Source organism: Neodiprion fabricii, chromosome 2, assembly GCF_021155785.1.
Source record: "Neodiprion fabricii isolate iyNeoFabr1 chromosome 2, iyNeoFabr1.1, whole genome shotgun sequence".
Taxonomy (NCBI): domain Eukaryota; kingdom Metazoa; phylum Arthropoda; class Insecta; order Hymenoptera; family Diprionidae; genus Neodiprion; species Neodiprion fabricii.
The window spans coordinates 2,549,733-2,610,680 of record NC_060240.1 but is presented as its reverse complement, the minus strand read 5'-3'; the positions used below and the strand labels follow the sequence as shown (position 1 = coordinate 2,610,680).

The 60,948-nt window shown below is 36.4% G+C and overlaps 2 protein-coding genes and 1 long non-coding RNA gene across 6 annotated transcripts; 1 reads left to right on the top strand and 2 right to left on the bottom strand.

Annotated features, from left to right (window-relative positions):
* Positions 1-541: 541 nt before the first annotated feature.
* On the bottom strand, positions 542-8,147 carry LOC124176204 (autophagy-related protein 13 homolog). Of its 2 annotated transcripts, none has more exons than XM_046557153.1 (5): positions 6,910-8,147; positions 4,918-5,266; positions 4,424-4,607; positions 3,565-3,895; positions 542-2,783 (listed from the first exon to the last, which is right to left on the bottom strand). In XM_046557153.1, the coding sequence occupies exons 1-5, from the start codon at positions 7,105-7,107 to the stop codon at positions 2,571-2,573; spliced, it is 1,275 nt and encodes a 424-aa protein (XP_046413109.1). In that variant the 5' UTR covers positions 7,108-8,147; the 3' UTR covers positions 542-2,570. The 2 variants fall into 2 exon arrangements, with proteins under 2 accessions (XP_046413109.1, XP_046413108.1); XM_046557152.1 differs by having other exon boundaries at positions 3,556-3,895; positions 6,910-8,146.
* A 1,771-nt stretch (positions 8,148-9,918) lies between these two features.
* On the top strand, positions 9,919-11,103 carry LOC124176207. Its single transcript, XR_006869324.1, has 2 exons — positions 9,919-10,037; positions 10,199-11,103. It is a non-coding gene; the product is annotated as an uncharacterized LOC124176207 (long non-coding RNA).
* Positions 11,104-11,198: 95 nt separating this feature from the next.
* On the bottom strand, positions 11,199-46,129 carry LOC124176203 (proton-coupled amino acid transporter-like protein pathetic). Of its 3 annotated transcripts, none has more exons than XM_046557150.1 (5): positions 45,996-46,129; positions 24,262-24,347; positions 16,898-17,305; positions 15,602-15,974; positions 11,199-15,482 (listed from the first exon to the last, which is right to left on the bottom strand). In XM_046557150.1, the coding sequence occupies exons 1-5, from the start codon at positions 46,044-46,046 to the stop codon at positions 14,895-14,897; spliced, it is 1,506 nt and encodes a 501-aa protein (XP_046413106.1). In that variant the 5' UTR covers positions 46,047-46,129; the 3' UTR covers positions 11,199-14,894. The 3 variants fall into 3 exon arrangements, with proteins under 3 accessions (XP_046413106.1, XP_046413105.1, XP_046413107.1); XM_046557149.1 differs by lacking the exon at positions 45,996-46,129 and adding an exon at positions 26,513-26,723; XM_046557151.1 differs by lacking the exons at positions 24,262-24,347; positions 45,996-46,129 and adding an exon at positions 20,240-20,474.
* Positions 46,130-60,948: the final 14,819 nt, after the last annotated feature.

Genomic DNA, 60,948 nt, shown 5'->3' with positions numbered 1-60,948 from the left:
TGAACCAATAGTACGATACATATTTTTCCACTCACCTAACGTTACCTAAATATACTGTACAACTATAAAATAAGTTTTTAAAACTATCTTAACAAGATAAAATATTGGGACACCAATATTTCAATAAATATAATAATTAAATTCTAATTTCGATAATATATTGTTGCATGAATACGAGCCTTCAAACTTTGATTTCATAAAATTGTTCAATATTTTATTCACGTTACTTTAAAATACATTCATGGAATTAATGGAAATCGTGAAATTACACAACGCAATGATTTATTGTATATTAACAATTCTTAGTAATCTCAGAAAGGTTCATTAGACCATAGGGAAGACCGGGGCGAGTTGGTACACGAGGCGAGTCATTGCCTCGTAGTTTTTAGGAGAAACAAACATGTAAGAAACTCTGGATGTTGACCGATTAATTTCACTATACCTTGTATTTCTCTAAATGACAAGCCTTCAAAATTTCTATTTTGTGACTTCAGAATTTTCGTTTCGATTCTTAATCATTAAAATAAACTTAACCACAATACTTTTGAAATTTTGAAAATATATTTGTGTTATAAAAATGTCATTTGAATATAGACAGCACAGGTGACTTCTGTTCTATTGATTTTCTCAGAATAAAAAAAAACTGATCGCTTCGGAGCGATTTGGTATAATTTTTTGTGTCAAGGCTTTTGGTACTGACTCCTCTCAAGTATTGGTTGTTAGAACAGAATTCAACAATAATTTTTAGCAAACTTAACCTTGATCTGAAATCGATAAACGAATTGTATGAATTTTTTAAATACAATCACGAGTACTTTTCAATTTGTATAAAATGATTCTCAATTTAAATTTTAATTTCACCCACCGAAAAATCTGTCCTGAATCCGCGACTGTCGACTATACTTGAAAGAAATTGAAACTATGCGCAATTGTTTCCTTGTGCAATATCACGTCGATATAGCATCTGAATAGATTTATAGAGTAGCTTAATTAATAACGAGTTGCAGTAAAGGTCACAAGACATATTATGATTCAGAGTTTCTATTATGTACCATAAGCAATTTATACTGATACGTGCGACACATTTCTATATCTGTATAATGTACATAAAGCTATACTTGTTGTAATTGTGAATTCATGCTGACAAAAGTTCTTTTATTTTTAAACAGTCTCAATATAATAACAGATGCCCAATCAATGTCGATCTCCGTTCAACATCTCGCTTTCAATGCTCTTTTCAATTTCAGAATATATCACATGTCTAATTGAAAAAGCAAACGTTGACGTTGCGAACTTTCTTCATTGTTAATCTGTTTCTGATTCTGATTTGTTAATGAGATTTCATTAGTCTCATGAAATAAACTGTTTTGACTGATACATTTGACATTCATACCTTATATGTTTAAAATCATCCATTTATAATTTGGTTATAAAATCAAAAAATAAAAATATGATTCTGTACATAATTCTACATACTAACTCAATATCGTACCATATTAACCTTCGACCGGTTACACGGAAAGTTGTTGCTTGTAAAAACATCTCATAAAAATTGATTCACAATATCAATACGTATGCGTGTGTATACTATATACGTAACTCAAATCACTTGTTTAAAACATATCATATACAACATAATTCGTATCATAGAAAGTAAGGTATTTACAGTAATAATTTATGAACCAAAAAAATAAATTCCAAAATAGAAAAATAAATAATTTTCGACAAACAATATTAAATCAGGTCATATCGTAAATCTTAAATAATTTTATTCGAGTTTTCTGAAGTTTACGACTTTAGACAGAAAAGTCTAACGTTTATGAGAAAACAAAATGAACCAACCTGACAGATGTCTAAAGTATGTGTAAGCGAATAGTTAGAGTTCTATAAAACCCTGTTATCGTCAGACAGAACAAGAACGAATGGAAGAGAAAAAGAGTGAGGAAGAGTAGGAGTTGATTAGACTGTTGGTGAATGACCTTTATTTAGCATGTGATGTAATGTGATAGAATTCATTTTTGTCCTGAATCTAATTATCCTTCACACGCGCTGTCGCAATTAAATGCTACTAGCGCCGTGCGATTTGCAAGTACAAAGAATTTTACTTCTGGCGTTTAGCGTGAATGAATATAAATAAAAGATTCGTCCTAATTACTCATTTCGCACTTAGCCAAGGAGAATAAAATCGCAATATTTGAGACTTGTGATACGATAAAAAAAAAAAGTCTCTGCAAATTAACCACACGTTGTGTGTCATAATATTAAAATATTCGTAGGTTTGAAATTGTTATCTGAAAACAATCAACTGGTCAAGTATTTTAGTTTTGCAAAATCGCACTTATAAGCTTGTAACATGTTAAATTTTAATTATATACATATAAGTATATTCATATCGACCGTTCAACATCGTTAATTTTTTTATATCATCTTCGTCTAATCAAACAATACATAAATACGCTTAAAATTTAATAAAAACAATTTGATTGTTTGAAATTCCTTTAACCGAATTCTTTGGAATTACTGCTAAAAATGATCCACCAAATGTTACCTATCTTTTGTTTTAATTTATTTCAGTTATTGTTCTCTGTGTGGCAAAGCGACGATAAAACATCTTCATAATGATGCATGTGTGTCTCAAATGTTTCCAACTGCTCCGTGAGATCTCCTACTTGCTCAGCAAGTGTTCTCTCTTCAGTGAAAGCTTGAAGCTGCGGGGCGCTTTGACACTCTCGATAAAATGTGCCAAGATCACTGTTCGCGTTCGTACCGGCGAATGGTGTTTTCTGAAAAAAATATACGATGCCATCATTTTCACTTTTGCATCAATGATAAGATCTGAATAATGTAAATAAAGATAATAATGTTGACAATGAATTTAATTCGATAGAAAAAACTTTTAAACAACTCAATATGCTTGCAAAATTAGAGTTAACTCAACATTACGACACGCGTAGAATGCACTTTTCTTAAACCAGTTTATGTTATCGCATTAATGGGTATCGCTATTATTATTCACATTCGCTTTGGTTTCGAACGTAATTCATTGTTAAGTTATTCAACAACGGCCCACAACCTGATGGAATTCATTCAACTATTGCATCCAGCTGGGTACTTATCAGCTACTATTTATTCATGCAGTAAAATGAGTTTGCAATTATTATCTTGGCCAAAGGTCCACGACATTTCAAAGCAATGTTAATAGATTGACTTCCTGGTATTCATTTTTATTCATTTGCCTGTTTGGCAGTGAATTACTACCGTCACTTTATACAGCAGTAAACGTTTGACACAGTATTATCAGTCGATCACCTTCCCATTCTCTGACATGACATATGGAAACATAAATTATTAGGCCAAAGAGCACGACTCAAATTAGGCTATGGTAACTAGTTTTTCCCTAAAAAATTTGATGTTTCTAAATTTCATCACAGATGTTAAATGATGATATTGAGAGTTTGATATTTTTGCACAAACATAGCATTTGTGTTAATCTTTGGTGAGAAAATTAATAGATAATCAAGCGAAAGTGTTAATGCAACAAAAATAAGTAATTACCAAGTCTACCATAATGAAATCGTCGTTTGCGCTCAACATAGAACAGCTGCTCCGCCTCGATCCATTTTGCGAATTACATTTCGGCGTCGAATTGCCATTTAAGGTTTTTTCCGAGTTGCCATTATTGTTGTCCGTTTGTGGCGCAGTAGTTCCTGACGGAGGCGGGATTACTGGCTCTTCAGTGGATGGAATTGGCGGTGGAGAAGTCTGACGTGGAGTCAGAAGAGCACTGAACGGAACATCTGGTATAACCAGATCCTCTTCATTCACAGTCACTTTCTTGTTAACTGCGAATGCGCCAACTTTTGCCGTGTCACTCAAGGAAGTATTGTTCTCTTCGCTAAAAGCATAAAAATATCCCGTTGTTAGCTTAAGTCGTTTTTAAATTTTCCCACAAAGTTACACTTGACTTACAGATTTGAGTGAAAAATTGCACAACCGCAACTTATTAGCAATAGGTAAAGAGAAAGAAGGAATGAATAAAGGAAAATGTGAAAAGTTTACTAATGGCTAAAAATAATCTGTAAATTCATGAACGTTTGGTTAAGCTATGACCACAGCAGTTCTGTTCAATGAAATTATGCAACAATAAACTGTCGAGTAATGTTGTCAGTTATTTGAAGTATGCATATTATGCTTATGACGCAGGTTTCAGTAACAAGCGAGGTGTAAGGTCAAAAAGAAAAGACGTCATTACGTCAAATAAAGTGAGCAGTATTCGGAACAACAACCTGGATCTAAGTTTACGAGATCGATAAAACAGAAAGAGCAACAGTAGCAATTTCTGCCTTGACACATAAACCTGTTTTAAATAGTATAAATAATATCTTAACATTTCATTATGTACAAGATTTTCGTTGAGACAAACCTTTGATGGTAGCGAACATGTCTCGGGCTAAGATCTGAGTGAAAGTGATCACTCTTCAGCATTACAAGGTCCCGACCAGTATGAGTAGGAGAAATTGTCATTTTGGTTCTATACGATAAAGATATTTGGATAGTTCCAACCGGAGTATAGACCTGGCCAACTCTGACGTGCTTGTAGTTATCACCTAGAATTGAATAAAACATGAGTTGCTGTACACCTGCATTATCTAGCGTAGTCAAAATACTGGATTTTTTGTTCCAAGAGATAAACAACTAGTTGAATTATTTTTTCTTATTTACAAATTATGAACGGCTCATAATGTTAGCTAACGAACAAAAGTGTGTCGTGAAAACAACTTTTTTCACACTTCGTCGTTGTATTAATGAAGCAACAATACTGCAAATTTGGTGTTGCATTGGTATTGTGTGATGTGAGAGAAAAAATTGAGTCCTTGAATTTACTGTAACTTTGCCAAATGACTATTGAAAACTTACCCAATGTATGAAGCTGCGGCTCTCCCATGTAAATCCTATAGCAAATAACGTAAGAATCGGGTCCTTGTCTCCGACTCAGTTTGTAAGCCGGCGTCACCCTGGTCACGGAAAGTAAGGACTTCAACAGAATACCCATTCTGTTATAAACTGTGTAAGTTATTCTGACCTCGGGGTCACTTTGTTCCGGTAGGACGCCAAGGCTCCATGTCTCCAGGACCATGGTGTCTCCTTCGATCGTGCGTAGAGATATTTCCACACACAGAGGAATCCTGAAATTGACTGTTTCCCCGCACAGAGCCTTCTTGGCCTCTGTGAGAACTTCAGGCAGGTCTTGTATCGCCAGGTTGAACTTAAAAGAAAAATGATATGCCTGAGATTATTAAACCGCAAATTCAATCAAGTAACGGAAAATTTCTTGTAAATTACTAGCTGTGGGTTTAAAAAAACGCTGACCAAAAATTATCCAGAGCGCTTATTAAAGAATGTTTCAGTCGTCTCTCATACCGAGATGGAATCTCTAAAGTGAAAGGAAAATTAATATCTTCCATTAACTAATCCGCATGAGACCAATGAATTCGTTAAACATAATAAACCCAATAGCGTTTTAAGACTAATCACTTCTCAGTATTATTTAATACAAGTAATTTCTGTTAATTACATCCGTCAAGATTACAAGTGATTCCGTTGTACGGAAAATATTCATTCACAATGTTTGACGGAGTTTGAGAAAGTTACGACCTATGCGTGAATGCCGAATGTTGATTGCCAGTATCTTGGTAATGATAAAGTATAGATTTTCTCTTTTGTACGTAAGCAAGTTGAATTATAAAATTAGAGAGTAACGTAAGAAGCAGGAAAGGCAAATATTTATACATGTATACTTAACAGGTAATAAACATGAATAAAGTAACACAAAGAGAAGACGTTCGTTGCAAACATTGATTTCCAAAGTTCACGGAACTCACTTGATTTGTCACGTAAAGAAATTACGCATTTTCTCCACATGTTCCATCAAATGATAATAGAACTGTTTTTAAATTTTGTGAAAGAAGCGCACCGCAGCTAAATGGAACTTGATCTCAGAAATCTGATGTGAACGGATCTATCGCAGAAGATTACGTAGCTCAGGAAACAAATGTTTGAATTACAGTTGAAACATCGATGTATAAATTATCAAGAATAGACTTTAAAATCAATCTCAGGGTTTTGCAACAAACAAACGTGATCCATACTTAACGAAGGAGAGTCGGAAATTTATTCCACGCCTCATCACCTGGACAAATACGATTACATAGCCGATTGCGACGAGAATTATGCAAAATCTTTTTATCTCTCTCGCTCTACAAATTTATCACATGTTTGTACAGATTTTTTTTTACATTTATATGCATGGGCACTGAATTAATCCAGTACAAGACAGAATAACAATTAATCTTTTTCAATTCTAATTATTAACTGTTTGTCGCAGTAACATATGGTTGAAGCTGACATTGAAACCCTCAAGGCTCCGGACAAGAAAAATTCATGATCCGAATGAAAGGTGTTGTGCCGATGAAAAAGAAAATGAAATATGACTCAGAAGGTTTAATTACGGAAGACTGTTTTCTACAAAAGCTAAGACTTTGCCGTCGAACAACATTTAAAAGGAGGAAAACTATTCAAGGTAGGGATAGAAATATACTTGTCACATTCCTACGTACAGAATAAACAAACGTGGCACAATATTCAGAGTCTGTTGAACTCCGTTTAAGCCTTGTGACGGTGACACGAGTTCCGTGTTCATACATCGAAAGAATTAACCGTCTCATTCTATATAATTGAGATGTTAAATTGATGCTAAGTAAGTCATACGTTGGGTCGCAATGGAATAATTTTAGTTTTATTTATGCCGAGCAACGAACGAAGCGCGTCGATTACGTATAACGAGGATTTATAGCGTCGTTCTGCTTGAGTAAAAGAAAACCGAATGCAAATCGTAAAAGGTGAACTTACCCAATCAGTGCCGGATGAATTCGGCTTGCATTTCGTGTTAACTTTCTGGCCTAACCTCGATTGCACGATGATTTGCGCCGCCTTTAGACCAAGGAATTTAGTGAACTTGTCCAAGTCTTTTTTGTCCTGCATGTTAAGTTCAGCATTTGACATGTTGCGGCCCGGTATTTGTTCACGTTGATTCACATGTATTCGCATTTTAAATCACCACCACGTATCATAGTTTCCACAGTCAGTTTTGAGGACAGGTACGAAGCACTCCTTAGAAGCACTCGGCATTGGCTTGTGTAACAAGCTCTCTAAAAGGTCTCGAACGTTTTTCCACACACTGGTCGACGAATCGCCAATACCAAATACACGCGATCGTAAGCGTCAGATTTCTACCGTAATCACGTTTTATCTTAGTTTTACATCTGCGTTATTTCGCCAACGAACAAACGTCACGTCCGGGAAATTCTCAGCGGAGGAAATTCCTCTGTCCACGTTGAAATTTCTCGCACTTACACTACACGACTCTCTCAAACTCCCCGTCAACCGTCAACCACTCCCACACGCGGCAGCCAAGCGACTGCGCATTCGTTCTGCGCCTGTCTAAAATTTAACCGGAGAAATTCGAATCATTCGAAATTTGAAATGGATTTTCGATCGAAAACGCAGCAATCGTGTTTTATGATCTATTAATTGAAGTTTTATCAGCTTGAAAGCGACTCTTTGATGAAATACAACAATGCAATAAGTAGGCAAAATATTTTTCTATTCTCGATCAATTTATTCTTCGGTATTACGTAGAATATCGCACATTCCACGGAACGATAAGAATGTATATGTTAAGTGAACTAAGATACCGATTATTCGACTCACTTCACTGTGGTCACTGGGTAGATAAATACTGTATATTATTGTACAGTATCCTTTGTACTACCTTTTATAACGGTTCTTCACTTCGCAGGTATAAGTTCATTCAGAGATGTATCCAGGTACATAAACCGTAAAATATTGTCACGTTTCATCCACCGTCCATTAATTTACGATCAATCACTAAACGAAATTGGAATTTCCAAATAATTTATAAACCGTACCGTCACGTGCCAGTCACCAGGTTTCATTGGAAATTTTATAACGACGTGGAAAAGTAACGTTGCGCTACGCTGGTTTGCGACAAGAGCAACGGCGACGAATGCGATCTTGGGACAAACAACGTTCGAGGCCGTCTGTTGGCTCCAAGATGCCTGAGAGCTGGCGCTAGCCGTGCAGCTTACAAGAAGGTTGTATGTGTCATGCTCGGTAGGGGGATACCGAGAAATAAGCAGGTATAACGTGCATACAAATACCTGAGTGTAAGCATGCGTCCCGCACTGTGCGCAAGCGGCGTTTCTATTTTCGATGAATCCGAAATAGAAGCACGGCGTTAGCAAAAATTTTTATGCACGTATGTATTTAGCTCTTGTAGCAGTACTACATTTACCGAGCGAGCAAGCTCAGTCTTTTTCTTCCTTTATTAAATAAACTGGCCCCCTGAAATGCGGTAAATGTGGGAAAAGTGGGATGGGTCATAAAATCCACACATTTTACTGACGATTTTCGGAATATGAGTAACTTTACGGAATTCTGCTACGAAAGAGCGACGTACCGTTAAAATTTCAACCTTTTCCATTCGTTTGTTTATTCAATATATCAAGAAAATGGTCAGTTTGCTCGGTGGGTAAGAGTAGAAGTACTATATACCCTTAAACCTATGCAAAGCTGATCGTTGGAAACGAGCACCCTGCCTCAACAAATTGAAAAGCGGCAGCCCGTTCAGCTATACGTTCTTGGGTGCAACTGAAGGAATGTGACTACATATGCGTATAACTCGCCGATAACTGCACCGTGACGTGGCGTCTACCAGAGATTCGTTTAAGATTATGCTATTCACATTTGATGTGCATCGTGTTTACTCGCTCGGAGAATACCTCGATACAATAAAAGGAGGATTGCAACGTCGTTTTTAGTGATGCAAAATAGTATGACCGAATGTAAAGATGGAATAAATTTTGATTATACAATAATTTATGCCGAATGTGATGTGTTTTTATGACTTATCAAAACTGTCGACGCAGCGCGGATACTAATTTGGTAAACAGAAAAGATTCGGGAAAAATATCTTTATAGCCAGAAGGCATCGACCGCTAATTGTGTCTTGACACGTGTGTATAAGATGATATAATACATGTTAGATCTGCAAAACTGTGTACCACACATCGACAAATTATATTACACTCCACATTATTGAAAAATGTGTGTCTATTCTTAGTTCAATGCGTGTTACAATTAATTATTAGTATATAACTTCTAAGAGGAATGGGGACAAGGAAAAAGTGTATCTGTGGTCATTAGCTGTTTGCAATCCGACCACTTACCGGTCCCAATTTTGGTATAGCGTTACTGTGACGTCAATTCGTAATCCGATAATGCTCAATTCCATTCACGATCTGCCGGCGTTTTAGAGGACAGCATAGATCTTGTTTACGCATGCACTTGAGGAGGACGCAAGTAAAGAAATAAACAAATCCATTTAAGTTGTTTCGACAGACGAATAATTGCTTCATATGGTCGTTTGCTTTAACGAGTTATTCGTCCTTAGCGATTTACCTTATCTCTGATTCTCATGTATAATACTTTCTTATCTATAATAATTACTAAACATAATACATGATGACGCGGGTAAGCGCCGCAAGGCCCCTGATGCAACAGTGTACGCATTTTCGGTTGCACCGACGTATTGCCGGTTGTCATCGCGCAGGCGGCAAAACACTGCGATTACGTAAAAACCTGCAACTTAGCTATATCTATTGTTATTCAGACGTTTTTTCGACGAAGCCTCGGTTACGCAAGTCAAACGGATCCGGTTTTCGATACGACCCGCTTAATTCTATAGGTTCAAGCAAATGAGTAAACATTACGCAAGCGAACCCGGGACCGGCTTCAATTTTCCTCGATCGCAACTGCGATATGTTACTTATACCCCGATCGTAAACTCGCGGTTGTCATTGTAATTGTATTTATATTTACCGATCAGAAGTGATCCGTATGGAGGGGAAGAAGGAAATAATACTCGACCCACAATCGTTCCTTGTCAGAACTTCGAGGTCTTGACATTGAATATTAATTGTCCTAGTATATAAAAATAGCGATACCGATCACAGATTATCCTTCGACATTTCTATTCATTGAATGCTATTTGTGCATAAAATAATACGAAGTATCAGTTCTGATTTATATTTTTTTATTACGTTTTTATTCCGTTCAGATACGCTAATTTCAAGTGCATTTTAACGACTTCAACCGGTAGCTGAAAACGAATGGAATTAGTTTTGGATTAGCGACGAGGCGAAAAGAACAAGGAGTGCAGCAGCAGTTGTTTACTGGAAATCAATCGATTATTTATTTAAATACAATATATAAGTATAATAATTAATAAAATAACCGTATACACAAAACAGGTATATATCTACATCTGTAAAAACACAACTATCTAAACATCAGGCATCGCCACTGCACGACGATATCATCTTGGAACATGTTAACTTCAACGAATATTAATCGAAGCGTAAAAGCATTACAGGCAAAATGTTGGCTGTACGGCAGATCGAAATGAGCATTTTTTCAAAATTCTATTTCAATTACAGAATTCGGCCAATCTAACAAAGCAGTTCGAACGACGAACGATATACGATGGCAGTGTAGTTATTGTATTGTCTATATATCCAGCGTGAAGTGGTAAGTTATTAAGATCTACAAGTCCTTCGGCTAATGATAAAGAGGCTCTGTGCTATAAGTATGCGAATAATTGGAGGCATCGTCATTATTATGTATATATGTATATTATTCCGGCTCCCAAAATTGACATTCAACATGCATTAATCATATAATCATTCGGTGAATTTTGTTACGCGTGTGTCAAGGTTTTAGAGTGTCTCTGTATAGCTTAAATTCTCCAGGAAATAAATTAAGCAGTGAAAATTGAAATAATAAATGTATTGTTACGACTATCATACATCAGTGCAGTGGCGTACCTTGCGGAACTTTGTCAATTTTCGTATTAATTTTTGCCTCTTTTTTTCCACTTCTCCTTTATCCTGCGAACAAGGCCGTTAACGTTCGATTTTTATACGCAAACAAACGGAGATCTGTAATAATTTATTTCTCCGAGACTTGTCTATGCAAAAATATACAACATACGTGTCTTCTTTCGTAATCTATAAACGTAGATTTTTATTTTATTAATTCTGTTTTTTTTTTTTTTTTTCTTCTTTCTCTTTTTGTACGATTCTCACTAGGAAAATGCCAATACTTCAACGGTAACTTGTCACACGTTCAAGTTACACGCCAAGAAGGGCGTTTTATTTCTTAATTTTATACAAACTTCGATCCGTAATATTTTTTTTCTTTTTCGTTTCTTATGTATTACTTTTTGTTTGTTTGTTTTTTTCTTTCTTATTTTTTTTCTCTCGTTTTTATTTCAAAAATCTACTTACAGAAGGCACGCTGCCCAACTATCACGTCAGCGTTTTTACGGATGAAAGAAAAAAAATACATCGCAAAGCCTCGAAACGCTGTTTTTTTTTTTTTTTTTTTTACGGTTTGTACATTACATTTGTATATAAGTATATCTATTTATGTATACAAGGAACAACAACGATTTCAGGAGTAACAAAATTTCATGCGTTTTTTTTTTTCCTCGGAATAATCTGGCTTTTCTGTCATATGTTACGCGTATGCGACGTGATTTTTTTTCTTGTTATTGTTTGTTTGTTTGTTTTTTTTTTCAATTTTCGTTATGGAGGCGAAATTGTACATCTTTTCTCTATCTATATAGTCAAGGCACGAATAAAAAATAATTACGAAATCTCTAAGCTAATACTCGTTCAATTAGTAAATAGCTATTTCTCTATTATGATTATTACTTTCTTTTACTTTTCTTATTTCTTCAGATCGAACGTTGTTTTTTGTTTTTTTTTTTTTTGTTTTTTTGTTTTTTTTTTCTTATACCAAAGTTTAAAGCAAGTTTTTGGATGTATGAATTTTACCTCTCGTTTAGTTTTCTGCGCAATTGTAATAATATTTTGCATCTTATCGCGAAAATGTTTTCCAGCTTCAGAATATGGGATGTAGATATAAACAATTTAACTAAACAATACTACAATGATACACGTGTTTGAATACCGAAGAGATTGTGTAAAACGATGTAAGAATGATAGTAGGGGGAAAAAAAATGCAGAAAAAAATTTCATACACGGAGGACATCCTCGGCAAACGACGCGACATATTATAATAATAATTAATACTTTTTCTATGCTGTGTATAGATGTAATCTACGATAATCATGTCCCGTGCACGAGTTTCGATCGTCGCTGTCCTAATTTTCGTTATAGGAAAACAAAAGAAAAAAAAAGACAGCGAACTTCCGAAACTGATGATGATATAGCTATGAATTAATAATCTAATTAAATATTCAAACGTTCTATGTCCTATCGACTTATGAAAAAAAAAATATATATATGTGTGTGTGTGTGTGTATTCATATATATATTTATATCTAAACCTAATATACAGTGCTAATCTAGAAGCAAATATAGTCTTTTCGGCTAACGAAATTCCCCTGCGGATACGAAAAAAAAAAACGCTGCAGAAGGTGTGCTCGTTGTTATATGTTAATACCGAAAATATTTATACTCTTACGAAAGTTCGACCAATCGAAGGTTGTTAGGTACCATCGTGTGATATAATTTTGTAAAATATCTACAGACGTCGCCAAGTCGTCGGTCAGGGAATTCGTTAGCGTTACTCTCTAGTTTCAAGTTCGATTCCTTCGCGTGAGTTCGTCAATAGATTGTCGCGTTGACATTAATATTCGTACTTGTTTTATTTTTGGCCATATTTCAAAAATAAATAAGGTGAATGTAAAATATTAACGAGTTATCACGCGATAAAATGCAAACGGGGAAACCATAGCATAGACAGAAAGGTATATTTTTACGTGTGTAAAAAGAATGAACTTAAATGAATTTGCCACAGGGTTGTGGAACAGCTCCCGCTCCGCCCTGCAGCCAATCACAGAGGGGCCTTAGGGTTTGCCTTGACGCGCTGAGCCCTTTTTCGTGCCAAGTTCAGGGTCCCCCGATAGTTTAATACGAGCATAAAATCGGTAGAAAGTGATACCGGGTGGCCGCGAACGAGTCATGAGAAAAATTGCCCAGGTAGTAAGCTAACTAAAACTTAGCTACTACAATTTCATGTCTACGCTTCGTACAAGGCAAGATCGCTTCTAGTCTAAAAGAAAATGTATATACTTATACACTTACAAATATGCGCACGCATACGCATATATGTATACAATGTCAAGATGCATCATTCATTCGCGTATATGTATAAGAGCACGTATATATATGTACAAAAAGAGAACAATTATATATAAGGCCCCGAACGGCGGCGCCATGAATTTTTATACGTTACTTTTTATTTTCATTTGCTTTCATTAATCATCGGTCTGAGATTCCGGTCAATTTCTATGGAATATATATATATATATATATATATATTATATACTTTACGTGAATCTTTTCTTCGCAGATAATTTTTTTTTTTTTTTTTTCTCTCTCTCTCCCTTTCTCTGTCTATTCAAAGTACATCATTTCTGTATATACCTAATATAATATAGTATATAATATATCTCTTTTGAATATATCATCTATTACCAAGGAAAAACCACGGACGTATACGTTTCTGTAATATTGTCTTGTTTTCTTTGTATATTTTTTGTTTTTTCTTTCTTCAATGAATAACCGAATATTTATTTCATTGTGATGAAATTTTTTTTGGAAAAAAGCAAAAATAAAGATAAACTACGTATCAAAATTCGCAAATCTATCTTTAATCTCTTTCTGTTGATCTTTTTTTTTTTTAAGTATTTGACTTGAGACCCTCACATCTGAATTTTTTACCAGCGGTAGCTGTTATTTATTTTTTTTTTTTTTACCGTATATTTCTCCACTGACTTATTTTTCTCTTCGGGAAGAATTTGCAAAGGCTAAAGGTCTTGATTTTTTTTTTTTTTCTCTTATTGTCCTCCTTCTATCCTCTAATCCGTGTATCATACTTGCATGCACGTATCGTTGCTTTGCGTCATTGCAACTATTGTTTAACGACTGTTTTATCAATTCTGCTTCCGTTTGCCTCAGCAAACATCAATCGTAAAAAGATTCACGTGTATCTTCGCGCTCTATGTCTTACTATCTCTCTCTCTCTCTCTCCCTCTCTTTCTTTCTCTCTTTCCCTCTTTCTCGTATGCAATTTTTCGTGTACGCAACAAAAAATATAAGTATATGTATACTCTCTCTCTCTCTCTCTCTCTCTATATATATATATATAGTATATAAGAATCACGTGGTTTTAATAAGCTAGCATGCAAAGTGAAAAAAAAAGCGCACTGTATAGTGAAAATAGGAATCCAAATTGTTTATAAAGAAAATAATAATACTCTCGAGGCAAAAAACTGTACTCCATAAAAACGTATAAAAAAGCAAAATGAAACAAAAATAATACGTTTCTAGTATTCTAATGATTAGCGACAGGTGGAGCTTGGTGTGTTGTATACTTTTCGCTTCTTGGTACAATGATGTTTTATGCGTGTGTGCGTATGTGTGCAGAGATGGGTGGTTAAACGACAAAGAGAGAGAATTGATGCGCTTGTGTTTTTAGTCCGTCTTCGTATTTCATTTATTAAGCAATACCCGGGCACCGCGATGCCGTTCCATATTAGATACAGACGCCGCTTGACCAATTAATCCGTGGAGTGCAGGGATCGGCCCGCGGCACCGCAATTTAATATTCTCGAGGTAAGTTTGTCGAGAAAAGAAAAAACCGAATCAATTAATCCTGAGCTCTACCTCGAAGCGACCTTGATAACCGATGTAAAAATCAGCTAGTTTCCATTACCCTTTTACCTATTTAGCATTTACTATGTCTTTTACACTGACGTATGTACCGGTAACAAAACCAAGCACACCAAAGGCAATGATAGCGATGTTCTTCCATAACCGCCATTTGAATCTTCCAAGCCCGTTATCGGCCTCCCATACAGTGACCAGTTCGATTACGGATGGAAACATGAGACCGAGGGTTGACAAGCATACGGCACCGACTAGGGATATGAAGGGTCCCAAATTTGGTATCAATATGGCGACGACTACGGTGAAAATAACTAGGGAAATTCGCAGGCAGTATTCTGCGGTCAATTTCCTAGCTCCGAAACGGTGCTTGATATTTTTCCATATTATCTCAACGGGCACGTAAAACTGAAGACCGTAGGTGAAGAATATCGCAATAGCGATCATGATCTTCACAGAATCGGCGAGAATCGTGTCCGGCAGGTTTAGCGTTACTGTGGCTGCGGTTTCTGATCCGAAGGCACGATAACCGAAGAAACCGACGACTGCGTAGAGCAGAACAACGAAGAACATCCCGATGTTCAATACGCCCGGACATCCGATGAAGTGGTTAGGGGTTTTCATGTTGTTCTCAAGGGGCATAACCTGGAATGGAAGAAACATTTTATTTAGATATATTTTTTATTTCTGATTGATTGAAATATACATTATTTTTAATTCTTTTTCTTATCAATTTATTATTACATAAATGCGTTTATACTTACAACACCGATGCCTTCCAATGCGAAAATAGCAGTACCGAAGAACATGGGTAGTTCGCCCCAAGGTGCGAATAACGGGAGATCACCAACTGGCTCAGGGGCTTTGAATATGTAATAAAACGTAATTGCCAAACCAGAGGCGATTAGAATATTGGCCAGCATGGAGAACGGTGCTAACCATTTCAAGTTCCTGATAAGGGAGAAGACTATCAGTAGCGGCAAAAGGGCTGCTATGTATAGCCTTATATCAGACGGATCATTTGGTGCTCTACCCATTTGGACGTCCATGACCTTTCGAACGTTTTCACCAATAAACACTAGGTACACGCAACAACATCCGATCAGGTCTATAACCAAAAACGTGTTGATCGTCGCTCTGTAACAAACAGAAACCGTAAAAATGATTAGAATATATTCGCCATCAACGTAACATGCACGTAAACATGCATGTGTCATACATATAGTATGATATAATGCAATTGTAAACAGTAGGCGTTGCACACTTGGCCGCAGTGATTTTGATGAGACGGCTCATTTTACGTTGGCAATGCCGAATCAACTCGCAGCGCCACCGCCGGTCGGCCGGGAAACAAGCTTAATTTTTGTAATCGTAACATAACATTACCACCGCGCCCAAGTGTACCTATAGGAATTGTGCGGATGTAAACCATTCTTACGAATTCCATGGCCAATAATGAAATTCACTCAACTTCGGTGTGGCCGACTATACAAAACCAAACTTTGCCGGGACGATTATAATCCAAATTACTCTACGAACCCCGATGATAAAACAGTCGACTCCTGTGCATAAGTATAGAAGATGATTGTTTTATCATCGGGGTCCGTGGAGTTACTTGGATTATAATCGTCCTGCCAAAGTTAGGTCTTATACCTATAATCAGCCTCTCCAAAGTTGAGCGAATTTTATCAGGGGCCACCGAATTGAGCCTATGGATCAAATAACGACTTATATCGACTTGAGTTTTCACAGGAAAAGGGGAAGTAAGGATTCAACTGTCGGTAATTCAACGGGGTGCGCGCACCGCTTGTGTGGGTCACTGCAGCATTAAATGTTGACGGAAACATCCAGAATTCACAGGGTACATATGTAAGATCACACACTTTTTGACCCATAGGCTCAATTGTAAACAGCAATATCTGAATTTGCTTGTCAAGACTTCGACCAAGCGACGCAGCAATGTTACGCGTATTCTGCAATACAGCTTGAATCGATCCAACGTGGACGACAGTAATGATCCTAGGGTAAAATTGAAAACTGGATGATAAGTTAAAACTCACTTGGCAAGTCTCGCGTATTTTTGAACGGGTTCAGGTCCGGCGAAGAACGCGGCTTCGGCAACTTCGGCAAAGCCGAGACTCGGTGTTTGAGTCCGCCTGCAAAGAGCGTGGGCACATTTAACCAGAATGTGAACACAGTAGGTACAGATGGCGCCGATAAAGAAGACTGCGACAAGACCAAAGCCGAGACCGGCGTGTTTGAAAGCCATGGGCATCGAAAGGATCCCCGTGCCCAAGCTACCCTTGAGCAGATGGATGAGGGTGTCCATGTCGGAAGTTGGGTGAGCCAGCTTCCGGTGCTCGAACGGATCGTAGAGGGCCGCCTCCTCGTCGTCGGGACGCTCGACGAGAGGGAGGGTCGACCCGTTGCTGACGGTGATTGGAACGTCATTTTTCTCACATTTGTATCTGTAAAACCATTCGAGTAAGAATGCGCTCTTTCCATTTTTTCTTCTATCGTAATTCTTTTATATCTCTTATGATGTATACATACGCATTTAAACACGGGCTTTTTTCATACTCGTATCACTGTCTGTTTGTTTTTATTAATGCAGGCCGTATATAATATTTCTTTTCTACTTATTGCTCTGTCACTTTCTACGCTGAATGACATCAAAATAAATATAAAATGGGTACCTATGTGTTGCATAATTGTGTGAATTTGATGTATCGTGATATTGATTTGTGTTACGAGTGGTAAAATTATGTGGTGATGTTGCGGGTTCGATATGTTTTGTTGTTTTCTTTTTTTTTTTTTAGTTTTACTGTGCATAAGCAAACAAAGAATGCATGAGGAAATTTTATAATGCAACCCTTCTCGACGGGACAAAATAATATTATTATATACTATACGTAAATTATAAGGTATATAACGTATAGGTATAACAATTAGTGTTAGTGGACATCGATGATTTCAGCGACATGTTAATCCGGGATGTTATTATTTTATCAATCATCATTAGTTTCCAACAAAAATATGCTATCTGTAAATTGACGATAAAAAAGTAATGCGAGAAATTAAAAACAATCTCAAGCGGCAAAAAATATATGTATGTATGTGTGATGCTAAAATTTCAGACTACAAAGGCGAAGGAAACCTAAGACGTTACGTATTAGGTGTTTGATAATTTAATTTTATAATCAACGGGGAAACTCGAGACGCGTGTGAAAGTGTTGTTATTGTTATATGTGTAAGTTAAGGATAAGTTTTATAGATTACGGTCAGGGTGTAAGCCTGTATTACACAGCCCACTTAAGTGTACTTTTCTTTTCTCCTTCATACGCGAAAGCCATTAAATTCAATTTAGCATGAACGAATAATGCATGTTGCAAAATGATAACGAACAAGAGGCAATATTGCAGGCAATGTGGTACAACAGGCAAAATTATTACATTGTATGATATTGAAATGTATTCGAAAAGCAATAAATTACAAATAATATCAATAATAACAATAATAATGATGACGTTAGTTTTGTTTACAATGAATAAAAAAAAAAAAAAAAATTAAAAACTATCGGGTAAGAAAATGAACCTCGTGCAATGTTACAGATGTTAAGTATATGTATGTAGTAACAATAGTTACTTACAGTTCAATGTATATAACATAGAATCTATACGTGTATTGTACATTGTGAATTATATCGTGTAATTTATCCCTTACGTATAATTGTGTTAATATTTATATAGTGTATGCATACAATATGTAATTATGTACAAACTATCGCGGTTGCATCGAGCCGTGTAATACTGCAGGCATACCTATTGAACGTAAATAAGTATATAGTAATAATAATAATAATAACAATAATAACAACAACAACAACAACAATATGAAAAGTGTACATAGTACAGTAGATATATAGGGTCAGTTCTGCGTACAGATTCCGATACCGACATATTATCGACATTACTGACCGCTTCACAGGTCAGACACGAACCATTTTTTCGGATGAGGGTGATCCCCACTCTGATCGACTTTATCGATCATCGGAAAAATATCTTCCGCTTTGCGCTCTACGTTACCATCGTATCGATTATCGGGAAAAAATAGTTTGTATCCGAACTGTTAAGCGACTAAAAATGTCGGTAAGGTGTCGGTATCGGGATCTGTACACAGAACCGACCCTATATAATTACTTAATACACAGAGGAGGGCTTGCCCTACAAATATTTAAATAAACAGAATTATTGTTGTTATCCAATACGCCTTATTCACTACAGGTATGATTGAATATATAACTTGCGTGCAGAAAATCTCAACAAGTTGTACGTGTTGTTGTTCAATTTATATATATTGAGATTATAAAATTCCTCAATAAACATTCGTGCGCGTTCACCGATGCCCAATGTATTGTGTGTGTGTGTGTGTGTGTGTATTTAAAGTATACAAAATGTGTTTTCCTGTATTTATTTATGCATTTCTTTGATTTTCTTCGATTGGGATTTGTTTTTTCAATTTTCTATTTTCGTCTTTCAAAATTACTGAAAATTTATTGTTTACATGTATACTACATTGCAAAGAGTGCAACAGTTTCACATGTATATATATACATATATATTGTTGCAACGTGATTGGGTTTGCAACGATCGCGTTTGTAAAACATGTTTTGTTGACATTTTTTCACCTTACAGATAAAACAAAAGAAGAAAAGGAAAAAACTTCGTATACATCGGTTGCTCTTTTTTTCCGCTTGTTATGAAAATCTGCTGGTTAATTTAACGTTTCGCACATCGAATGCAGCCAAGCAAATAATTTGCAAAAATGCAGGTATTTTGACTCGCGACACGATCGGTGCAAATTCGCTATCGTACGCTCGTCGGTGACAAACTAAAAATCTCCGTATTCGCGCCAGTCCGTAATTGATTGAATGGAAAGAAAAATAAAAATAAAAATTTGAAATGTCATACCGAAATTACAGAATTTACAGAAAAGAGAAATTGTTTATAATATCGAGTTGAAAGATTATTCAGCGATCGTAAAGAAAATATGTAAAGAAAGAAGATTAGAGAGAGAGAAAGAAAAGTGGTATAATTAATAACTTGCCACCGCAAAATATATATATATATATATACTGAAAATTCTGACGACTCCGCATATAATAAACAACAATGATATTAATTATTATAACTTTTACAGTAAGATTCGTTGCTGAACCATATATAATGAAATAAATATTTAAAAAATTTTCACCCCGTTCGTTTTGTTTCATCATCGTCAATCAAACCGATTGCGGTTGCTTTCGTTAATTTCCGGACTCTTCGTCCCCGTAACAAAAATGCATGGCAGGATATAAAATGTTAAATTTATAGATCGTAAAGTTAGGTAGGTTGTGTAGGTACCCGTTGGTGCGGTAGGTAGTTTCTCTCCTTAGGTGTGGAGCTTTCTTTCAAGAAAGCTCTTGAAAGAGTTCTTGCGTGTCGTTTACGTGCATGTCACAGACAGACGTGCGTATACGTCTGGACACGCGTGTGACGCCTAAAGGCATGGGGTAGCCGCAACCACCGCACTGCATCACCGACGCCCAGCGCCACGACGCAGTACGACGACTAACAAGCCGTTTATCAAAACATTGCGCTTGACAAAAAGAGGGTTATCACAGATTTTAAACATATATATACATATATATATACATAGGTATATATATATACATATATATCACAAATATATATATATACACATACACACATAGACCGGGACAAAATCTTGAAACTTGAAAATCAACCGCGCATGCGCCAAATAATTCAATCTCATGGGTCGGCGAAATCTTCGCGCAACGATATTCTTGTCCACGATGCAGGCGTGCCAACCTAAGCAAAATGTGTACGTTTGAATTTTCAGAGAGCGTAAGCGTTAAATTTCGACCGTTCTTCGAAGAATCGACTCTTCCGCCCGATAAAAAATGCTTCCCAAACCTTTCCGAGTAGCCGCCTCGATTATTTGAGATTCTAACCTCGAAAATTCGAATCAACTACACCGCCGCCAGAAACGGTTCGACAGCTGAAAACCCGGGATGGCAAACCTGCGCGAACAGCCGATAAAACTCGCGCACGCGCAGTTGATTTTCAACTTTCAAGAGATTGTGCCGTTATATGCATATATCTAGGACAATTATCATATGATTAATGCAATATTCAATTACGCTCGATCCACATCGTGATCTATGTTCATATAATATATGTATATTTATTAATATAGAAATGTCGTATTTAACATATGCAATAACAAAAATTTGATAAGAGAGAGGAAAAAAAAAGCCGAAAAAGAAATTGAAAAAAAAAAGAAACGAAAATCGAATAATTCAGACATCAAAAACAACATTTGACTCTACTCTTTTCAACAAAAAATTTATTTTATGCGCTTACTTTTTGTCATTTTTTTTTTCTTTTTTTTTCACTGGACATTTAAACGTTCGTTTGATTTTGATATTTGTCTTTTATCACAGCTCGGTATGTTTCGTTCCGATTGTTCGTATATGTATAATTTGGATACGAGAAGATATAATTGCGAGAAAGATAGGGCGAGTAACAATATTTGTGCGGCACTTGGACGCGCGGTTTCGGGTTCTAATATCTCAGAGTGCACTTCACACAGCCTGAATCTATACATATACCGGACTCTATTCGCATGTCTGGAATCATATAAATGCACATATTATACAGTAAAGACAAGATGTTTATATCGATTATAGTTGGAAATTTCAACAATTGGAGAAAGATAATGTAAAAAAAAAAAAAAAAAATATATATAAAAATTGACATTAAAAAAAAAAAAAAACCAATAACAAAGATAATAAAATAGTAGTATAGAAAATATGTAGATAATTTCGTTCGCATACTGCATGATATTTATACATGTATATATACACGTAAATAAATACACATATAAAATAATTTTACTGCAGATTATACAGTACGGTGTGTGTTTTCAACGAATCAATCAACGCATTTTGTTGTTTTTCTTTTACGTGTTTCCGGTCGCATAAATTCGCCTCAAAAAATAAATATTTCAAATTGAATTAAATCAATATGAATAAGCAATTAACCCGAAATAACGGAAATCCATATACATGTACCATTACATGTAATCTCATCGGAACGTTCGTAAATCTCAACCGACGATAACATTTATACATACATAATTTATTATACATATAATAAATTTATCGTGTACAACCGGTATTATAGTATATATCTGAAAATTCCTGTCTATTCTTTGTATAACAAGTGTGCGAGTGTGTGTGAGTGGATTGATTTTCAGAGTATAATTCTCAATTAAATTTTTTCGAAACTGAATTAATTATATTATGTACGTGTGGTACACATTAACGAAGGATGTGTGATACCTAATATATAATACCTAATTAAACGTAACAATGACCATAACAATTATTACTATCACTATAATTGTTGTTCTTGTTGTTTTTGTTTTTTAACGTTGTGTGAATCGATGTACGTATAAGTATATTTAATAAATTGTATAATATTTTGTTAATAAATATGTATAGGCATGGGAATGATTGGCGGACAACGATATGTTGTTATATGTAAAATAACGTACAATGACGGACACGGGGAAAAATAAAAAGGAAACAAAACGGATAGAAAAAAAAAAAAAAATATGTCAAAAACAAAACGAGAAGACCGTCATTATTGCCAAAGCATGTGTGTGGTGTATTAAGTATTTATATAATCACGTACGTATACGTAGATAATATTCAATGTAATGTAATGGTATGATATTACAATATAGCTGCAGCGTTCATGATTATAACGCGAAATAAGCCAATCAAAAAAAAAAAAAAAAGAATTCAGCCTTATACATATGTTACTAATTACATTATAATTGTGCAGATATGATTTGAGGTAGGAAGTTATTTTCTATTTTTTGATTTTTTAATTCATCTACTTGCAACTACGATATATATATATATATATATATATATATATATAAGCTTGTAATTTTTGCGAATAATGAAGAATGTGAAATATGTTGATAGAAATGCGACGGTAAAAAAAAAATAGAAAAATTAAAATTATGAATATTATTAATTCGGCGAATGCATGCGCCCGGAACATACAAAAGGCATAAACGATTCGTCTCGATGATGGTTAAAAGATTAATTGAAAAAGATATTGTCAAAACTGCAAATAACTCGACTCTCCGATCTGAATAAAAATCAACGAAGGAGACAAAACGTTTTCGAGAAAACCTGCATCGAAGGTAATCGAAATATTATTGCCGCTTTTTCCACAATATCAATTCCTTGAACACAACGCCATACATGAATACACACATACGTAAGTATATGTATATAAATATTATAATAAGCCATATAAATCATACAGTATGCGCGATTAGATCGTGTGTAATGATATGAATGAAAAAAAAAATAATAATAATAATAATAATAATGAAGATAACTACGGTGATATAAATGCGTGTATAATAAATATATGAAACAATGATTATGAGTATGTATAATTACGCATTATAATATATCTATGTCTAATATGCAAAGGAATGCGTTCATTTTTCTCGAATGAATTGATTCTAAGCAATCATTTTTTGCGATTAAATAAATAAACAAACGAATGAAAAATTAACCAAACAATGCGACGCGAATGCACAATATGTATGATCCTCTGGGTATGAATTTACGTTTCTTCGATATATTCTCACCAAAATAACGTTTCAGTGATTTGAAAAACTACACAGTGTATATTACTATCGCGTATTTTTATATTAGAAAACATCAGGTACAAAAACATCGGGATTTTGTTTTTTTTTGTAAATTCAACTGTAAGCAAGATGTTATCGCAACAAAAGCTTCTAACGCGACGACTATAATACTAATAATAATAATAACAATACCAATAATAATAATAACAATAACAATAATAACGATAATAACGATAATAATAACAATAACAATAATAATATAACAGAGATGCGGTTGAACGACGTTAGGTGTATAATAAATAACACGTGTAGTCGTATTACACAGAAATAAAGTGGTTACACATTATCGTTTATGAGAGCATATTATAGAAGAGTGAATTGCTCGAATGTATCGAATGATCATATTCGATTGAACTCGATTCAAAATCATCACTCCGATCAACGATATCAACGTGATGTCGGTATATACAAGGTATATTATATGTATGCATGATAGAGATAAAGACGTATCTTCCATATAACGTGTATAATAATAATAATAATAATAATAATAATAATAATAACAACCACAACGTATTATGCGGTATTCCTTTTGCCTTTCTTTTTATGTTTTTTTTTTTTTTTTGTCAATCGTTGCACACAGCCATTTCATTGATCTATTTATAAGAAGGTTAATACTTACTTGACGAGCACCATGTCTGAGAGTTCTGTTTTCACCCCGTGCTTCTTCGGGTCGTATTCAGCGATTATTGGCCGCATTGGCGTTCTCTGTAAAATAAAACAAGAGAAAACAAATATTATATATAAATATATAATTAGCGATTTACAAAACATTCGTTCGCTGGACGTGAAAGAAATTCTTTACACGTTTCTTTTCGCGTCTAATTCGCTAATTGTTGTCGGATTATCGATACCGATATATATGACGGGACAATATCTTGAAAGTTGAAAATCAACCGCGCATGCGCGAGTTTTATCGGCGCAGGCTTGCCATCCCGAGTTTTCAGCTGTCGAACTGTTTCTGGCGGCGATGTAGTTGATACGAATTTTCGAGGTTAGAATCTCAAATAATCGAGGCGGCTACTCGGAAAGGTTTGGGAAGCATTTGTTATCGGGCGGGAGAGTCGATTCTTCGAAGAACGGTCGAAATTTAACGCTTACGCTCTCTGAAAATTCAAACGTACACATTTTGCTTAGGTTGGCACGCCTGCATCGCGGACAAGAATATCGCTGCGGGAAGATTTCGCCGACCAATGAGATTTAATTATTTGGCGCACGCGCGGTTGATTTTCAAGTATCAAGAGATTCTCCCGGTGCGTATGTTTAAAAAACAAAAAAAAAAAAAGAGATTCAAATACCAGCGGCAAATACATGCGTGACTAATGCGGCGTGTTGCGTAATGAAAGCGGACCGAAAAAGTGAAGAGGTGAGGTAAAAAAAAAAAAAAAACTAACGTAGAATAAATATAAACAATTATTAAGGTGCTAAAACCGGTTGTGTTTAACAAATTAGTGTCAATTGCATGAACGACACGAAATACAATTATCTTATATACGTAATATTCGCCGATATTCCTTTTCAAATATACTGTCACTGTTTAATTTTTTTTTTTTCCTACCCGCTCGTTCATGTTTGGTTCGTTTTGTGATTGCGATGAGAAGAGTGGCGAAAAAAAAACCATCGAACATGAAATTCATCACACACACACACACACACAGCCTCGGGCATTTAGCCAAAATAATTATTGATAAAACAGTTCAGTTTTTACAGTATTTCGATTCGTTCGGAAAACTCTAATTTCCAAATATTGGGGAAAAAAATTTTTTAATACAGTTCGAACGGAAGAAAAAACGGTGAATTCAGGCAAAGAATGATAGGAAGGAGGAAAGAAAGAAAGAAAGAAAGAAAGAAAAGAAAATACCGCATTGTTTTGTCGAGTTTGTAGAATTGACATTGCATATTGCACGCATTGCCCGGTGTAGAAAACACGCGTACATTTAGATATACAGAGAAAATATACATACATAAATACACGTGTATTATAGATGTATAAATATATGTGTACGTGTGCATATGTATAGGATATAATTTTAGAACAACGTCTAGCTCGTTGTGTAACAGGAATGTTTGCTCTTGCGACGATCGGTGAGAAACCGCGTATACCGGCATCGCGCGGAAAGTTTGCTTCTCTTGCCAAGTATTATACACAAGACACAGTCAAGTGTAAGAATACAATACACATACATATTACATGTATAAAAACGATACGTGAAAATGCATAACGAATGACAAGCGAATTATTGTAAGTCAAGTACAGAGAAGAACAAGATAAGGAGAGAAAATGAAAATCCACGGATGGAGGAATACGATTGACGGACAAAACCGGCTTCTTCCAACTATAAGAGTACCTATAAAATAACCTACCTACGCTATAATTCGATACACACCCACACACCCACGATATATACATATATATATACATAGGTATAACACCTAGGGTCATGCTTGCAAGCGTTTCACGATCAGCAGCCGCAAGCCTCAAAACATGTGGGCGTATGGATGGATGGATGGATGGACGTACGCGTTCCGTGTGAGAAGCTCGTTTATAGCCGGAGGCCAGCGGAGGAAAGCTTTTTTTTTTTTTTTTTCGAAAAAGCCTCGAGAGATGAAAATTCGAAACGTTATACGTGCGCGATAATAAATACGTGTGACAAATACGCGTACACGTTTACTACGATGCGTGTTACATGTGCCTACATAATACTCATGAATCTAGAAATTGTGATTCAAACCAAAAGTGGAAAACCAAAAAAAAAAAAAAAAGCTCGCACTTGATCCAAACGAAAAGTATCTTTTTTCTACGCCATGTGTAGTCTTTGTTTTTTTTTTTTTTTGTTTTTCAAGCAGGTATATTATCAAGCATATATATTAACCCTGATGTGCGGACGTTCGGTGGATGACTGTGAAGTAGACAGTGAACTCATCTCCACGTCCAACGCACTTCCACCGTTTCCCATTGCGATCTGTCGATATAATTTATATACGCTTGCGCACTAATTTGTTCCTGGTATTTTTTTTTTTTTTTTTTAATAATATTCTTCTTGTTTGTACCACTGTTGTTATTATTATTATTATTATTGTCGTATCACGAGGTTGATATAATTATATATTTCCACAGTTGAATTCTCGTCGTTTCCTTTTTTTTTTTTGTTTTTTTTTTATTCGAATATTTTAAGAAATTGCGATTGTTGTTATAAAACGTTATCGCGTGTCAGTTGACATTAATAATTGTTGGGAAAATTGTGTTGAATCGAACCTCGTCATAGTTTTTCAATATCACAATAATTATTACAAAACTACACTGTTACAACGTTGGATATACACCATCGTGTCACTTGCGTGTACGATTTAATGTAACGCGAGTAAATTGTTTAAATTTTATACGCGTTATATTAAACGATCGTTTAACAAAAAAAATAATTTAAAAAACACATCGCGTTATCGTAGACCCGCGACGCAGAAACGGGTGTAATACGTACAGGTATAGAAATTGTTCCGTAACACGTATACCTGTATGATAGGAACCACAAACGGGACACAAAAAATTTCTACAAACGACCGATAAATCCGTACGGTGATAACGAGAATTAAGAATGAAGTTGACGATTAAATAGATGAATTAGCCGCCCCGTGTCCGCGTTAAAAACTTGTGGAAGAATGAATGATGACCCGCGAATATGTGATGAGAGAGTCTCTCTCGCATCTCGCATATAGTCTTTCGCGTATGGTTACCACCACCACCACCACCACCACCACCACCTCCTTCTTCTTCGTCTTCTTCTTCGCGACGATCGCCGTCACCGTCGGTCGTCGCAACAGCAACAAGCACTACGTCCGTATTACAACACCAACCGACCGGGCGTCGCGCGTCGCGTCTCCGACGTCGACGGAGAGATTTAAGAATAAGAATACGAATGCGAAAGAAGACGCACAAAACGACGATACGCGTGCCAAACTGTCTGAATATTTTGAGACGACCGCCTTATATACGCGTTTGCCCGCCTTGCTATAACGTGGGAAGAACGACGGAACGATGATGCGAACACGCGTCACGCACGTTCGGTGGAAGCGAAGAGAGGAGAGGAGAGGAGAGGAGATGAAATTTAGATGGAGAAAAATCGGTGGTGAAACGATATAGATCGATGGGAATTGGCTCAGGTCAGGGTCATTGTCAATTCCTTGTCATACGAACGGAATTCATCACCGATCATTAATCCATTTTTATACGTTAACGGTTTCGTTTGTTTGTTTTTCTTTTTTTTTTTTTTTTCTCGTTGTATTTCGTTCTTTTTTTGAAAGAACAGCGGGTGGAGGCGGGGTCGGAGGGGGGGGGAGGCATTTGAATCTAGCTACGCTACTGTTCAACCTCTGTATACACAGGTGGTTAGTGGTGGTGGTGGTGGTGGTGGGAGTAGCCAGCGACAAAGAAGAAGTAGAAGGTGGTGCGGAATGGGGCAATAGCTACAGCTAGACGAGTTGTGTGTTTTAACGTCCCCCGCGTAAACAGAACGATACCAGATACCTACAGCTCTAATTGTAAGACTCTCGGCTATGCTCGTAACGACAGAGTTTAGAGGCTTATGGTATTATATGTTTTAATCGTGCTAATTGCGCTTCACGGGAGAAGAAAACCGCGACGTGAGAGAGATAGCAGAGATACATAGATAGATAGATAGATAGATATAAAAGAAATAGATAGGTAGAGAATAGGTAGACAGAGAGATAGAGGGAAAGAGGGGGGGGAGGGAGAGAGAGAGAGAGAGAGATGTGGGTATGTCTAACGGAAGCGCGGTGTTAGGAAGGCGCCGTAACCTTGAGGATTAACTTTTATTACTATTAATTCGATTCAGCCGAAGTGTAGCGCGAGCTCTGCTCTGTAGAATTGTCGCAGAATTTTTTCCGACAGTTGTGAAATCCCGCCGTTTCAATTCTACCGCGGCCACCTTCAGCTAGGTTATAATTTTTACCCGTCAATGCATGTACCGATAGCATTACTAATCCAGCACCGAAATTTTTGAGTGACCTTCTTCAGTACTCGTTCATGATCGCACACTCGACGCGACATACAATATTCTTGTTCATCGTCCATGAATATAACCGCAGATGTTGATTTTTCTAATTTGAGCATCGGCGTCGATCTTGAATATTTGTAGAAACCGTGGCTCATTTTACTGCGATTTAAAAAGAAAATATATATTTTTCTTACTTTTTATCCCTTTTTGTACCTACGTTCGGAGATTGAAATTAGGAACCAATCTCACTTTACTCGAACTCCGTAGGACTAACCGTTCTTTAGTTACGTCATTTACAAACTGACCAATCAGCGGACCGCCCACCATCCCTAACCACGCCCAGTCGCGTCACGTGACGGCTTTCCGATTGGTGCGCGCCTTCGACACTCTGTAACTCGGAAACGATTCGAACATCAATGTTGTCGCAAAGGAACTTTTGTCTCAGATTTTTACGGCGCAACTAACAAGCAAATTTTCATCAATATTGCTTTCTATACTTTTTATACATTTTTTCTTTTTTTCTTTCTTTTAACACGAATTGTTGGATCAGTGTTTTTCATCTATAAATGAACAAAACAGTCCGCCACAGTGTGCGGATGGAGGGTAAACATTATAGTAATATGTTAGTAACGACAGCTGACGTTCGTCCAAACTCCTAAGTTGTAGAATAAATGTTGTGCATGAATGCCAGATGCGTTCGAAAATCAATATCACGCTGTCCGTACCAGCAAACAGCTGAATCGTAAATACGGTGGAAAATATTTCGATCAATTATTAGAAACGACAAGTGCGCTAATTGTACTCAAATATACGTACGAATAAGATATCTATGTACAACAAGTGCAGTTTAAAAATGTGCAATGCACCTCTGCAGCGATTTCTGTGTGAAGAAAAAAATAAAAATAAACGGAAAGATGAATCCTACTCGCTTACACGGGTACATAATAAGAAGCTGTACACTCAAGTTGGTACTTGCTAATTTTCATATTCATTCGCTATTTTTAACTTCAACGAGCAGAATGAAGAGCGGGGAGGAGGGGGGGGGGGGAAGAAGAAATAAAACGTGCTGCTGACAGGAAGTTTATTTGCCAATATCATCACTCGTTAACGAAGTGCAAAAAACCTATTCGCGAGGATCGCGTGGCTGTGGAAGAAAAAAAAAAAAAAAAAAGATAAAACAAATTTTGATTTACGGATGAAACATTAAATCCTTCAGTCAGGTGCTCCTATAAATTATACTTTCCAAATCCGATCAGATGACTTTCGTTGATTCACAATTTTATTTTCACACTTCAGAGTCTTCTCCTATAACGTCTAGAATAGAGCGTAATTTTTCCTTTTTTTTTTTTTTTTTTTTTTTATCTCGAATCCACTTGATCTATAATATAATGGCATAATTTACATAGACCTTTCACTATGCATGAATTCTATTTTCGGAACACCTTTTCACCTTTGCAGCCGTAACAGTTCTCTGCGGTTGAGACAGCCTGCAAGCTCGTACGACGGTGAATACGCGTTTTTGTCGTTTTTCTTTTTATTCGTTTTTGCTTGTTTTGTTTTTTCTTTTCTTTTTCGTCGTACTCAACACCGCGCAAACGGTACAATCGGCACATATCGTTTATACGGCAATAAACCGGTAAACGAATGAAGAAGAACTTCTTATTGTTATTCTCTTTTTTTTTTTTTTGTTTCTAATCCAAATGCAAATTTCGTTTCGGCAAACGTATGGAAATTTGTTTTTTCATCAATATCCGTACTAAACCAGTTTAAACTTCTATCGCACGCGCGTTAATTCTTGTTCTCTGTTTATTTCATACCTATACAGCAACGTCCTTCGATAATCGAGAAACTTGCGTACACCTATGCATACACAATTACATTATACATGCGCACGCACGTCTTGATTAACTTCCCGTCCAATTTCTGATTCACAGGGTCAAAACCACGGGCCAAATATCAATGTTTATACGTACTTCACAATCCCACCTATCTATATACGTAACGAACGTAATAACAAAATCAATCACGACTATACGTCGCAATCAGTCTACATTTAAAAGACCGGGTTGACAAGACGTGCCGAAAAAAAAAAAAAAAAAAGTTAAAAATAAAAACAAATAAAAATCACCAGGAAGTTTATCGACATTGTTTCTTTATGACTAGAGTCAATTGAATTTCATTACCGTGGCCAAAGTCCAAAACTTTTCGAAAGTATAAATGTATCAGGTTTAGAGTCTCGGTCATCCGACAAGTCTATACTGTAAAAACCTTTTTGCAATAATGCGAAAAGTTTTTCTTTTTATTTTTTTATAATTCGACAACAAGAAAGATCACAGTTACGAGGATGCGTGGGTACGTTGCGTCGGAGATTTCTGACCAACCGCGACTGCTGCCTCAAGGAAATTGCGTGGTGGGGGGGGGGGAGTTCGAAAGCGCGGGGACGATTGCGATTGGCCGAGAGCCAAACGACCGTTACTCGAATCGTGAGGAGTGGGGGGTGAGTCACGGGTTCAGGCGCCACACGCTATTGGCCAACTTGAACTTGTTCGCGTTTGAAAACTGCGTAAATGCCACCGCGGAGTTACGACGTTATAATACGCGCTAGCGATTTTTCCACCGCCACGCGACACCTCGGGAGATAATTGCTAGGTTATTTTTGCTTTTTCTTCCACTTCTTCTACGTTCCTTTTTTTTTGTTTTGTTTTGTTTTTCTTTGTTTTTTCTTCTAGTTTGAAGAAAAAAAAAAGAAAAAATAATGTTTCACAGTTCTAAAGAAATCACGTACGGACAAACGGGTGAAGATGATTCTAAAAAACAGCGCGTGCGTTAACACTCGCGAGTTGTACGAGGATGAAACCCTAATTATTATATCGTTGCGGGCAAAGTTAAGAAAAAAAAAAAAAAAATTTCACACGATTACAGCACCAGTATTATTGCATATCTTACGCGTTGTTCTGGAAATTAAATATTAACGGATTGTTTGTTTGAAAAAAATATCCGTGTTTTTTGTATCACGTATAATATCACGTTGTCCACGCGATAATTATCCGACCTCGTGTCTATTATACAGCACATGTTATTGATATCGACTAAATTTGGGGCAGGTAATCTTTCCGTCTCTAAATCGAGCCCCCGATCGTCCTCTTCTTTACATAGTTTTTATATAGGTGTATATTTATATAGAGGTATTGCGGTTACGATATCGTAAACGCGTCTAAATTTATATAATAAATACCGAAAATATCATCGCTCGTAATGCGTCATTCTAGTATTTATTTTTAATATCCTGACTACCTTTCGACGGCGCTTCGTTCCGCATGTAGATAAGTGTTGTATATGTATATATATATATATATATAATAAATAGTTACATACATATATTATACACACTGCGTATATATTCGTTAAATCTCTGTGTTGCCAAAAGAATTTAGTATCTTGCTGTTTTCCTTCTAATCTTGTCCTTTTTTTTTCTCTCTTTACCGTCGTCTAATTCCATCTTTATTTCGTCTTTCAATTTTCAAATTTATTTACATCCAATGCTACTGCAATATAGCATATAACAGGTATACAAAAATATTGACTAATCTTTTTTTTACAAAATTCAAGTCGAAAATATTGTATGGAAATGGTCAGAAGGCATTTGAAAACCTTAAATAACTTTTGAAAAAGTATGTTTATCATAAAATGAAAATACATTTTGGTCTTATCGGTACCGTAATGCGTTGACAAGTTGTAAAATGCCAAAGTTCAAAACAAATCTTGTCCCGTGTTATTTAAATGGGAAAATATAAAATCGCGATGAGACAACTCTAAATATTGTTATTAAGAGCTAAAAACTTGGACAGCATCTTTTACTCCCTTCATTTGTAATAATAATTTTTACTTTAATTTTGACAAAAAATATACTCGATTTTTTCGATACAGTCTATATTGTATATATTAAGTTACGCGACGAGCAAAATAAAAATATAATTGAAACCGTATTTACACGCAAGCACGCAAGTACATTGAAAAAATTATGACGCATTTCACGTGTAACGCATTTATATAACCACCTGCGTAAATAAGTAATTCTATGCTTATATACCGGGTGAAACGCGTTGAAATTGATATGTTAAGTTTCTTCATTGAAATTCTCAGGTTGGTAAACGTTACTTAATTTTCAGATCTCGATAAATCGTACACCCAAGTTTATATCGTATAAAATCATTGTTCTCGATAAATTTTCATTTCAACCGTATATAATATAAACTTCGCAAATTGGCATTCGTCCACAGAATAAAAGTGTGTATAGAAACGTTCCAAGTTTCGATGCATGTGAAACTTGTATCTATACATTGTATAAAATGTATTTCTACCGATCGATCAAACTAATTTCACCGTATCTAAAAGCAACGGTACGCTCTGCAATTTGTAATCGATAAAAATAAATATAACCGAGTGCACTCGGGGATTTTATTTTCGCATGACTGCGGCCGGAGTGCAAAATAATAATTCGTTTACACGTATTACAAGATTAATTCGATAATTCCGTTGTCAAAAAATTATCGTTAGAATTATAAGAGCGGAAAGAAGAGAGTTTATCAATTTGTTTATGCGATTCGTATATATTTAGCCGATTTAACGATTATAGAATGTTAAAGGGATCGTGACCCTATACGTATAACGAACGTAAACGTATACGTCTATGCGCGTATGTATAACGGAAACGGATGCAAATAATTTGTGCTCCACGTGATACGACGATGCGCCATTATACATAGGTATATTTTCTCAACGTCGTCGTCGTTGTCAGATGCTTGAAATGCGCGGCTAATTTATGTGTTAAAAATAATTTAAGGTGTTACGGGAGGTATATTCCCAAGCAAAAGTGAGTCTCGTTAAGAATATTCATCACTTTGCGACGAGGCAAGTAATGTGAAATGAGAAAAAAAAAAAATAAAAAATCAAAGATAATTCGCTTTGAATAATAATAACGACAATGTCAAAAAATTTTGTTAATAATTTGTGCAAAAAATCTCTCATGAAATTTTTTTTTTTTTTTTTGGTTTTTTGTTTCTCATTTCACATAAAATGAATTCATCGAATTTACTCAACACCTGTGAATTGTTTCGGAATTATCGGCGAGTTTGAACGATTCACAACCGTTTACGAAAAATTGTCAAAAAAAAAAAATTCAAGACTTTTTGTTTTATCCATTTTTCAAAATTTCTTCACATTCTCATCTCACTCGCCAAGTGTTCGATATTCTCATCGAGACTCAGTTTTAGTTGGGAATATCCGTCCAATAACACCGCGAGACGGATAAAAAGGGAGAATAAAAAAAAAAAAAAAAAAACGAACAAAACAAAAAATCTAACGCTCAATTAAACATGACACAAGCTTCTCTCGCCGATAAAGACATAATATTTTCACGTTTGATTTGACGTATTGTATAATATATAGATATAAATATCCATATACGCATATGCAACGTGTATCTGGTCCAAATTTGCATGAAACAGTACGATTTTAGCAGGCCGATAATCAGACACGTGCCTTCGCGCATCGAATTCCGATAGTTTCGCATGGTATGCGAATTTATGTACGTGTGTTATGTGCACGCGAGGCGAGTTATCGCTAAGACTATGTATACCGCGTGCCTGTATTTACGTATGTACGTACATACTCTCAAAAAGCGTCGCCATGACGACGACCTTCGACGTTACGCACAGATTATACGGGCAATGTGCCAAAAATTGTGCGCACAGGGCGACGCGAGTTGGAGAATTATTCAACTCGGCCAGGGAAGAGAAGGAGTGCTTGAATTAAAGTTGAAAAAAGCAGTGCGACATAAAAACAAAAACAAAAACAAAAAGGAAAAAGAAACAGCGAAGCTTATTTCCTGTCATTTTTATCACCGTTGTGTAATCGTGAGATTGCATGAAATTTTACGTTTAAAAATAAACTGGGAGTAGAATGTTTTTTTTTTTTTTTTTTTTTTCACACACAGTGTTGTAAGGCGAAGGAAATTTGAGAAATCTAATAATGGCAGATGTGGAGCTGAATTACTGGCGTTTTTTGTTTTTTTTTTTTTTTTTTCTCCTTCCGATTCCAGGCTCGATTAGATATTATTAATATTGCAAAGCGCCGCGATATCCGTTACCCACCGAGTACCAACAAGATAACAAATTTACTCGCGTTAACAAATCTGACCGCCAATTGTGACGTCACATCCGTCCCGCAACCCGCAAACGCTGCGCCAAACCGGTTATATACAGATAAATAAAACGATACCACCACGGAACTTACTTACGAACGTAAATAAAATACAGTACACTGGATAAAAATTCCTGGGTATGTGTATGTAAAGATATATGTGTGTGTGTGTGTATATATACCATAAATTGAACTTCCCCCATGCGGTATCTCACACTTGAATATAAAGTGACAGCAGCCATTTTATCTATCTATACCTTATATCTATTCGCATGTAGGTATGCAAATAAGTGCGTAAAACTCATTTTACAACTGTAATAACAAAACGAGCTCCGTTTTTTATTTACGAATTGGAAAAATGATGCAAATTATTCTGCTAGGTATACATAAAAATCTTACGCGACTGTGAGTTATTATTTGTACGTATGTATGTACGTGGTTAAAATGTAAAAGATGGTTATAACAACGAAGATCGTCAAACGCAATCTTGACGCTCGCCAATTATTTTCAAACGCATGCTTGAACGCATCTGTATTTTGCTCTGTACCTGCAATATTCAGAGGCGACGATCTCGGTTACAGTTTCTATAATACGCGTTGTTCAATTGTTCAAATATATATTGTACGTGTATAATGTGATCTTAATAGCCGGGAAATAATTGCCAATTAGGTATGATAATTTCTTCAAGTCTAAAGGCGTACTTACATAATTATAAAGGTATAATGGCGCATAAACGATCTTATTTTCTGCGTGTACAAGGAAAGGTTGAAAAATAACGCGATACGTTGTACAATTCATACGGCACGGGGAAATTAAAAATGCGGAACAAGACTCGGTATGATTTCATACTTAAACAGATGAAGAAAAAAAAATAAAATAAAATTGAAAAAAAATTCAAGGACAATGCCGGAAATGAGGGCGTTATCGTACGTATCTTGTATATATTTTAACACGCTCCGCGTCAATATATTAGTCAGCTTTTTTACCACGCCACGAGTAAAATATACGATATAGCTGTTTATACACGTAAACAAATGGTCAGTTTGAATTAACGTCTCAGAAATTCCCTGCGCCAGGCTGCACTAGACGCGCGTGAATCTATTCCTAGACTTTTGTCGTCGCCGAAATGAGGGCAAACAGATTCACCGAACTATCAGGCTATACCTACGATCACAGACTAGGTAGAAAACAAAACAGAGTTTGATTGCAGTGAAGGAGATTTTGGCCGTCCGAATAACAGTGTAGACCTAAAGAACACGGAAATACAAACAACTTTTCGATGAAAATCGTTCGAATCGTTGTGTAATTTCGTAAAAATTTTATACGCTTTGAAGTTAATCACGCGTAGTAAGTCCGCCTGCATTTATGCAATTCATAGTTTAAACTACCGAAATGTATTTCTGGTTGTCAACGTGTAGGCGGAGTCCTTTAAAAATGTAACTTTGATTGCATAAATGCAGACGAATATTTTACTCCGCCGGTGTTGAGTCGCCCGAGGTGTAACAATTCCAAGAAATTATAACCCATCGCACGTGAATAAAACACGCCTTTTCCACAGCTCGCGTGAACTGCGTGAACCCGGCTTGTTCCTCGTGTGTAATTTCTCTTTGCGAAAATCCCCCCCTCCGCCAAAGGCGATGAAGTAAAATCGATAACTCGTCTAGACGAGGCGGTTATGAGCCAAACTGCACGGCGTGAGCCAAGCCAACCAGATTCATGACACCGAAATTGGGAGGTTAAACGCATGTGGTGCCCGGTAACGCTGTCGTTGAAACCGGTTGAAAATCCTGACGGTGTGCAGTGCGTGCAATTTGCATTGTATGTACGTTATACTTTAATTCATCCGCATCTCCCTGCTGCCGCTGCTGCTGGTTGTGCTGCACGTATAACAAAAAAAAAAAAAAAAACAAGAGCGTAACGTCGCAACGAAGAACCTGGCACGAATTTTCGATTTTATAGGTTATCGAACAAACAAAGCAATGAGGAAGATTTTAATATTAATGTCTCGTGGGTCCTCCGAATGCATGACAGAAAAAATAGATTGATATTGGAAAATGTCCTTAAGACGTCAGAGCCTGGTTGTGGGCGCCATTTTATCACAACATAACCCAAGTTTTGTTATTTCAATTGTGAGAAATCGTAATTCTTGGGGTTCCAAAGTGCTTGTGTTACATAAATTAATGACACCTAATCAATAGTATACCTGTTCTATCAACGACACGCGAAAAAATAGGGTCAACGGTCAGCTGTCAGCCTGGTTGCATTAGTTTGATTTTTTCCCACCAGATGACGCATCGCAAAGTGACAATCCCAACAAAGATAAATATAGACGGGAAAAAAGCTTTCGTAAAATTTAATCGCGAAAAATTACTTCTTCGTTTTCTCCTCCGCCCGATGATTTCTCTTTCTCCTCTTTTCGCTACAGGGTGAAAACTCAAGCAGAAGTCAGTGAAACGCGCCGCATGTGCACTGCAAGCATCCGCACCTGCGGGCGATGAATAACTCACGAGACAGTGTTGTAAGAGTATGTAACGCCATAATAACCTAGGGCGTTCATGGTGTGAGTCGGGTGAGACTAGATAGTCCAGTCAAAGTAGGTCTGAATTAAAAATATGCGGAACATTGCTGCGTTTTGTTGTAGAGGGATTTTCGACTTTCAGGAACTCAAATCTATTTCAGCAAAATTCCCCAAATGGCGTCGATAAGTAGAATTTCTTTTTTCCTAGTTTTTTAATCCGACTTCGTTTCCGACAAATGAGGGCATAATTCGATATAGAATTTGTTAAATTTTGCTGTTTTCACGAAACACTGGCTACGCAGCTCAAACATTACTTCATATTTGAGTTACTGAGGGTCGAAAACCCATGAGCAAAAAAAAATGCAGCTGTATCACAAATATTTTTAATGAGGTGCTCTAGAGTTTAAACCGAGCGGTAGAAACACGTAGGCCGCGTCTAAGAAGTTTAGTTGGAAAGAAGGAATTCGGCCGACAGAAGTGGGGTTAAGAGAACATCGGCAAGACGAATTATGCATAGCATAATACGGCGTTGAGTTACTGGTTGAGAAAGAGACACCCGAGTCACCCGAGTCGCGAAACAAGCTTGTGTGTGCGATTCACGGTAACGTGGGCGAAGAGTCGAGGACGCAAAACGAGTCACGAGTCGCGCTCGCGAGTTGCGAACTGACATCGGCTGCCCTCAAGCGGCGGAAACGGAAACTACACATCGTTATACTCCGAAAGCCGTAGGCGACGAACCGCACCGAGCCGCCTTGCCGTTTTTCGTCTCCAGATTTCATCGTATTGAAGTTGGTAACGTTGCCGGAACGATTCATGCTGAGAGGGAAAAACCGTTATTACGCTATTTAGGGACAGCCCGAGATTCAGTAAACCGTAATAAAACATAAAAAACTCATATTCAGAGATCTTAGTTCCTTAAAACATCACTGTAAAATTAAGAAAATAGTTACTTTTACGGTAAAAAATTACTAACTTCAACCTCATGGATTTTTGAAAATTAAACAAATCGAGAGAAAGATGCTTCATCTGTTTTATTTCCCAGATAGAAAATTCGATAAATTTGAATAAGAATTAGGAGGCATATTCATGTTCGCAGTTGTGTTTCCCGCAGGTTAATGAATATCAGGGAAGCTTTCTCCGTATTCCCATACCTACTTTAAATCTAGGTTCGTCGCGGCATCAGGTTATGACTTCGAATTGCGGTTTACGTATCTGCACCGGAATTTTACTTGCCACTATCTTTCGTCGTGAAACATTATTTTATATCACCACGTTTATACATTACGGAATCAGACCGTAACGTACTCTGGAAGGACTGCCGGATCATGAGCAGCGTAAAAAATCGTCAAGTTCATCGGCGACAGTAAAAAAAAAAAACCAGATCGCGCCAGATGCCTAACTGAAAATACTAATTAAAATCGGTAAAAAACGAAGATTAAAACAACCAGGAAAAAAAATTTAGCAGCCATCTATACGTTCTTACTCGTTATATTCATAGCTCTTTTACTTCTTCCGCATTCGAATCGCATAAATTTTACATCGCTGTCCATACGTAGATATGTACATACGTATATACACACGTATTGTGTAATGCGAAAGTAGTAGTTGAGGGGAAAAAGAAGGACTACAAAGAATCGATCATAGAATGGCCTAACATTACTATAATGCTCGAGTCCCGTTCTTGTACAGGATCAATCCATCATCCCTTGGAGGCGTCGACTCGTAGCTATCCTCTCTTATAATACCTCCAAAGCTTTTCTTTCCTTTTCTCTTCTCTTTTTTTCACCTCTATTATTCGGCGCTAACGCGTTTTCCCCTCGTTTATCCAACCCTAGTAGCCGTCACAGCGGCATCGTCGGCATCTGCAGTTATTCCCACTGCACCGAGGCTCTCATAATCCCATTGAGTAACTGGTTCGGAATGTAGTTTTATGGTTCATCATGATGCAGCAAAGTGAATGCGGCAGGTTTTCTCCCTAATGGAGGAGACCAGTTCCTTTTTTTTTCTCTCTCTGTCTCTCTCTCTTTTTTTTCAACGTTTTTGCGTTTCGCTTTCTTCTTTCTCATTAGTCTCCTCGTGCCTAATTCTTCGACAGCTAATTCCCAGGGGGGTTTTTCAAATATACAAAATTACACAAACCTACCGCACAGCTGCAGTATGAATGAGAGAATGGAAGACGAGCTAAGCAAACAGTTCTCGACAAATTGTCTACATCGCATCTATATAATCAACATATTATATAACCTTCGATTTCAATCTCCGTTTAAAAACCGGATGATCCATAAACATTAAACTCGAGTGCGACGCTGTTCAATTTTTTTACACGGAAAAAATTATTGAGGTAGGTATACCTATGTATAAAAATTGCTGAAAGGTATAAAACTAAAAACTGCAAGGAATGTAGAGTAAGAAATGAAACGGTTAATAAACTTGCGGTGTATATATAATTATCATCAGCAAAATCGTCATTGTTTGTACATTTTTCTAATTTTTCTTTTTTTTTTTCCCCAACTTCTCGCCTTGCCTTACGATCAGACGTCAAGTATTCAATGTAACCCGATATCCGTTAGTTCCAAGTGCAGCGCGTTCTGACTCTGTCTCCTCAAACTAATTCTGTATTTACAAATCTCCCTCCCAATCCTTTCCTATTTCTCCCCCCCCCCCCCCCCTCTCTCACTCTCTCTCTCTCTCTCTCTCTCTCTGTCCCTCACCAAGCCGTCGGCCAATGCCGTTTCCCCCGCGACGCGAGGGTCGTTGTTAAAAATTCTTTCTTTTTCTCCCCTCTTCGTACGCGGTGGTGTGTGTCTGTCTGTCTGTGACTGTCAGTCTGTCTGTCCGTCTAACTGTCTGTCTGTCTATCTATCCGTCTCTCCGCGGGTTCCTAAAGAATCGAAAATCGGTCCAGGCTCCGTAAGTCCACCTCCTCCCCCCCCCCCCCCCCCCGCCACTGTTCCTCCGCCGCCGCCGCGAACGTTCGTTCGGTTCGCGCGTGCGCAGAAGATCCGGCGCGTGTTCCTATAATAGGCTAAATCTTTGCCGGTGTTGAACCGCGGCGCTCGCATAGCTACGTTGCGACACTACACATCCAACATTTTCGCTCTCTCTCTCTCTCTCCGTCTCTGCCGCTTTTCCTCCTTAACGTTCCGTGTCCCTTCCTCCTCTGCCGCCGTGGCTGACTGCCTTTCTTACTCTTCAATATCACTCTCTCTCTCTCTCTCTCACACACACACTCTCTCTCCGGCAGCAACCTCTCACCGTCCGCGTCGCGTCGGCACGAGAGTTCTTGAATGTATTACCAGCCGTGCTCGACTCCGCCGAGAGGTGCGGAAACTTCCATGACGTCACTGGTACAGTTTGTATGCATATAAATATATACATGTATACATTCTGCACGCGTACAGGTATATGTGTGCGTACACACTAGGAAGGGCAGCCAACTTATAATACATATAGCGGGTCTAGCAAGAAGAGAACCGAACGACCTCGGTGCAAATCCCTTCAAGGGCTTCGCCCGCCTTTGGCTATTTACAACCGTGTGCGGCCTGTATGTGTAATGTAACATATATCATGCATGCGCATAAATTCATTTAGTACATACATATCGTGTGTTGTCTATGCTCGTATTAATACGAATGGTCATTCACCGGCGTCGTTTCAACGTCTCCGATATACGCGTTTGTACCACATAACGCTTATTAGTATGCAATTAATTACCATGTATGTATAATATCGTATATACCGCGAAATTGCTCCAAGGGAAACCCAATGATTCGTGTCAACTATCATTACGAGCTGATATGTACTTTCTTCCTCTTTTCTTTTCTCGTATTTCTCTTATCCCCGTTGTGTTTTCTTAACTATCTTGAGAAATAAAAAAAGATAAACGGAAATGATTTGAGGTATATTTTTGTATACTTCTTTCTCAGAATCCGATGGTTCTTATTTCGTAATTTTATTTTTAAATTTCTCGTTCCTCGTGTCATATCATTTTATCTACGTTCGTCAGAAACTGCTTCGTTTTTCCTCAAATAACGTTCTTTTTTTTTCTTCTTTTTTTTTCCGCTTCCACTTCACGCACGTGATATAAAATCAGACCTAAACTCTAGATAAACGTTCGTTAAGCACGAAAGTTATCGACTATCCTGTCTTTACGAAAGCGCATTCGCCTAACGCGCAGCATCTCGTGAAAAACCTGCAAGTTTCGAACTTGAAATACACCGTTTGACAAGATGGCGTCCGCAGCGCCACGTTCAATCGGTAGCACAAAATGGCGCCGCCGGCGCGTGTTTTAACTTGCCGCCGGCGCGAACGCTGCTGCACAAAGTTCCTTCTCACCAGCCAGCTCTTATAATAGACGTTTGTGTCTATACGCTTATATATAAATACACCTATACACCGTACATATATGTATATAAATATATATATATATATGTGTGTGTATACAAGGTAAAGGTATACGACTTTCGCGAAAGACGCTCGGTTAAGTTCTGCAGACTTATGATCGGTCTGTGACCCAATTCGCGATCATTGACGCTTTAATGTTGATGTTTTTGCTATACCGTTATAACTATTTTTACAATGAATTATTTTGGTCCTACTTTTTTCTTTTTTTTTTTTGTTCACATCCCCTCCGAGATCTAACAATTCTTTGAAAATTTATTCCACCCGAATGTGCAGACATTGAATGTAGAAAATCTTTACGCGATGTTAAATAATTTTAACTAGGATTTTATACAAATATAGCTAATTTATATTTGCCACGTACGGATTTAGAGAATGTATGGTAAAGTGATATTGTACGACTTTTGTACGTACATCTTTACAATAACTGTGTATGTGTGTGATGAAAATTTTATAATATTAAAATATAATACATGAACATTAGCTGTACATGTATATATATACATATATATATTTTTGATGTATCGCGAAAAAAAAACACAGTACGAAGAGTATATTTTATTAAAAAACGTACAAAAAGTTGCGTATATTTTTCGCGAGGCGTTTCTTCGCACCTGAGTAATTGACAATGCAAAACATGCATATTAGATAAATACAATATAAAAATAAGCATACGCGCATACGTGTATAGATGTATATGTTACATGTATCTACGATGTTATAATTTAGAAGTATTTCATTAAGTGACGGCCTGTAATATACGTATAATAAATAATTCAACTTTATACATACGTATAACGCGAGTGAAGATTCCAAAATCTTTAAAGTTTGAAGATGAAAATAATGAAAAAAAAAAATGCACCTTCAATTTGTGTAATAAAGAATGAAATTCAACAAAGATATGAAGAAGAAACCGTGATTCACCCGTCAACGAGATAATATAATCCGTTAATTCTGTTTAATCGTCATTAATCGATGATCGATGACGATCGATAAGCTGATGCATTACATAATACCTAGTAAGTTTCGAAAATCGCTTCTATACCCAAAAAGAATTGTAGTTTGTTTTGTTTTTTTTTTTTTTACTAACGAAATTTGAAAAAATGAATTTCTAATGTTACATACGTATTATGTACAACTGGTATATATGTATACAGAAAATGCGAACAGTTGGAGACGATTAATACAAAATGAAGACGTCTCTTTCGTTTTTTGGGAAGCTGATTAACGCAATGTACCGTGTGATCGTATAATGAGTGTCTCTTTACACAATCGAATACGAAACTTTCAAGGCTGTCCAAGTACCTACACACACGTATAAATATACGCGATCAGACTCAAACCCGCCACTTGTCTAAACGATCAAGATATTTTACATAAATTTATAATACATTTACTTAGGTATGTATGTATGCAGGTATAATACCGTACAAACACACACACACACAGACACATGTAATTCTTGCATTAATGCGGACATAGATATATGATAACGAGGGTGTTAAAAAAACAAAAATCGAATTGCTATACTCTACTACGTTAAAAAAGTCGAAGAAAAAGAAATCATGCGCACGAGATAAAACACATATAAAGTTTACGATTGTGTCTCTCTGTGTCTTATAATACCATTGTATATATTCGCGTAAAATTTATTAACGCCCACAAACACCGAGAAAATTAGGAACACGTGCTCCTCAGACAGGTTTTATATATAGAATATATATATATATATATATATATATATATATATATATATATTCTATGTAACTTCGCTCCCGCGATAAGCTTTGTACTTACGCACACGCACACGTATATATGTACATAATATATAATACACATAACAACGTTGATAAGCTATCTCGTTTTTTTCCCGCAAGTTCCGTCGTTGCCTTCCCCCCCCCCCCCCCCCCCCCCCCCCTCGACCATCCTTCCTTCCCCGGCCTTTTGCCGTCCGCTTCCTCCCGCGGTTTTCTCCGAGTCGATGAAAAATGTTTACCACCATATATGTATACAGCGGCGCTTATACAGGGAAAATCGCAAAAACTTTTACAGAGTGTTTGGTAGAAAATAAAATTTTTTCCCACTTTGCGGACGTTGTTGTTCTATTATTTTTTGATTCAATTTTTATACATTATTGACTCGGAAGATGATTCGTGACGCGGCGTGACTGAAGACGCGAAAATTTAAAAAGAGAGTGTCAAAATTAACAGCAATTAAGCGCGTCGTCGTTATATTGATTAAAAAAAAATGAAAAAAGAGTAAAATAAAAACGGAGCGAGAAAGAGAAAGAGTGAGGAAAAAGTTGTATTAAATTTTCTTTTTCCTTTTATTCAATATTCAGAAAATTTTCCTCCGGCAATGATTTACAATGTACGAATGCGATGAGTTTACAATCCTGACTCATTGTCAAAAGTTTTGCAATAGTACAAAAGTACGGATTCATTTACGTATCGATGAATTGTTCAACCACGCAGAGCGAAAATTCATCGTCAGATTGTGAAAAACATTTTTCGGGTTTAGATTTCCGTTCGTGGATGTATGTGAAACGGGGCACAGGTGAATTTGACGTGTGAACAGAAAAATTATAACCTAAAAGTCGGGCGCAACGAATCCTTCGGAATCTGCAAGTTTACATGACAGACAAAAAATAATTCCCCATGCACAATCGCCGTCAAGTTGGCAACAATATCAAGTTTAGTAACATTATGGCAACAAAAACAAATCCCTAGTAGAGATGAAAGAGAATAGGGATTCAAACAAGCAATCGTTACAAAATTTTCTTGACACACTTGGTAACTCAAATCGCTTCAACTGTTTTTTTTTTTCTTCGTGAAGTTAATGTACATCCAACGAACCGTCAAAACAAAAAAAATACGGAATTCTAGGGACTTTTTGATTTAGTTGTAAACCTATCCTAGACTTCGAAACTCAAATCGCTCGAACTGTTTTTTTTTTCTTCATGAAGTTAGTGTACATCCAACGAACCGTCAAAACAAAAAAATACTGAATTCTAGGGACTTTTTGATTTAGTTGTAAACCTATCCTGGACTTCGAAACTCAAATCGCTTGAACTGTTTTTTTTTCTTCATGAAGTTCGTGTACATGCAACTAATGACCAAAACAAAAAATTACGGAATTCTAGGGAGTTTTTGATTTAGTTGTAAAACTATCCTGGACTTCGAAACTCAAATCGCTTGAACTGTTTTTTTTTCTTCATGAAGTTCGTGTACATGCAACTAATGATCAAAACAAAAAATTACGGAATTCTAGGGACTTTTTCATTTAGTTGTAAACCTAACCTAGACTTCGAAACTCAAATCGTTTAAACCGTTTCATTCTTCTTCATAAAATCAATGTACATGTAACGAACCGCCAAAAAAAAAAAAAAACCCGAAATTCTGGAGACTTTTTAATTTTGTCGAATCAGCTCCGCTATCCGCAGATTGATCGTAAAACTGTTCTAGACATCGAAATTCTCGCAGATTCCTGAATGAATTAACCTTATGGCTGACGAGCGCGTTTTACGATTCACTTAATGAGACTGGAGGGAAGTGAGGAAAGGGAACAGCGTCAAAAGGGGAAATACCGAGGTTCCAATTCTGAAGAAATTCGTTCCCCGTAAGCAAATGACAACATTTAACAGGTACCAGTGTATATAAAGAAGCCTATCGTAGAAAGTTCAAGACTAATTACGTCACTGCGGTAACGATGACGACGATGACGACGATACGCAAAGCGGTTTTTACAGTGTCAAAATATCATTACGAGCTATAATAAGATTTGATATCCATTCTCATCGTCATCGTGCGTAAATAATATTAATTGCAGTAGAAATTTTTTTTAAACAATTAAACTACCGCGATTATCATCGTTGTGTCGCAAGAAAAGCGAGGAATAAGGGGGGGGGTGGGGGAAAAAAAAAATAACCAAGCGATTAACATAATGTAACGGAATTTTTCCATGCTTGGCCTATACCGCGTTTATATGTATAATATATCGCATGCATGCGTAAACTTATGTACGTGAAAATTAACGACGATGACAGGCGGCAGCTGCGCTATTATAATCGACATTACTAACGCCGGTATTTAAAAATAGTCACAAGCTAGGTGAAAATAAATAATCATCCATGTACAGGGTGGATTGTGAAAAAGGGATCAAGAATTGCGTGAAATATATCAGTTAAAAATAGAAAAGTTAAAGAAGTATGAATTTTTCACTCACCATAAGGTTAGCCCCGTGAACAGGAGGGGCTCCATGCATCTTGTTCGACATCCCGAGTACGGAATAATTTTACGGCTTTCGATTTGTTATATTATTCGATATACAAGTACGCTGATCTCTTTGTATATTTTTTCAACTCCGACGCACAATTTTCGTTTCTTCTTTCCGTAATATTTCCAGGCTTTCGCAGAGTGACAATAATCCAAAAAATTACCCAAAATTACTTTTGCCGTATTTACGTGTATACCAGGTATATATATCCCTTCCCGCCGTCGATAATATCTTCTTTTATATTCTTTCTTCTCCTCTCCTTATATACCTGACAGTACGTATATATATATCCTTTCAAATATCCTCGGACAATACTTCTTGTTGTTATTTTCTCTTCGTCTTCGAAAAATTATTATACACTTTTTTGTTTGTTTGTTTGTCTTTTCTCTCTCTCTCTCCCTCTCTATATATATATGTATATATAGATATTATTGTAAATCGACAAACATGAAAATAGGAAACGTGCGGATGACGAATGTATAAAAAAAAAAAAAATAAAACAATAATAAAGAACGAAAATTAATTGAAAAACAAAGAAAACTCGAATCACACAGCTGCTGGCGAGGTCAGTTTTACCTCGCGTGTAACCAAAAAATTCTCTCCTTTTTTTTTTTTTTATATATACATATATGCGTGTATATATATATTGTATACTACATGTATACGTATATATATATATATATTTATTTATAAAATATACGTGACGAGATGTTAACGTTACAATCGATATATATATAGATTTTCACGGAGCTGATGCGATTTCGTACGTGTCTCGACAGGCTATGAAACCGTCGACGTTCCGGTGTGTCCCGAGCTGGTCTCTCTCGCTTCGTTTCTTCTCCCTCTCCTTCACCCTTTTTCATCCCCACCACACACCGGAACCCCGTTCCGCCGGTAAATATCCATTCTTAGTTCTCTACGTTCCGCGATGCCGAGAGAGAGAGCACATGGCTCCCCCCCCCCCCCCCACCCCACCCCACCCCGCCCCTTCCCGACACCCTCCCCCCCCCCCCCAGCGCGCCTCGCTTCGGGCAAAAATCATCAATTCGACGTAGACTTTATTCCCTCCTACTCCTACTCTCTAACGGCCCGCTTCCTCCCCTCCAGCCCCGCCGGCGCTCCGTCATCCCCTCCACTCTCGATTACTCGCGTTCTATTGCTCCCAACCCCCGTTAGCCGGTTGATCCATGAGTCGCAGCCGGCGTTTTGGGATTTTTTACCGCTACGAGCAACCCTCGAATACATACATATATATATATATATATATGTGTGTGTGTGTGTGTGTGTACAAGTGGAGATTCGAGGTAAAATTAGGAACGACGAAGATCGTTTTATTATCATCGTCGTCTGTGAAAGATCCCGCGGGTTTTCAAAGCCTCCGCAAACCGAGTTCCGGACTGGTATAAATAATAATGTTTGTGTGATTTATGAGGGATGACGATGCGCGAATGGAGTTTTATGATTTTTAACTAGCGCGCGCGTGTGTTTCGTGTTTTTGTACATTTGTTGTAATTAACTGATGTCGGAATGTGTGTAATAGAGGAATTGATATATGGGGAGGGGGGGATTTTGTCGGGAGAGTTTGACGACCGGAGATATTAATGCAATTGTTTGGAAAGATTGTTTTTACTCGATTACGTGTACCTACCTAAGATTCCGGTGAAAATTTCTTATAAATAGATATATTTATTACGCGCTTGTGACAAACGATTAATATTTATTATACGTTGTTTGAATTGTAAATTTATTATAATTATATATACGCATTATACGCATATAATATATATATATATATATATATACATACATATTGTCGACGAGTGAATTAGAATTAATTCCGTGAATCGGAAATTTTTCGAGTATTAAGAATCTGTTGAATCGTTCTCCGATCGATTTGACGTGAAATTAAAGAATAAAAAAATTTTTTTTTTATACACCAATCACGCAACTTGAACCGTCTGATAAAATGAAGCTTGCAAAGACTAAAAATATATTCGTAATCACCGTGCAAGCGTTATTAAAATTTCCCGGGAAATTTGTCTCGATGTTACAAACAGTTTTACACGATGACGAAAAATCACGTTGTTGTAACGTTATCGTGATTCGGATGATAATATATGTAAATTAAAAAAAAAAAAAACCACTACTGCGAGTCAATTCATTCTCATTACGTATATCAGTAATCAAACATCGAAATTCGCGTGATTATGATTCACGATCTGCGGAACTGAACGAGAACAAAGCTGCGAATGATTACCGATCGGAAGAACGATACTTGTACTTGTAAAATGTACAAAGTAAATTTTCACTTCTTACCGCGAGACACGGAATTACAACGAAAAATGAAAAACGCGGTTTCATCGTAAAAATTGGGAAAATCCCACGGACATTATTTAGTTCGTTATAATGACATACACGCACCAATATTATGTACAACATATTATAAATTCCCAGAACATTAGATTCGACGCTCTGACTTCCGATCGATAATTAATCACTGCGAGAAACGCCGAATCTTTATGACTAAACATTTCTACTTATTTATACATATACATATATATATATGTATATTATATGTATACAGTTATAACAGGCTTAGAATGTTTTCACTTTCATTTTATAGTAGAATATAAAAAAAATTTTCAAAAAAATGGCAAACTTCGTCGATACTTTTCCACGTCTGTAAAATATATGCGCAAAATATTAGATGACGATGATGATTGTTGTTATTACTGTCAGTGTTTTTTTTTTCTTTTTTTTCTTTTCGTTTTCATTATTATTATTATTATTATTACTACTTGTCGACTTCGTTTGACAGAATGTAAATTATTTGCATATTAGGCGTGTAGGGACGACTTTGACATAATACATACCAAAGTGAATTATCCGCAAATTTGCATGTCGTAACTTCGTGCCTTGTCTCATAAAAATTTGCCACTGTGGACGTTTTATTTTTATTTTTTTTATTTTGTTCTTCTTCATTTTTCTTCTCAATATACGCTCAATGATTCACTCTGTCTCTGCGGTACAACTAACAGTCATCGCATCTATTGTTTAGTGTACGTATAAATATATATATATATATATATAGGTATACACGTATAGGTATGTATGTTGTATAATATCGGTGAAATGTTTAATACGGCGAATTGTTGAGTGCGTGTATGTATAAATGTAAGATTGCCGAGTCATCAAGACGTTCGAACGTTCAAATTTTCCATTCCACTACATGCTAAATAAATGTAATTTGGAATATTTTTTCGCAAACGCTGTACACTTTTTAATCGTACAACGTTAATATCGAATATTACAGGAAATTGACATTCCAAATAATACACGCTCGTACAACAATGTTAATCAGGTGCGATTATCGTACGCGGTAAGAAAAAAGGCAAACGAAAGTAACGATTAATTGCGATATGCGGACGCAAAAAAAAGAAGTAAAACGAAACGCCCTAATTTTGTCTCATTGAGTTTGAAAACGCGAGAGGAAAAACAAAAAAAAAAAAACCGTCGGAACGGTTTACAAGGTATTCAATTATCGGTTTGATGTCGATATCGGACGTATAATAATCGCAAATATATATTTATATATATATATATGTGTATGTATACGTATGTGAACGATTAATTATTGTATTACAGTTTCGACAATTATTGCAATTCTGCAGATACGCTTACGATTATAAACAGAGAATATATTTTTTCATCGATACAGGTATATCACGATAACGTAGATCGATTACTATTATTATTCGGCGAAACTGAACGATTAAAAAGGATCTCGAGATATATTCTACGTATGTGTACATAAGCGTCATCATCATCGACGATATAATAAATATAATGAAACATTCTTCTCGTATCTGGAAAGATATGACTTACAATATAAATTTTCCATTCAATGTTTCATTTTTTTTTTTTTTTTCCTCCCAGTGTGTCATATTTTATTTCGACACGTTACGTGTTACGTTTGATTGAAAACGAAGTGCGAGTAAGGGGAAAAAAAAAAAAATTACGGAAGCATCGAACTTGAGTTTTTTTTCTAACCAATTCAATTTTTACGATTTTCTCGAAATATAAAGCACACTGAGAAAAATTTCATTTGTTAAAGTGACTAGAAAAATTCGGTATCGTCGATAATTTTTTGGTTATTGCAACGGAAAATCAGTTTCCGAGGTTTACTCTACTTTTTTAGTCAAACAAGACTTTGACGTTAATTTATCGTTGCACGAGCGTTAAATTTTCGCAACAGTTGCAAGAAAATATAGCAACTAAGGGCTGAGCGGCGACCGGAACTAAAAATTTCTCTCAGTGCGTGTTAAATAATAGTCGAAGTATACGAAATAGGAGTTAAATTTTCTGACCAATCGATCACCGCTATTTATTTTTTAAGAGTCATTCTCGCAAGGCGAGAAAAAACGTAAATTTTCGAGTAAAGGAAAGAAAGAATAACTCGATTTCTGAAACATTTACAAAAAACATCCCAATATCGTTCAAAAAGTATTTTTTTACTCAAATGACGGCATTTTGAGTCCATATTTTCATTAGCAACTTGGCAGTGTGTATGTTTTATAGAAATAAAAAATAAAAAAAAACTGCAGTAAATCACTTATATTATTTATTCCAGTCTCTGACTTGTTATATTCATTGTAAATATATCAACGACCTTTCTTCACGTATGAAAATTATTCTTCGGATTGTTCGTTTAATCCCCACTCCCCGATAAGTTGTAATAAATATTCACACGACATAAAAAGCAATTTATCTTTATGCAGAAACTAATAACCTCTGCAGAAATTGTTGGGAATATCTACGGTACTTTTCCTACTTCACGTATACATACCGCATTATAAGTTCTCGATTAATTTTTTTCTCAAGCATTATTTATTCGTATCAGGGTGATTTTTTTTTTTTTTACGTACACTTCGAAAAGTTAGTTTTTAGTCTCGAACGAAGCCTCGTGAAACCGGAACTCGGTGGCAAAATTCTAAAAGGCGACCAATCCGTTTTTCAATTTTGCAGACACTCTAACCGAAATATCTCAAAAACCATACAAGTTGGAAAGCTGTTTTTGGTTTCATTTTGTATATTATCAAATTTTCTGTAAAAAAAAAAGGTCGAGACTACTTTACACTTAAATGTTCATCTCGTATTCGATACAAACGTTTAAAGTTGGGCGCATCGAGTAAACGAACGAAGATGCTTGTCGCCTTGTAAATTTTTATCTCACCCGTCTTCTAAGCTGATAAAAATAACGTCACGCAGTAGTCACGACCTGTTTCAAAGAACATTCGTCTATCTGCAAAGTGAAACCAAGAACAGTTTCCGAACTTGTACAGTTATCGCAATATTTCGTTTAAAGTGTTCCGAAAAATTCAAACCTAATGCGTCACCTTTTAAAATTTTGCCTACCGAGTTCCGCTTTCACGAGCCTTCGTCCGAGGCTAAAAAAAACTAACTTTTCGAAGCGTACGTAAGACGGTAAAAAAAAAAAAAAAGAAAAAAAAGTTTAAAAAGAAACCCTAATCTAACACGTACGTTTCAAAAATAATTTCTCACACACGCCTGTAACATATATTATAATTATTATTACATACACAGGAAATATAAAGCGTTGGCTAATTTTTTTTTTTTATTTTCTCATTTCATACTTCGCGTATGCTTATAATTGTTATTACGAGACGTCACCCGGTACAAAAATCAGTCTTAAAAGTATCGAGGTGGATAGTTTGTACGATGTGACACAAAACGAGAGATACGTAGAAGAGACGAATCGTATTTCACCTAATGTTACACATGTGCATACACGCGTAATATATATATATATATATACACACACACATGTATAATAATTGAAACTACAGGGTGGCGCATTAGCGGCATTTCACCTTTGTCGGCGGCGTCGATCCGTTTCGCACACACGTCTAAATTTGCATTCCTGTATACGTATGTAAAAAGCATGAAACTCTACACCCATATACGTGAGAAAATAAGTCTGCACAATTATATACATATATATATATATATACACATGTATATCGTCTATTTATTCTCATGCAAATGTACACAACATTTGTCGTATGTATATATACATATATGTATACAGACACGCACATTATTCGCACACATTAGCGATGCTATACGACGAAGATTTTGCAAAGGTATAATAACGCACGCCTCGAGAGTCACAGTCCGTCCTCTTCCTATTCTTCGTCTATATTATAAACCGGCAAAACTTTAACTGCGCAGTTAAGAATCGTTGGACCCAGGTATATATATATATATATATATATAAATATGTTTATATACATAGATATATAACGTACACCACGTACCCTAAGGAACGTTCACGTGCCGTTCAGCAACGGATTAGTTCCAGGTTCAAGATTTTGCCTACAGCAACCGTGCACAGATGGAAAAATAAATTCTTTATATAACTGTTGACCGCCGCTTTATTCTTCCAGGCTCTTTCCTATTTTTAATATTTTTTTAATTTCTTTTACCTGTGATTCCGTTTTTTTTTTTTTCTCTCAACTCCGTTTCTTTTCCTTTTCCTTTTTCGTCGCGATCGCGCATGTGGCACGGTGCAAATCTCTCGTACGTACAATGTGGCACAAAACTGGTGAGAAAAGAGTTGAATAAGAACGGGTATCGAGTCGAAAAAAAAAAATTAAAAAAAGGAAAAAGATGTAAAAAAAAAATTCCTACGGTTCGTAATAATATTGCAATCAAGGTCCGACTGGCGGATATACTTTTACACGTATATTTATATATATATATATATATGTGTGTGAACATATTATCCGTATCTATGTAGTTACACCTGGATAACTGGGCGTCTATAACGTATAACTACCGATAAATTGCGTGGCAGTCGGTCGATCGATGACTGTGAAAAATCGCGACGACGATAGTGAAACAGGACGAGAAATCGGATGGTCGCGAGTAAATTCACGTTGTTGAATAATGACGGAGAAAAAACGTCATTTTTCAAAAATCATTTAAAATAATAATAATAATAATGATAATGACGACGATGATGATAATGTCGCACGGGGCGTGAAAAAATTAAAAACTCTAATTTTTTATTACACTGACGCATCGATACACGACAATTATTACTGTACAAATTACGCGAAATATTTTTATTGCATCGCTTTATACAGTCCAATATATGTATATATATACAATAATATATGATTTGCCGAATACGCGATTAGTTATACGTAACGTACGTAAAATATGTTTGTATGTAACAAGTATAAGGAAAAATAACGAGTTTGGTTTTGTTTTTTTCTCTCTTTTTTTTTTTTTTAAATTATTACACTATGATTCGTTGAATTAAAAACATCCGAGTAGCCAGTTTCGTTTCCTTATCGCGCGGGAATTTTAACAAGAGTGACGAAAATTTATTGTTGTTGTCGTTGTTGTTGTTATTATTATTATTATTATTATTATTATCGTAATCGGTGAATGTCGAAGGTCAATATGTTTCTTAAACTGCGATCGGTTTGTCATATATACACCTACGCACGCCTAAATATATGCGAATATGTATAAATAAAACGTGCGTATTTGTTTAACGTATAAGCACCTACCACGCGTCAATGTATAAAATAATATCCAGTTTAAACTAGATCGGAAACTGGTTGCTACGGTGCCTGCTTTGATAATGATATGTCGCGTATCGATATACTTGCATGTACTTATACATACATGTATGTATATAAATATTAATGTAGATACAAGAAATCGTAATGTTACAGGTCTTTGAGGCGTGATTCGGTTATAAAATTCTATGATAATTATTACCGACGATTGATTATGCCGATACATACAACATATACATGTTGTACACGTATACGAACCGATACGGTTATGTCCAACAGTTTATACGTAATGTTCGTGTAAAATTTGAAGAAGAAAATAAAGTGAGATGGAGAAAATAAATAACTGGTGTAAATGACGAAAGGAAATACAAAGATTCTCAAGTTTCTTTCTTCCTTGTAACAAGGAACGTACGTCCGATGTAATGATACAAACGATAAATAATTGGCTAATGTATTTTTGTATTTATTTATTTTTATTCCTTTTTTCGATCATTTTATTCCCTACAGATGTGCGAAAATTGTCGTTAGACTTGAACTTCCCTACGTTGATTATTATCCACGCGATCTGTAATGTTATGTAATAACGGTGGGAGGGGTTACCTTACGCGCGGTGCATCGATGTGACCGGAAGTCGTCGAGCAGCGTGCGACGCGTTGTCCGATAATAAAGTCATCCTGAAATTATAGACGGAGAATGAAATTAATCGAATTTATTTACCGAAACAATTCATGTACGTGTATCGTGTAAACACGAATTTTGATTTCTTCCAACTAACGAATAAAAGAAAAACCAGTTTTATTTTAACGAAGTTTGCTTTTTACTAGAAACCAGAAAGATGTTTCGGATTATGAGAAAAATTACCTACTCTTTCAAACATTTATTGTAAATAACAATTGAAAAAAACTTCAGATTCACATTTAAATCACTTTCGTACAAAAATAATATTGTTTCGGTTTTTTATCATCTAAAAAATATTTGTGAAATAATAATAATAATATATATCGTATATGAACCGTTATCTCGTATAAATAACGCTCGTAAAGCGGCAGTCCGATTAATTATCAATTATTTCTTGTTCACATCCGTCAACGCGGTTTTCAAAATATTACAATAAGTACGTACATGCAACATCATGTATTACGTACATCTAATCAATCTCCGGAGGAATATCATTTCAAATGCATGCGTGTCAGTGTCACGGCCAATCGGCGGTTATCTGTACGTATAAAATATATGTACGTAAGGTCAGGCAGAAGAGCGTGAATGATAGCAAGAAACATCGCAGATATGAAACGAAGCCGGACGGCGTGAATGGATTACAAGCGGAAATTGTACATCACGAGGTGTTTTCCCCTTTCTCGAGACTCTGGGCGAGCGTAGAAAGTAAGGAGAAAGAAAAAAAAAACGTCGGAATTTCTCGCTGCGTCACTATTTACATGTAATAGTAAAACTGCACGGATCATCGTCGAAGTTGAATGAAATTTTTCATTCAATTAACGTGATATGAGGTTTGCAATTGTTCGTCGCGATCTATGCATATATTTATAATTACACGTTGTACGAGAGATTTTTTAAGAATTTGATGTGCCAAAAAAAAAAGGAGGAAGAAGAAGCATCGATATGCCTAAATTTCATATTTACACTCATCAAGCTTCTTCATCAGTTATTATACACTAATCAGACCCGTTTTGCACAATTTATACAGCCTGTTTTACTCGGACAGATCTGAGTAAGAATTTGAAACAAGTTTCATGTAAATCGGTCGACTGGTTCTCGAGTTTATAACAAACAAAGATGCAGTTGGTACGAAATTGAGGTTAGGTTTTCGTAGTGTCAGATTTGTTCGCAACAGCGCATGCGCGCAGCAGAGTTGCCACCCTATCGGACGAACATTCCTTTAAATGGCGCCGAAACAATTCTTTACATTTCTTGTTCGGATGGCACGACAATAATTCTTCATATTTCTCCTTTTCAAGAGTGATGTTTGACGCTACTGAAACTCAATAAACAGAGGAATACGTAACATATTTCATCTTTTCGCTCTACAATATAGACAATTTTCCTGGTAATATATAATGATAATTAGTGGACGAGATAACACAGACTGATTTATATATTCTCCAATCTGAATTGTAAATGGATATAAAGATATTAGGAACTTTTACTTATGTAATGTATGTTTATTTTAATATTTAAAACCACCAACTTATCAAATAAATGGGTTTTAAAATTACAGAGTCTATCTAATTCATGCGAACCTCACAATTGATTTATTTTTAGTCTGTTGTTTCGATTTCACAGACCATATTTAGATATTTCGTCAAAGATCTTCAGATTTTCTCAGATTCCAGCCTAAGCGACAAAATTTCATAAATAAGAAGACAACTTTTCTTTTTTCTTTGAACGATCTCTAACTTCTCTACATCTAATTGTAAACAAACGTCTTCAAGGTTGGCAACGCTGGCCAGCAGTACTGAAAAGACCGCTTTTAACTCGTGGGACAAATATTGAAAACACGTGTGGCAAAAAGACCGTTGCCTCCTTGCAGCGCACGATTCTTTACATAACAAGAGTATGTCACGCGTTTTTTACCAAGCACAAAATTGAGGTTAGGATCGCGCAATGTCAGGTTTGTTCGCGACAGCGCATGCGCGTAGTACAAAAGAAAAAAAAACCCACTTTCAACTCCTAGTACTTAAAAGTAGTCGTTTCAGCACTCCGCGCATGCGCCTTAGCAGTCTCACTCTACCGTCATAGAAACGGGTACTTTTTGTACGGAAAACACGAATAGAAAAAGATCTAAAACATGCTCGCGTTATGTTAAACATTTTCTACGTTAGTATAGATTTGGCCCGAATCGGCTCGGATCGAAGCGTCTTGCGGATTGACAGAGAGATAGAGATAGAGAGAGAGAGAGAGAGAAAGAAACCTCGTGATCTCGACGAGTCTCGAGCTCGCACAGGCAGCACGGTTTTATCCGAAGCACGTGCAGGCGATTCGCGATCAGAGCCTCATTCACGGCTGGAATCGAGTCTCGCGCGTCGAAGTCGACCGAACGTTCATCCGTGACTCGAGACGGCCGGCAATCAGCCACGGGGCGAATTACCCAGACGCCCTTGAGTTGTGCAACCGGATGACAAGGAGAAGTTACTATCGGAACGGCAACGCCAACGCGAAAGACCCTGCGGTGCTTTCCGAACCTTGTTATACGAGTCTATCATTGAATTCGTGTTCGTACCTTGGGTTCGTTCTATTTTTAGAATTCGATGCTACTGGTTAGGCGTTAAGGTGTTATATATTTTCGTTTTCCAATCGTTGGCGAATAAGTAGAGAATTTCGATGCAGATTCCGCATCAGCTTCGTACGACATATTGAATTTATGTGCTAGGGAATTTGTTTCTGGTAATTAACTTTACTCGGCGATTCTCAACTTTTGACTAAAAATGGTTGTTAATTTACTACGAACTTGTGAAAAATTTTATTTATCTACGACTTCGGTAGAGGCAATTGTTTTTTTTTTTCTTCATCTAAGACCGTTATTTTCTCGCTTAAACCATAAATTCAAGATGGCGGACAAAGCTACGGGAGATTCTGAAATATATTTGAAAAAACAAATAAATGAACAGCGTATCTACAGCTTCTATTCGTCCGTAATGTGCAATGATCATTATTGTTAGTGGATTATAAGCGGATTATGAAAATACAAACGAAATATCGTTGAATATTAGTCACCTGGTTTTTTTTTTTTTTTTCTACTTACACTAACTGTCAAAATTTATTTTTAACTCATTCAATGAAACAATTGTGTGATTATATCAATTCCGTATACCCAATAATTGATTTTAATTGGTGAATAAGAAGCGTTTGAAACCATGGCATCCATTATTTTTTATTTTATTCTTCCTTTAGTATTTTTCAAGGCGTTACCAAGAAATAAAAAATAAATAAAAAAAAATCGCATCAAAAGTTAACAGGACAAAAACGATCTATACTCAAACTAGCAATGATTTCGCTGAAAAAAAAAAAAAAAAATGTTTCCCCTTTTAGACGCAAGATCCTGCAAAGTGTATTTTCCACGTCATGTAACAAAGTCCCGCGACACCCTAAAACAAAAAAAGTAGAATAAAATTGTCAATTATGAGGTTCACAGCCTCATCAAGATTGTCCGAAATGCCCCGTACAGATATTATCATACCATAAACGGACGTGGCACATACAGCAATAGCTACAAGTGTACGTAAATCTTTCAAACGTTATAAAACATGACGATCTCCTTATAGAGGATATTTTAATAAAAAATTTTATTGACTGATTCACCGTAACACATATACCTAACTTTCAGTGGGTGTATTAGGTATGTCGCGTGCGATGATGCATAATATGGGAAGAAACGGTGAGTTCACATTTGCAGTCTTTGGCATGTCCCACCTACCTAGATGATCTCTCTCTCTCTCTCTCTCTCTCTCTCTCTCTCTCTTCTCGCTCTCTCGAGTAATCGCGTTGGTCCAAAAAACATTTAGCATATTCTCACGTACCGTATAACCTCTGTACACGAATGAGATATAGATCTGGGTATATTACATCGAATGTTGTATAGGTTGGTAGGCATTGGTATGCGTGGAAACGCGTTGCGAGAAATGCGGGGAATGACGTCACTCGACGATACTGATCGTGAAATTCATTCGCCGGAACGTCACTCGCTATACCCAAGACGTTGCTTTACAAGCTGTAAGAAACCAAACCAAATCGAACCAATCGAAATCGTTATTTTTGCCGCGTGTTTAAAATCCTGTAGAGAATCAGGTTCAATCGAGTCTTGCACTCTGTATACGTAACTAACATACCGACAATGCAATCGTACTGCAACGGAAAAGAATCTGTACAAGTCAAATTCGCTCAATTTCTAGAGTCAAGGACGACAAGGAATTCTAAATTCGTTTGTAATTAACGTACGCACTGAAAGAAATTTTTATTTACGGTTTGCCGCTCAGTCCTTAACTATTTTCATTTTTTAACGCAACCGAAAAATATAGTTCCAGATAGAAAATGAAAATTAGTTTTGTAGCTGTTACCGGAAAGTCTGGTATCCGTTGCTATTCTCTCTCATTACGATCGCTGTTGCTATATTTTCTTGCAGCTGTTGCGAAAATTTAACTCTCGTGCAACGATAAATTGACGTTAAAGCCTTGTTTGACTAAAAAAAGTAGAGTAAACCTCGGAAACTGATTTTGCGCTGCAATAACCAAAAAATTATCGACGATAACGCAAAATGGTTAGGCGTACCTCGTTTTTCCTAATTCCAACAATATTGAAACAATTTTTTTCAACGATACCTGTTTTACTCAATTTTTCTAGTTGCTTAGTTGCTTCTAGTAACTTACTGTCTGGCTATAAATTTACAAAAAAAAAACACAGCCAGCGACATTCCAAAAGAAAGAAAAAAAAAAAAAATGTAACTCGGCAAGAACGAGGTTCATTTCATCGAAAGATTAAAACATTCCACTCTTACAATATTCAAAACTCCCCGACTTTTCCTCAACTTTTACATGGTGTAAAAAAATACGTACACAACAATCCTCGAATCTCTGTACAATAATCTCATAACTTAACATTACACGCAACTGTTGTAACGAGTTTAAAAATATCAACGAAATTTCGTATCTCTCGTTATAAATGTAACAGGAATTACATCCGTATCTTTTTGTGTAAACGACGATAAGGAGAACGAACGAACGAAATGGCGAATCTATCTACGTACATATGTAGGTGTAGTTGGTTAAATGCATGCTGTGTATGGTTATTGTATAACACAACATAGGTACCGTCGAATGGTTAAAGGCGAGAAGTTGAAGGGAGATCGAGGGGAATCGACCAGAGAAAAGTGGCGGTTAGAGGGGAGAGGTTGGTAGGTAGATACGACATTCTTAGAAGTGCGCAGCAGCAGCAGCAACTGCCTTTCGCCGTAGTCCAACAGTCGTGTGCTTCTCTCTCTCTCTCTCTCTCTCTCTCTCTCTCTGACTTCCACCGTCGGTACGTGCGTGCAAATGGATAGACAGAGACAGAGACAGAGAGAGAGATAAGAGATGCGGAGAAGGGGAAGAAAAGAAGGAGAGGGTGGGATGGTCGGGGGGGGGGGGGAGTTTTGCGATAGGATCGCGTGTTCGGAGCGCTGACTTCGGCGACTCTTGCCGAGGGCAATATCTCTCTCTCTCTCTCTCTCTCTCCCCGACGGTAGGTATAATGCACACTATATGCCATGCGGATCAGGCAAGCTTGTGTTTGTAAATATTGATTACACAACGTTTTATACGTCACGTGCAGTCGTGCATGGTCTTCGACCAACTTGTGTCCCAAACCTATTACATATATACATAGGTTTGCGACTTGAGAATGACCAAGAATAATCGATTATTCTCCCCTCCCCCACCCCGGCAATGCCGATCAATCGAGTATAATCGATTATTTTTCAAACACGATAGGTTTTTGTTTTTTTTTTTTTTTCACACTCACGTGAACTGAGAAATACAAGTATCGATATGCGTTAATTAAAGTATCGATTATTATCATCGTCTCAATTACCGAGTACACACCTATTTGATGTTATTGGTGAAAGACGGATGAATATTTTTACACGAAATTGAAATATATTTTGAATGAAAATGTCGTATTGTCGGAAAACTTTTCCGCTATTCGGACTAGGGATTGGGAAAATTTATGAAATTTTTTTGATTTCAAATGCACAGTTTTTAAAAAAAAAAAATGATATGACCGATTAATTCTTTGTCGATTCGATCGAGTAGTGTTGGATTATTTTTAGCCTAATGACCACCGCTGTTAAATGCGTTAAACTCTGGACAACTTTGTGCTTTTCGTAGTACCATGCTGACTTACACATGACGCACCATTTCGGGAGTTTCACTATTGCTTGGACAATTCACTTTATATACTCCATGCCGTCCGTAGTCTTCGGCATTTACGGCCTGCAGTTGGAGACGAAAAATCGAATACTGTAAGGTATGAGCAATGGTCGTAAAAAAAAGCCTCGGAGCTATGAATTCAAATTCCTATTTCCCACTCTTTTATGTGATATATATCTGTGAGGTAAATTGTTTTTTTTTTTTTTTATTTATTTTTTTTTATTTTAATACACGCGAGGACACGTTTATCTGTATATTTATATATAATATGAGAGTTTTCATTCGTTTCAACGTTATAAATTAAACTTCCATTATGTATTAACAAACGGATTTAGACGTAGATGAAGATCTTTTGCCACAAGCTTCTGAAAT

Excerpts from the sequence above, each read along its gene's own strand:
- LOC124176203 (XM_046557149.1), bottom strand. The coding sequence starts at position 26,596 with ATGGGAAACGGTGGAAGTGCGTTGGACGTGGAGATGAGTTCACTGTCT. Across the intron at positions 24,348-26,512 it reads CCGAACGTCCGCACATCAGG|AGAACGCCAATGCGGCCAAT; the intron begins GTTAATATATAT and ends TTTATTTTACAG. Across the intron at positions 15,483-15,601 it reads CATTGGAAGGCATCGGTGTT|GTTATGCCCCTTGAGAACAA; the intron begins GTAAGTATAAAC and ends CTTCCATTCCAG.
- LOC124176204 (XM_046557152.1), bottom strand. The coding sequence starts at position 7,107 with ATGCGAATACATGTGAATCAACGTGAACAAATACCGGGCCGCAACATG. Across the intron at positions 5,267-6,909 it reads ATTCATCCGGCACTGATTGG|TTCAACCTGGCGATACAAGA; the intron begins GTAAGTTCACCT and ends TTTTCTTTTAAG. Across the intron at positions 2,784-3,555 it reads ATTTCATTATGGTAGACTTG|AAAACACCATTCGCCGGTAC; the intron begins GTAATTACTTAT and ends TATTTTTTTCAG.